The following is a 70,953-nucleotide window of genomic DNA, read 5'->3' on the forward strand; positions in this document are numbered from 1 at the left end:
CACTATGGGTGGCAGTTTCATACCGGATAATTCAAAAACAGCCGTTACAAACCACACGATCAAAAAAAAAAAATGTGTTGACAGAAATTTTTCGGTTAGGTCATTTCATTCACTGTCTTCCTCTTGTGGTCCACATGAGTCAGTGCCAAAGTGAATCAACTTTAGAGAAAGATGGCAACCTCTGACAAACTGTGCACTGCTGAGCCTCTGCAAGATTCGCTGTTCTCTACCACAATTGTTTGGTTTTTATTTTTCCTCGTAGGGTGGTAAATTATGCTGAGAAAGAGAAGAAAGAAGAAACATAAAACACACAGAGTCAAAGTGAATTAGAGGAGCATTATGCCACGAAACAATGACCAGAAGTGAGTGATTTCACAAACTGCAGGGCATGAATGATAGCGAGCTGTTTCGCAGACAGGCAGTCTCTGCAGGCCCCAGGCGGGATGGGATGCATAGCTTTACCACTTCCCAAGATACTGTGCTATATGAGGTGGCTGAGTAACTGAACAGACGCATCCTGTATAGCGATGCTGACAAAAACAGAACTGTAAGACATGTGCAAAACACACAAGAGAACACCTACTGTTGCAAACTGAAGAAGTTGCTTTTAAGTGTGTGTGTGTGTGTGTGTGTGTGTGTGTGTGTGTGTGTGTGTGTGTGTGTGTGTGTGTGTGTGTGTGTGTGTGTGTGTGTGTGTGTGTGGCTCACACAACTGAATATCAGCTGTAGAGGGTGTGTGCCATAAACCATAAACCACATAATACACACACCCTTTAAATACCATGTGCCCTGCATGCAGCTGGTCTATAGTTCTGCTTCAGTCAATGACACCACCATGGGATGCTCATGGCTGTTGATTTTGGGTCTTCTCTTACATGTTGCTCATTCTTTGGAAATTCTGGGTAAGTCTGCAGAGTTACAATCCATCTGTTGCAATCAGCTGTTTATGTGTTCATTTTACTGGACCTTAAGCTCTTGTTTAACCTGAGGCATTTATACCCAGCAGTGCTACTGGCTTTCCTTACTGATTAGTCCAACTATAATTACAAATGAGCAATAAAACTACACACTGGATGCATCACAAAGTTCTAAATAATACATTTTTCAGCAGCACATTCCTGATTGTATGTTTGTAATGTCAACCTGGCAGGCAACTCTTTATTAGGAATCATATGCGCTTCCTCGGTGTGACCACTGCATTTTTTTTACAGGCTTTTAAAACTAATATATGAGGTCTTTAACATTTGGGGAAAACCCTCTCCTGGCTGTACTTATTTAAAGATTCTTCCCTTTGATTTGGTGCAGTCCTTCATTCTGCAGAGTCACCGAGACTTCCAGCTGGAGATGAAAGTTTAAACGTGTGAAAGAGCTTCATTTTCTAAAGTCGAAAGTCTTTATTTGTTTACCACATCCCTAGTCTGCAGAGGAAGGTGTGCTTTGTGCCACTGGTGCATTGTTGCTGTCTGGTGAGAAAAAGAAGCCCCTGGGACTCAGGAAATATGATGCAGTAGAAGAATGTGTGATTTTTCTTTCACAGTTATTACTTAGTTTGTATCCTTAAGGTGTGCCTTCTCCATTCTTGGCTGACATTTATTTTGGCACTAACCTGCAAGGGCAAATGAATTACAAGCCCACCAGGCATAATTGAACTGATATAGCATATTTATTTCTCTTTCTTGCTTTCTCTTCCTCTTAAAAGGCTCTGGAGCCTCTCCACATTGTTTCCATTTGCTGTGATGTATAGTAAGACCAACAGCATTAACAGTGCTTGATGCAAACAGTTTAGACTGCAGCAGCCGGCTGCATATTAAGAGGTTTTCAATGAAGTAGTGCAGCAGTAAGCTGTCGTCATTTTACTCATCATGTACCTTAAGCTGAATAGAGGTTCTTGGCTCCAGCTGACTGGTAGAGCAAGCTGTGTCCTTAAGTGCACTTTGATGAAGTCTGGGGAGGAAGCAGAGAGAGAAGGGGACTTGGTATGCATTAAAGTCTGCACACTGTCCTCTCTGAGAGTGCTAAAACCTGCCAGCCTATATTAAATGCCCTCTCCTGTGAAATGCCCTAACTGTGGCTGATTTCTATAAGATCTGGGTGTGGATCTTATTTTGGATGGTTTTCATTTCATTAACATAATGGAGTCCTCCATCAGATACACAGGCAGGAGACAAGGCTGCATTTATTTATTACTGTCACTGTGTGCAAGTTAACCTCTTGTCTTTTGCTTTTTCTCTGTAAAAACAAATAATTTACCAGAATTTTACAAAGTGAAGACAATTAATTCGCTTAATCTTTTATTGATCTTTTATTTTAAAAAATATTATGATCCTAGGGTTTGGGGTTTCAGTTTAGGGCCTGTTAAATTCTGGGAATACTGTTTTAATTTCTTTATTATTCTAGACTGTGAGCTTTGCTTCTGGTGATATTATTATGAATGAGTCTTTAATTTCTGTGTTTATTTTATGGGTGACTTATAGTTTCCTCTGTCATCTTTCTGTGCCTGAGAGTCTTCTCCTCCCTGTTATTCTTTCTCTTTTGGCTACTTCCTTTGAGGTCTGGTTATCTTTCATGTGATGTATTAGTTTCACTTCCCGTCTCTGACTGTCTTCACCTGTGTTAATTACTTTTACCTGTGTCTCATTCTCATCCTGTTTTTCATTCTGCCGTCAGCCCTCGGTGTATAAGTAGTCCCGTCTTCATCATCGTCACATTCCCTGTGTATGCTTCCCTGTGTGTTGCCCTCTGAAACTCTTCGTGTTCTCCTGTTTCCTCACTCCTTGTATTTTTGGATTTTCCTGTTGGATTGTGTTACTTTGTGGATTAAAAAAAGGAAGCTTGCTCGTTGTCGACGCAGTCTGCCTTCTCTGTTTCAAACTGAGCCTTAAACTTTTCATTTTCATCCAGTTTTCTTTTCAGTTACTTTTACTTGTAACAAATTAAATATAGTCTGTTTGTCTGTTTTAGCCTTATTTTTATACGATTTTATGTCTTTTTTTAATTGAGAAATGACTGAGGAGTTTATCACTACTGACCTAGTTAGTCTACCTCTTTGATCACAGTTTTACTTAACTAGCGACAGACAATAGGCTGAGTCAACACAACAAGTAGCATCTATCACCCTGTGCCCAGTCCTCTCATCAAACCCATTCCCCCTCAAGGCATTTCTGCTTTCTCAATGTTTTCTGATCTCTCATTAGGTTCGAGTGAAGAGCCTTTTGAGAGCATCACAGCAGTCCTGGGAAAGGACATGTATCTGAGCTGTATCTATCTGGGTGACGATCCTGTTGACAGCAGCGAGTGGAAACAACAGATCAGTTCAAAAAAAAAAAAGCGACTGGCAGGATTTATCAATGGGAGACCATTTCAAAGAGATAACTTTTCACTCCCAGTTTCTCTCACCAACCTCACAATTCAGATTAGGGTGACCGGTGTGGAAGTAGAAGGACAATACACCTGTGAGTTTGAATCACTTGAAGATACTTACACTGGCACTGTAATCGTCACTGTAGTAGGTAAGCTATGCCAATAACATGTGATTTCTTTTCTATAATCGACTCACCTCTGTGAGAACAAATAAGCCCGATGAAGTTGCCACAAACAGTTCTAAAATTAAAAGGTGTTAACTGATGCACCACCAGATTTTAATTAAACAGATGCATTATTATCCTGAGACATGCCTATGTCACTCAACGTGTTTATTTTTCAATTTGTTCACAGTTCAACCAGAAATCAACATCACTCTGAATGCAGAGACCATAAATGGGACTCACTATCAGTCTGTGTTATGCTCTGCCATCAATGGCAGGCCTGAGCCCCAGATCAGCTGGTTGGTGAATGGGTATCCTCCTTCAGATTTCCCCTTCATCGAGGTTGTGAATAACACCCTTCCTTCAAATGACACCTTCACCGTCAGCAGCGTCCTCCGCTTTCCCACCCACTTGCAGGAGGAGGACAACGTGACCTGTGTGGTTGAACACCGGACCCTCCCACAGCCCGCGGTCACCACAGTTAGGGTGGAAACCTACAGTAAGAGCATCAGAGTTGTTGTGTTTTTATGTCCCTGTTGCTAGGTGGTGACATATTGTGTTGCATTACCACTCATACTTTTGCAATCATGCATCATGACTCAGCATCTTGCAACACAATAACTTTCTCCTGCTGAGTTTTTACGCAGCCTGTTCCTTCTCACTCTGCTCCACATGCACAGTGACAGACCATAAATCACGTTGCACAGTGCTATGCATTCATGTGGGAATGCGCTCTTCCATTGAAGCTGAGTATATGGAAGCAAAAATGAAGCAACGACCCAGTAACTAATTAATAACAGTACTGTAATATGGTGCAGTGTACAGTTTAATGGCTCAAGTCTAGCAGGTCAAAAGATGCGCACCTGCATCTGTTGACCTGATGAAAATCCGACTGCATAACATTAAAGCTAAAAATCCAGCATCCCAGTTAATCACGATATTTTGTTTCATAGATTTCATCAAATCGTTAAAGCTGCTATAACCAATATCTTGATATAAAAAGCGCAGGACGGGGGGTCAAAGTAACGAGTCCGTACTTTACCTGACTCTGCAGTTCTTCCCAGGTCCACTGAGCATTTTAGCATTTGGGTCATGATATGGGGTTTTTTTTGTTGTTGTTTTTTTTAGGGCAGCACCTTTCTGTTTTATCCACAGCACTGCAGAGCTGCAGGAACATGTTGCATTTAGAGGGTGCAGTGCGGATGACCAATACGAGCAGAGCAGCACTCTGAGTTATTACAGAGCTGATAAAATGATAAGTTAGTTTTTCATGATTGTAAGTTAAAAACTTTAAAAAATATATTTAAAAAATATATATATAAAATATAATCTTGGTCTATGAAAGCATAATAATAAAAAAAAACATTTCTGATGAAAATATAGGCTAAACACACATACAGAAACCCCGAGCTCACAGGAAAGACAGATTAATACAGCAAACATCAATATAAAACCATCCACACTGTAATTTAGTGCACCTGCAAAGACTCACTCTTTAGCACAACCCTCATTGACACTGTTATAGAGTCAGTAATGATAATGAGCAACCACAAAGCAAACAAACATTATACCTCAGCAACTTTGCACTGACTGTCATGAAAGCGTGGTTACCATGACGAGACCCCTCACACTGTCAGTATTCACAGGCAAAGGCAGGACGTCGGATCATTAACTACACCTAGATGCTTTAGCTCTACTGGTATTGGACCAAAGCAGGAAAGATTTCTCATACTATAAAAGTTTTCTTTCACTCAGGATGAAAAATTTCACCATGTCATGTACATGTCATTGCTAACTTAATAAATCTTAGCTCCTTGCTCTCTTCCCAGCAAATAAATACCCTTAGTACATGGACTGTCGTCATATGTAGTGTAGGAACAGCTGCTGAATCCGATGATCTGCCATCCATCTGTTTACAATGATGGTGGTGATCACACTGATCAGAGACATGACAAGCTCGAAGCAACCTAAACCTGCTTTTTCCACTTCAAATCCTAACATAGAAAGATAAAAGCTAAATGCATTTAATTTTTATTCAGTAAGACTTAAAATTACAGATTTTCATGTGGTCATAGAGCAGGGGAGCTGTGGGCCATTTTTGCCTGACTTTTACACCCAAATCAGATCTACGTCATAACTTCATAACTACGTCATAACTACGTCCTACTTCATAACTTATCCCATAACCAGAACTCCGTCACAACAACTTGAATTACACAGCAGGTTGTGGTGTAGAGATAAAATGAGTTTCTGATTACTACATATGAACACAGAAGTCTAAATGAAGCTGTATGTCGATCAGCATATTTTTGCATCTATATTAGTGGCCCTTGCTGGCTATTTAAAACACCATGTAGTCCATGAATTTCACTCACCGAAGATGCAAATTCAAAAATGAATCACACAAATTTAAAGTGAAAACACAAGAAAACAGTCAGTATAATATGGTGGTGGTAGTGTGATGATCTGGGGCTGTTTTGCTGCGTCAGAATCTGGAACTTGCTGTGGTAAATGACCACATTCATTCACCACAGAATGTCGGGCCATCTGCTTGTGACCTCAAGCTGAAGTGCACTTGGGTTCTGCAGTAGGACAATGATTCAAAACAAACGAGGTCCACCTCTGAAGATCTTAAGAAAAACAAAATGAAGACTTTGGAGTGGCCTAGTCAAAGTCCTGACCTGAATCCGATTGAGATGCCTTGGCATGATCTTAAAAAGGCAGTTCATGCTTGAAAACCCTCCAACGTGGCTGAATTAGAACAATTTTGCAATGATGGGAGGGTCAAATTTCCTGCACATGGCTGTAAAAGACTCATTGCCAGTTATGACAAATGCTTGATCTTAGTTGTTGCTGTTAAGTGTGGCCCAATCAGTTAGGTTTAGGTTTAGGGGGTAATTAGTTTTTCACACATGGACGTGTAGTTCTGGATTGTTTTTCCCCTTAATAATAAAAACTTCATTTAGAAACTGCATTTTGTGTTTACTTGTATTATTTTTGTTTGATGATCTGACTGAAGTGTGAAAAACATACAAAAAGTAGGCGATCGGGAATCAGGGGCCAAGCACTTTTTTACACCACTGTATATGTTTGGTAATAAAGCTTTAAATGCTCTCTTCATACAATCATACTAATATGTACAGCATTACAGCCTCTTACTGCTCTTTCAGTGGCAGACCTAGTAACAGTCCTATTAACGTAAGCCACACCACCCAGTTCATTTGTCCATAATGCATTTCCACTTCACTGAAGCACAGCAGCTTAGGTAATTTTCAAACTGCAGTGGTTAAATGCAGACATAACTTTATGTGTAAACAGATTGAACTTTTTTTAAAGCCAAAGAGCATTAACTCACTCCAAATGTGTGCACACCCCTGTCCAGCACCCAATTTATTATGAGGTGTTAACCCACTTGCTCATTAGAGGCATTTGACTGTTGCGTAACACCAAAACTTTTACGTATTTGATAATAGACTCTGATCTATGCTGATTCCTCGTATTAAAGCCTGCGGTTCTCTCAGCTTTGGTTGGGTAGCAGCTGGGCCAGACATCTGCTCTCAGCTGCAGCTCAGCCAACAGATGGGACAGGTGATAAGCCTAAGTCAGCACTCTCCAAACCCAAGCAGAAGCTCCTCATGGCGTGTGTTTAGCTAACATTCAGCTCATCCGGCCCCAGCTTCCTATTTAACCAAAACACCCTGAGCCTCTACTTGCTATCTGACTTTTTAATTTGCTGGAAAAAACATTAGAGCTTGTGAAAAATAACTCTTCTCGCCCTTCTTCCTGCTCTGCAGCAAGGCCAAATGTGACTATTAAAGCAGAGATGGTACAGCAAGAAGACGGAAATGATTTCTGGGTGGTCTCTTGCATTTCATCTGGAGGGAGACCTGACACTGACATCTCTTTGGCTTTGAACATGGCTGAAGAGCTGGCGAGAGAGAACGACACAGACTCAGACATACAGAGAGTCTCAGTCCGCCTCCCCGTAACAAAATACGGGGGTCACAACATCACTTGTGTGTTTGACCATCCTAAATTTACACAAAAGGAGTCACAAGCCCTAACACTGCCAGTTTTCTGTGAGTACAATCAGTGTTGAACAAACTGCTAATGCTCAAGAGGTAACAGAGGAACAGAGTTCGTTTTTGTTTTTTTAAATCTACAGATTTGGCTCCAGGTCAGTTGTACTCAGACTTGGAAGGGAACAGCAATGACGTGGAGCTGCAGGAAGAGGAGACTGAAGCTGTTATCAGACTCGAGGTCGAAGGGAACGTGCCACGCTACAATGTTACCTGCAAAAAGTAGGAAATATTTGGTGTCAAAGGACTACTACATCAATTTCATATATTATAGAAGCGTTCGAACTCTAAAAATGATAATTATAACAGACAGACTGCGTTATGAGCTGGCATGATGATGAAATTCATCATGTTAGGGAAGGTTAAGGTTGAGAATCTGATACAAAGTAGGTCCACTCCATTATTGTGCACAAATAATGGAAAATAATGTGCAAGACAGATAAAAATGACTTATTAAAAAAGTATGGGGAAATTGCCCATTAATGACAAAATAAAAAGTATATTCATCAGTAAGTGCTCGTACTGTGTTTGATTTCCCTATTTTACCGTATTAGGTGCAGTTGTTCAACTGTGAATCAGTGCAAATATCTAATCAGCAACTGAGTAACCTGCAAAGAAACATTTGTTGGTGCTGGATGGGCTGGTTCAGATATTTGGGAAACTAACCACATAACCAAAAGAAAAGGAGCAAAAATGAACAGTACCTGCAAAAATAATATGCTTTTACAAAAATAAAAACAAGATTCAGTCACACTTTTTTCATGTATATATACAGAGAAAGAATATACACATCCTCCACAGGATATGTAGGTAGTTTCAGTGGTGGCATATTTGGTGGCATAAAAACCACAAGTGACTGTAAGCAGGAACCATATTTAGATACATTTTCTGATTCAAATGTTTATTTATTCAAGCTTTGTTTTCCTTTTGTATTCTTATATTAAGACAAATGAAAACATTTCTGAATTCCTGCATATTTTGCATATTTGCCCTCCAGAGATGATGGCCCCTTGCCTGAGAGTGTGAAGCTGGTGGACAAGAGCCTGAGACTCCAGGGCCCTGTGGATCTTCAACACGCTGGTCTTTACAAATGCACCTTCTCTTATCAGCACCTTAGAGCAGTGCTGCGGTTCAATGTCACTGTTAAACCTATACAACAAGGTAGGTGAAACTCTGCTTTGACCTTCTCTATCATCTGACTATGAAATATTGATGTGAACTCTTCTCTCTATACGTTTCCCATCAGTTCCTCCTACAATACGAATTGATTTGCGGACTGAAGATGGACACAGAGTGATTGAGTGCTCAGCAGATGATGCTGTTCCTGCAGCCAACATGTCCTGGCTTCTACCAGAGGGTGTGTCTGAAGACTTTTGGTTCAACTCCACTTCTCATAATGGAAGCCACTCTGTCAGGGGGTTTGTACTCCTCCCTCCCTGCTTGCCTTGGGAGCTCACTGCAGAGTGTGTGATAAATCACCCAGCATTTGAAAAACCAGAGAACAGAAGCATAACACTCCCTCTTTGTGGTATGTTCAGCAAATCAACCAACCAACCCTAATTTCTTATCAGTAGCGGATATATGTGGCCATAGATTAAATTTTTTTCATCAAGTGGAAGCCCTCCACTTCCTGTTGTTTAACTTCTCTTTCCTGCACAGCTCACCCTAACATCACCGTCAACACCAGCACTGAGTGGAGACAAGGTCTGAAGTACACAAAGGTGCAATGCTCTGTGGACAGCGCCCCTCCGGCAGCAGTTATAACCTGGCACGTAAGGAACACCAACAACAGCATCGATAGCCTGGTGGAGACCAAACAGCAGGCTGATGGTCTGGTATTTGCTCGCAGCTCTGTGCACTTCCTGTCCTCTCTCTATGCCGGTCAGAATTTGACTTGCATAGTAAAGCATCCGAGCCTGGAGGCAGAAGAGGAAAGAATAATAAACATCCCCATGCACAGTACGCTAGTCATTTCTTAGAAATATTACCTTCTATGACACAGACAACCTCACGCGGTTGCTCATCCCCTTCCTGACACCCCCCTTTTCTTTTTCAGAAGCCCCCCTGCTGAGCGCATCTGTGGTGAGACAACAAGACTCTCATCTCTGGCTGGCAGTGTGCGAGTGCACAGGGGAGTGTTTCGAGACAAACCTTGCATGGGACCTTCCCGAAAAAAATGAAAGGCAAACCTCTGTGCACTCAGAATATGAAAGAAACTCAATGAATCTCAGGGCGACTTATGAATTTCCGCTGAACCGTCATGAGGGGCAAAACCTGACTTGTGTGTACCATTTTGAACCAGGGGTCACACAGAGAAGGACTGTTCATATGCCCAGATACTGTAAGAGCAACAGAAACAATACTCGATTGAACACTAACGCACAAAGTTCATCTTAAATATTTCTACTGTTTTTTTGCCAGATATCTCTTCTCTGAGAGTCCTGAACTTCACGACTCCTCTGCAAAGCCGCTACAGCGATCAACCTGTTGTATACAGACTGTCCCTCGACAAGAATCGTCACAACCAGAAAATACTGCTCGAAATTGAAGGCAACGTGCCAGAGTACGAGCTCAGCTGTAAGAGGTGCTGTATCCGGTGTTTCAAACCACCTGTTCACAATGAGGAAGCTGAACATAGTGCACTGCACAAAAATCTGTGCTCCCACAATTAAGAAGTAGCTCTCTGAAAATATCAGTTGAGTTATTTACATAAAGAGCTTAGTGCAATAGCCAACAACAGCAAGGAGACAGTTTAACTTTGCTTTATCTGGGAGCAGGCAAACAACTAAAAACAGCACCTTTAGTACCAGGTGCATTAACTTTCCTACTGTTGTCAAAAAAACAGTAGCCTGTCCAATTATAGTCTCAGCTGGCAGGAGGTATATCTGTTATCTACCACCTAATCATGATCAGGAAGTTCCTGTGAACACACAAAATTGAGTGTTCCCACAGTAGTAGAGGAAGTAGAAGAAGCAACACATTGTCATAGAGCACGATTTATTAGGGGGTATTTTACCGTTTAAATAAAGGCAAATAATTACCCTGGTTCTGTCCATTTGTACACTTTTTGATGATTTTTTGTAACCACGTGTGAACAACTTTTGTAATGCAGAGTAATGTGCAGAGATTTCTTAACCAACTTTCCACCTGTTTTCAGTCTTTCAGATGATTTTACCAGCTAAGAAATGATCTGGCATGTAATGTCTATAATGGAAACTTCTACACTTTTGGTTTTGTTTTGGGGTTTTTGGCACAATGTGAAGCGTTAAAGTGAGCTTTAGGGATAGTGGTGCAGAGCCAGCTTAGCTCTTTCCCTGCTTCCACTCTGTAAGCAAAGTTAAGCCAGTTACCTACAGCCTCCTATTTACTGTACAGACATTAGAGTGATTAGAGTTTTATTTTTAACCCTCAGAAATACAGCACATGGCTATATTTCCCCAAAAATGTCACTTAAAGAGAAACTCAGTTGTAAATCCCTGGTATTTCAGGAGTGATGGCTCATTTGTGCAAACGGAGGGATCTGCGATGATCTTCCAGTCAGAGCTTGCAGAGCTGAACAAAGGCCTGTACACCTGCTGGGCATCCTTCTGTCACCACACTGCTACAGTCAGCTTTCAGGTGGAAGTCACAACTAGGCTTGAACAGCTCGGTACGTGTCTGCCATGATGGGCTTTTGCACTCAGAGGAACATGACACAACAGAGAGCTCCTGATAATATCGGCATGCTTACGTGCGTAACCAGTTTCACTGTGAGGTTTTCTGAGATGTTTAGCTGATATCAGTTTCTTTGTGTGCTTTGTGTTGCAGCTCTCACATCCATGATTTGCATCTCTTCAGCATTAGCCCTCGTTCTTATCTCTGTCATCATCCTCTGTGTGTGCTGGTGAGTTAAGCGCTTCCACAGGTGACAAACAGCAACTCTGCAGGTGATGCGCTGACGGGCAAATGAGGGCAATGTTGCCGATGGCACAGAGTGTACAGAGAGTACTAGACAAACAGGATGTGTGGATCGTTAACCCAACTAACCAAAACCCCAGTACCAAGCTGTTATTCACAAACAGGAAGTAATGTGGCTGAAGCAGACAGGTGCCTCTGCCACCACAGCCCTGCTTGCAGACAGGTAGAGGCTGTTAGGCAGTCAGAAAAACAGATTTATTTTCCAGTTTCCTGTTCTGGCTTTTAGCGGTGTTACTTCTGGCAATTTGTGCAGCAGACTGCTGTTCGCTGGCCAATTATCATCACCGACACTTTGCAAAAGGGAAGGTGAAATGTGCAGAAGGTCCACATGTTCGGAAGTTATTAGTATAATAAAATTCAAGTTGCCATTCACCAGTGGAAAAAAAATCCACAAATTCATCTCTTAATCCTGTTGCTGTTGGAGAAAGAGTCACATCTTTTAGTACTGATGTGGGATATCTTTCACAGTCCTAGAACTGTTAATGGTTTCTGCCTCCAGAAGCTTCCACATTTCCACATTCACTGCCAAATCTAACTTCTCACAAGAATGTCTGTCAGGATCAGATCAAGCCCCGCTGTGAATAGAGCTGCACAAGAGTGGTTTACAGGTTATTTCAATACGCCTGTCACTCTGACCGGAACATTTGGTGAAGGTGCCATTGGCTGACGGAGTCTAGGCACGTTATCGCATGCTCCAGTGGGAGGGTCCTGTCAAGTTAATTTGGGAAGGTCAGGCACCCAGTGAACAACAAGAAAACATGACTCCCCACAGAGGAAAGTTATTTTGGGACTAATGTCAACCCCCCACTCCTCCTTCCCTCATCTCCAGTGCTGCATGAGGACATTTTTTTTGTCAGCAGCAGGACATCACTGGGTTTGTGTCACTGAGGTCGCAGTGTACAAAGTGAGCGTCTGCTTTTGACACCAGAGATCAATGATGAAGGCTTGGGTCACCACTCGTATTCATTGATATTCCCGTCACATATAATGCATTCACCTCTGCAGCTTGCTTATTTGAATTGACTCGGTGTGGCCAGTTATGTCATAGTGCCATCTAGTGGTGAAATCTCTCAAAAAAAATTTAAAACGGGTTTATTTAAATTGAACTGAATAATTGTCTTTGGTTCACCAAGTCACAAATCAATTTATATAAAAAAATACTGATAGTCATCAAGAGTCATTCATTCATATACATACATAAAACATTAGCAAAACTACAGAAATCACATCACAGCATCTTGTTATTCACTATACTAATTGGATTTGGCACAAAATGCATCCTATAATGTTGTCCTGGGGCCATTTGATCAAATCTGATTAAAGAGGGCGTTCTTAGTCAGCAATAGACTGAGCTCTCTGTAAGGCAGTAGTGTGATACAGTTTATCTAATGAGATTTTTCCAGCTGTTCTGACAATCTTGTCCAGTTTGTTCCTGTTTGCCACAGTCAGGTTGCCATACCAGACTGAGATAATTCACCATCAACCTCTGTTTTTTGTTTTATAGTCAAAGAAACAGCAGGAAAGAGCACAAGGTACATTTAAATATGATAATTTTCTCCAGCTTTGCTAAGTGTCTCAAATCCAAAACTAAATTGAACTCTTTTCCTCCGTATCTCCATCTGTCTCCGTATAATTCAGGAGGAGTATCTCTCAGCCTTGACATCCCTCATGCAGGACCCCGGCTCCCCTGAGGTGAAAAAGCCAGCAGTAACAGAAAAAGACAGCAAAGAGGGCACTCCTATGGTCAATTACTCCATAGTCATTGACGTCAAGAGTACAGTGTGAAGACAACAATGCTTTGTGGGGCTTTTTAAACCACATCCAGTTGTGCACAAACTAGGTGTGGCATCTTAGTGGAACTGTAGCACTCTTTTTTTCCAAGTGTTTTGTTTTTCTGTAGCATTGAAGTAAAAAACTGTGTATGTATATATCCTGAATAATGTGAGATTTTGAGCAGATTAGCATTGATGACTTTACTGTTTAAACTAAAGACTGTATAAAGGATGTACGTAGTCACCCCTTGATACTAGACTCCACATTCTGAAGCCTCTGTGCTTTTTGAGCCATGACCTCACATATTTGTACTAGAGGGTGGAGTGCTAACAAACTATTCATATTCATAAATTGTAATATATCTGGTAATTAGCAGTAAGTCACAGACTAATAAAATACTCATTAGGCCATAATACTAGACTCCTGCAGGAGACACAAACCCCTATGGGAAAATTAAAGCACCTGCCCTAGAGAACAAGGGGGCAGCTAATAGTATCTTTTTATCAGGCCATAATACTAGACAGCACAAAAAGTCCAGTTCTGTGACAGAACAGGTTACAACTATGTCTGCAGACCCACACAACGTAATAAGATGGATGACTTATTTAAAATGATTAAATACCAAATTAAATACAAAATGCATCCACCCTTGAGTTGTTATGAAAGGGAAAAGCATCCATAGAAATCAAAACTGTTTTTCTTTTTCACCATCCTGTAAATATTTCAACATGAGTCACTCACTTTTGAAGCACTTAGGAACTGCAGTTTGGGGCACCTGCCGGCTTTTTTATTCAAATGCATAAAATTTGCACTTTTAGAAAAAAACTAAATCTTACTTGAATTTTTCATTATTACAGTTTCTTTTCAGATGTATATTTTTTTTGATCTGTCAATAAAGTGATTCCAAAGTAAATATCTTTCATCTTTAACTTCTTAGTTTTAACAAACTCATTACAAGCACAGCAAACAGTCCCACATACTGATGACTGTCACACTGCTCCAACATGAAAAAAGTCCTTCTAGTGTCTTTGCAATGCTTAATTAGTCAGGACCATCTGCTACGACAAAAGGAGTGAAGCTATAAATACATTTCTGTACTATGTGTGATTCAGATGTAAATAGACTGAACTGCAGCTTCTCTGCAGCACTGTTGTGGAAAATAATTATGGAGTCAGTTGTTTGTTCATATAGAGTAATTGTAATAGGGTTAGGGAACGACATGTTGGGTCTGAAGCATCACAGACATCACACAGTTATTTTTAAAAGTTTATATTTTTAAAGACTTTTAAAGGTTTTCCCACAGCAATTGTAGCACTTACAGAGTTGTCTTAGAAAATTCTGTCACCAAGCAGCCTCGAGTTTCATTTTTGATTTTGTACCCAACGCAGTGACTTACTCCAGGACTGTAAAAACATTTCTTATTTACAGTATTTGAGTAAACAATACAATCAATGATCTGTGCATTGTGTGATGAGAAAATGTGCGTCCATGTTGATACTGATGATAAAGACTAACAGACCTCTGTTACATGAAAAAAAAATCACGTATCTATAACAAAATGCAAAAGGAATAATCAAAAATATACCAAAAAATATGATACATTTAAGTGTATATTAACTGTGACCCCGTGAAGCATTGTCCAGTTATGTACTGATGCACAGAGAAGTTTATGAATTCCTATTACATCTTCATCTCTTCTTGTAAAGACAAGGCTTCAACTGTAGTCCAACTTTCTTCAGATTTTCTGGAGCCTTTCCCGTCTTCGCAAATTCAAAGGAGTAGAAATGACTATTTTCTGTGTCCTGAAAGGAAGAAAAAGACAAAATAACAGTAATTCTAGCAGACAAACATGAATGTTTAAGCTATTACTCATCACGTGGTCCAAGTGTTCTTCAGACTCAGTTGTTTAGACGACATTGATCTACTTGTGACAAATTTATTAAGCATTTTTCAGCAACAGGCTCTTAAAAAGGACAACGACAAAAGAAAGAAAATACACCTGAACACAGTAAATATTATATATTTACATGTTTAATTCAGACTTTCATCTTATAACTGTGACATGCTTTAATTTTTTAAAGAAGGAAGAAGTACTTGTTTTCCTGTAAACATGGTCCCAAGCATCACCCCTTTTTCTCACCTTCGACACCATCTTGAATCCAAGACTTGACAGTGCAGTGATGAAGTTTCGCACGTTGTCGAATCTGCTTGCCACTTCTGCTATTTTAAGGACTCCTCTGCAACAAAGGTGCCAAAAAATAATGAGAAACACAGTGTGTGCACGACATTAAACACATGCATATGCAGAATCCTTGTCACACCTCTTTTTTAGCACTCGATTGGCCTCTGCTAAAAAGTCCGCCAGATTGGTCCCCATGAGGGACAGGCAAAACACAGCGAGGTCCACAGAGGCGTCATTAAGAGGCACCTGCAGACACGGGGCGTTTCATTTTAGTTCCATTTTACGACAATCGCAGTGCAATTGTGTCTGTATTTTGCAGAAAGACACTCACGTGGGCCATGTCACAGACCGTAACCAGCTCACAGGTGGCTGCCAGGTCAAAGCTATGAACTTTGTTCTTCACGCTGCGCGCTATTTTACAGTCACCACAACCAAAGTCGGCAACCACGAGAGAGGAAGGTCTGCAAAAAGAAAACAGTACAGTAGATGTGTTTCTTTTAGTTAGAACTGTTGTCTTCTGACAAACCGCTGATGTTAACGAGGCAAACTTCTCACAGCAGCAAAACCAGGCATCGATTAAACACCCACAGTGCAAAATTATCAGCTGCGTGAGTCCTCGCTGTCGAGAGTGTGCAGCAGAGTAATGTCTTCTGTTTACCGTTTACAGCAGATAAATGATGTCAGCATCCGGAGTTCTACATGAAGAATTCCTTCTTACTCTTGAGATGAGCAGAGACGGTCTGGAAATGTTTTGGGAAAAGTCTGAAAGTAACAGTGTACACAGCACACCGTGCTTTCTGCTCAAAATATGATGAATCGTTCAGATGTTGAGCTGAGGTGATTAAGAATCTCCTGTCTTAAGCAGTTTTACACATGCACTGCAAACATTGAACTTTTTCCAGACATTACCAAACACAAGTGCGTGTGAGAACACAAACGTTTGAAGCAAATGAAGCAGATGTGATCTCTGTTGCAGGTGAATTTATGGTGAGCCAGTGGGTGTCCCAACCCCACTGCATGCTCTATGCAGACAGGAACCCAACTGAGGATTTCCATTAGTGTGAATATGATGCCTAATAATGACAGAAACCCCTCCCTATTCTCTTTTTTATATATGCACAATGTCACATTGTTTAATGGCACACAGCTCTGTGAAAATCGCAGCCTTGCTGTCCAGTCCTTGTGCTTAAGATGGTTTGCAATTCAGAAGAAAGATGTTTTAAAGGGAAAGGAGATAAAATAGTTTGTTTAGACAGGTGACGAACAGAGGGGCTTAAATCAAAAGTATTATTTTGAAGGGTGAATCAGGCAAAGCAACTCTAGTAAAGTCCAAGAAAAAGTATGGAGGTGGAAATGAGCATCAAAGACCCACTTTAAAGATCATCCTGTGATGAAAAGATCTTAAAGCACAATTCCATCAGTGCACAGTTTGACAAACCAACCTATTCGGTCAGACAACACACTGCAGTGCAGACATTTAAGATTTCATTTTAAACCTTTTGTGCTCAGAGGTCCTGTTCAGCTTTCTGGAGCTTTTCCCTGCCTCCAAGGGACTTTTTCATCACATGAACTTGTCTTAAAGAGGTGGGCTTTGTTATCATCAGGTTAATTGTTTCTGTTTGAAACGCTGCCCAAGGATTGTTATAGCAAAGCCATTATCAGGCGGTCTCACACTTTCTTGACCAGAGAGCACTTTAAGTGGTCTGTGCTCCAACCCCCAATTCAATTAATGCTAAAGCAGTTTAAATAAATGGATATTCCCAGCTGTGCTCTTTGGAACTATTTGTATTCTAAAACATTTCAGTGTTTATACTTCATGGATATATTACCTGATTGTTTCACAGTCATATCACAGCTTCTACTGGCCCAAAGGTTAAAAGGGTGGGAGTAAAGAACACAATGTGCTTGTTTGTGTTGCTGGTGTAAATGTGTATGCCAGCTATAGGCATACACATTTGAAAAATTTGGCACAATTTTATAAATTTGTAATCATGAAGATTCCTTGGTTGTGGGCAAAATTCTATTTCATGCATTAACATCACAGAAAATTGAAGGCTTCTCACTTTTTCTGAATATAAGAGATGATGGCGTCCACTGGATTGGCGGGCCACCTCTGAACCTGAGCCGTGTAACCTTTGTGGTAGATCCAGAAAGCCTGTGGGTCCTGCTTGAACATACGCTTCGCCTCGCCGCTGGACGTGCTGTACAAAACTTCGTTAATGTAGCGGAAACGAGCGGCCTCCAACCGCTGCTCCATCCGGGACCTGAGGGAGGCAGAGCGGTCTTGTTTCACCTCTTCCTCTGACTCTGCTGGCTTATCTTCCTGCTCTGCAGGAGTCTCGTGGTGCTCTGTCTCCTCGCTGTGCAGCATCCTCTGCAGCTTCTGTCTTTTCAGACTCTGAGCTTTGCTCTGCTCAGGTTTCAGTCTTTTCATGGGGAACTGCTGCCGATTAACTTTAATCTCCACTGCAGGTTCACGTGTTTTCTGTTCTGATCCATCAGCAGAAGATTCAGGCACACATTTCTGAACTGGGACACACTTTGTTTCCTTCTCATTACTCGCCTCCTCAGGGTGTTTCTCATTTTTCTTTTTTTGATTGTTTTTGCCAGTGTTGCTGTTGCTATGTGAATCAGGTTTAACTACTTCCTTTAGTTCATGTTTACCCACAGACTTTACTTTATTTACTTCCTCCTCAGGCTGTTTCTGGCGGTATTTATTTTTACATTTCCTCTTGTTCTTCATTTTGTTTTTCCACTGTTTTCTGCCAATCTTTTCTGTGTTCTGTGGATTGTTTACATTCATCAGCAATTCAGTCATTTCTTTATTCTTCTCCTCCCCTGAAGATGTGCCATTTGCCTTTGAAGATCCTTTTGGAAGAAAACAAAAAAACAGTTTAGTCAATATTTTACACTCAGGAAAGATTGAGGCTGGTACTACGTACTATGCAAAAGTCTTCAGTGACCCCTAATTTCTTTAAGTTTTTCTTCCAAGGAGCCAGACTTTTGCAATGATGTAGTGATCTTGAGCAATAGTTCTCCAGGCTTTCTGAAAGACTTAAGTCTTAAGTTTTTCTTTGGACATTGGCTGCTTCTTCACTCATTTCTATCCTTCCACCTGACCTTTTTCAGGGCAAAGAAAGACATCTAACACAACTAATTTTGAATTGTTACTTGCAGCCTGTTGCAAGAGCATAATTTATCCCCATTTATTGAATTGAATCTACAAAGAAATGCCAAAGATAACACAGATTGACAGATATAAAATAGTATTTTTGCACCACAATGGAGAAGCATTGAGAAGGTCAGAAGGTGTTGCACTGTGTCTATTTGGCTCTAGAGAAAGCATATAGTATGGACAGATGGACAGAAGTATATGAAGATGTCCAGGACATGAATGAGGACACAGAGACTGTGGTGGGGTGTGCGGTAAGAGGCACAGATAGGTTTAATGTGGTGACTGGATTACATCTGACTCCCTTTTTGTTTCCAGTGGTGAAAGATGAGTTTAGGCAGGATTCTCATGGACAATGGTGTTTTCAGATAACACTGTGATCTGTAGTGAGAGTGTGTGGAAGAGAGCCCGGAGAGGTGGAGGACAGAATACATGTGTGTGAATGAGAGGGGGACATGTGTAACAGTGAAGATGCAAGAAATAGAGGTCATGAAGGTGGACAAGTTAAAAGACCAGGGCAAGATCATCAAAAACAACAGATAATTAGCAGAGAGTGCAGGCTGGGTAGAGACGAGTGACAGAAGGACAGCCTGAAACGTGAAAGGGAAATTTTTTAAGATGGTAGTGAGACCTGCTGTGATGTAGAGTTTTAAGACAAAAACATAAGAGGCATACCTGGATGTGGCAGAGTTGAAGATGCTAAGATTTTCACTGGGAGTGACAAAGTTAGACAGGATTAGATATGAGCATGCTGAGCAGTTTAGAGATAGAGTTAGAGAGGCAAGGCAAGGCTGAGATGGTTTGGACATGTGCAGAGGAGGGATGCTGGACATATTGGACAAATGATGCTGAAGATGGAACTCCCAGGCAGGAGAAAAAGAGGAAGAACTCAGAGGACATGCAGAGGGTTGGTTGACAGTGGAAGATGCTAGGGACAGGGTGAGATGGAAACAAATGGCCTGCAGTGGCGACCTCTAAATAGATGAACTAATTTCTCATTTTCTTAAAAAAATACAAAGAAATGAGATGTGATTCAAGACTTTGCACAATACTGTACATCCAAACACTCCAATTACAGATGCTGGATTAAAAACTCTAATGTGGCAAACCACTGTGTCAGATTTCTAAGCTTATAACCAGCTAATTACTCACCAGCTTTATTGTTTTTCTTCCTCTTTTTTGGTGCAGGTTTCTCCTCCTTTAAGATCTGGTCTGTGTTCTCTTGCTGCTCCTCTGTTTTTTCTGCAAGTTTTCTCTTTTTTCTTCTCTTCTTCTTTGTCCTAATGTTTGATGGAGCTTCTTCGGAGTCTTCATCACTGTCCTGTTTATGGTTGTCGCTCTTCCACTCTGGTACTGACCCCAGAGTCTTCAGTGTCCGCATCAGGCTGCTTTTACCCACAACCCTGGGCTGATCAGAGGATCACAGCAGGTTGAATAATATATTTTTAAAACGAGTAGCGACTACCATAAGTAGAAACATAGTAATGCTTTGCGAGAATAAAAAGTTTTCCGTAAGCGCAAAAGAAACACGTACCTTCACATTGATGCCACTGCTTGTCTTCTTGGTGTTACTGAGGGCAGGTTTACTCAAGATCTGACCCTCTTCTTCATCATTCCAGTCTTCATCCTCGTTAAACATGTTTCTGTGTGTCCTTTTAGAAAAACGCACACCTTTGTAAACCGCTACTGGAGATGAAAAACTCTTTCGAGCGCACTTCTTTGCTATCAGAGAGCTAACCTATAGTCCTATATGATGTCTGAACTACTCACGAGTTTGTTTCTCAGGCAGCAAAACGAGTTGATTTACGTGTCAGAGGAACTCTTCCCGCTGTTTGCATGAAACCTTTTTATCTAATGAACGTGTAACTACACGTAATACCTAAAAGAAATAAAGTTATTCTCAAGCAAAAGCCACGTTGGTTCAGTGTCATGCGCGTCAGGGAAGCAAAACAGAGTTACGGGCGCACATAACTGACGTAAGCACACCGGAGATATCTGGGAAATGGCGTTTTCCGTGATGACGTGGATAAACATTCAGCTTCTCTTAATTTTAAGGATTTTAAGTTGTATTAATAAAAACAACTTAAAAATAGTTAAAATAAAAATGCAACTCTTCAGTGGCTCCAACGATTTTCAAGAAAATATAGTTTTACAAAGATTTCTCTCACCAAACATGTCTCTGAATAATCAAAATTAACAGTGTTTTTGTTAGGATCTTATAGATATTTGTAAGATCCAATCTAAACAACAATAAACAGACGGACTGACTTAAGTAAACCTACATATCAAATACACAATATATTTGTTGCATAATTGTTATATTCTGTAATTAGGGACACGCAAAAGGACACACTGGGTTTAATAAATAAAATTAAAAAAAACATTTTTCCTTTTTACTTGAAATTTGAAACTTACTTTACTTGAAATTATTTGTTTACTTAAAACTAGTAAATTAGACGGAGGGAATGATTTCCAGACCACTGAGGCCATATGTATGTTCTTAATCACCTGTAATAAAAAAAACTTTCTTAAACATCATATTACATACCATGCAATATGACAAGAAATGTTGTGTTTAAGGATGGATTTTCCCCTTTACAGACCCCAAAATGTGTCTGTAACATGTCTTTGTGCTTATGATTAGAGACAGAAGAATGGAGAATTTAAACTTAATCTGCAGACACTACAAACAACAGACAGTTTTATTTACATGTTTACCGCTTAAGTGGACCCACTAGGAAAGCTCCTTCCTTGTTCATTTGTTTGCTTTTAAATGAAATAAGTAGAAAGCCCTATGTCACTTCAGAAGGAAGATATGACAATTTAAACTGACCCTCTGTAAAACTCAGATCCTTTACAAGGTTCAAAACGGTGCGTGTGTGTGTGTGTCCTTCATGAAGGCCTACCTGGAGGAGATTAGGAACCTGGAGACCTGGTGCCAGGAGAACAACCTCCTCCTAAATGTCAGCAAGACTAAGGAGCTGATCGTGGACTTCACTAAAAAGCAGGTGAGGAATTATGAGCCCGTGATCATCAATGGCATGCCAGCGGAGAGAGTGGACAGTTTCCGGTACCTGGATGTCCACATCACTCAGGACCTGTCATGGTCCTGCCACATTAGAACCCTGGTTAAGAAAACCCGACAGTGTCTCTTCTTCCTCAGAAGGCTTAGAGATTTCCATCTGCCACTGAGGGTGCTCAAGAACTTTTATTCCTGCACCATCGAGAGCGTCCTGAAGGGAAACTGCACCTGGTTTGGTAACAGCACCAAGCAGGACAGACAAGATCTGCAAAGAGTGGTGCGCTCGGCCGAACGCATCATTCGATCAGAGCTTCCTGACCTGCTGTTCATCTAAACCAAGCGGTGCAAGACTAAAGCTAGGAAGATTATGATGGACCTTTCCCATCCCAACAATGGACTCTTCCCACTGTTGAGGTCTGGGAAGCGCTTCCGCTCCCTTAAGTGTGTGACAAATAAAATTTGAATTTGATTTTAATTCAATATATGCTCTAGTTGGAGGTCTGACATCAGCTGTCTGAGTCTGTAGTGTGTAACATTAGGTCTCAGAGCAACATGTTATAGACTACATGTAGTGACATGGTGGCATTTATTGTAATCCTGAGCTGAGCTTCGTATTTTAGATTTTTGTACACATAAAATGTAATTATTTCAAGAAAAAAAATCATGACCTCAGGGGGTGAATTTGAAATCGTTGCAATTCTCCTTGCAACCTATAGGCGGCTCTCTCTCTCTTCTTCCTCCACGTACGTACGGGTGTGGACGCACAGCTCTCTGAATGCTGAAGGTAACACAGCAAGGCTTGTAACTTTTCCTCTGTACAGCTACAATACACCGCAACAAGCTAATATATCCGGTAAGTTTAAAGGCATGGAGGTAAATAATTTTTTTTAATTTGACCTGTTTAAACTATTAAATGATGGTTCGAGTGAAATCCTCAGTCGGTCACCGTTAAATGAGAGAAACACGGACAGCCCCCGCGGCAGGATAGATAGTTAGCTTGTTAGCACAGACCCAAATGGATTTTATTTCACGACGTAGAAGATGCAAGTTTATAGTGAGGAGCTAACCAAGATATATATCTTCCATATGGTGGAGTAAAAGCAGTCGGTGGTGCTGCCACGAGTAGAAGAACTAGGCGGCTGACTTAAGTGAGCTTTCCCCTCACTGTGTTAGCCGGATAGCAAAGCAGCTAGTCAGGCAGTGACAACATTGTTGGGAGTGTAAATGGTATAAACTGCGTGGATCAATGGCGCGTGAAACTTAGGTTGTGACCATACTGAAAAAAAAAATAAAAAAAATATTGTATTATCATATTATACCGTCCCACTTATTGGCTAATACCAGTCTCACAATCAATTAGAGCTGCAAAACCAATACGAAGATAATAAAAAATCAACCACTTTCTTTCTACAAAGAAGAGCAGCAAATCCAGACTGTAAACTTGATAGGGCCATGAAGTGATTGATTTATTATCAATATATTAGTATAATCAGTATAATATATTAGTCTGTTGCCGGTGTATTAAAGGAATACAGACTTCAGTTTGACTCTGGATGATTATATTTATCTATTCTGGTGTCCATGGTGTCCAGGGCTATTTTTTCATACAGCTACATTTTGTGAGTCACTGTGTTGTAAACGGGATACCCACCCTGTATTACTCAGTTGGAGATTACTCAACACTAGGTTGTCTTGTCTGTAGGCTTTCTCCTTTTTAGGTTTGTACAGCAGTTTGTTTGTTTGTTTTTGTTTTTTTGTTTTTGTTTTTTAAGAAATTATTTTAACTGAGTGACCATTTTTCTTTAAATCAATTTCTTTAGGGTCGTGTTGGTGCTGCTCTGATTGTGGTTCATACTGTCCCAAATGAGGGACTGATGCTGGCCAGGACGTGCCTGAACCCATCGGGTTGCAACTCTTGTCTGTCCCAGTTTAGTTCTGCATCTGCTCCCACGGGTGCATCCTAGAAGAAAAACAATACACCAGCCAAAATGGATGATATATTCACTCAGTGCCGGGAAGGCAATGCAGTGGCAGTTCGTTTATGGCTGGACAACACAGAGAATGATCTCAATCAAGGGTGAGCTGCAGTTTTTTTCATAGCCAGAATTTATCAGTCACTTCTGTCCATATTATTTCAAATGAAAGTTGGATACTGGAATCCTAATTAAGAATTTCATTTATATCCCCAAGCAGCTGTGCCTGCTTGCTTGTGACTTGCTAAAACATGAATTTGTGATTCCAAATAGCGTGGCTCAAAATTTCAAATGTGATCTTGTGTTTTATTTAAAATGTTTTATTCTTAAAGTTCTTCTCTGGTGCAGTCTGAAAGCCCGCCTTTTCAATCCCCTGTGAGATTGTGGACTGCCGTTGAACCCATTTCCTTGTGTGCGCATGTTTATGTTTAGAATGCCAGCACAGTAAATCAAAAGCATGATGTTGGACAGGAAGCATGCTGTGATGGTATAGTTAGTCACAGCAGTCAAAATCAGGCTCTGCATGCTCTGGATACAACTTGGTTTTGGATGGATTTGGATGCAGAAAATATTGTACTTTACTTCTGACATGACACATTTAGTACACAGCATTTTCTGTCTAATAGTTCCAGATTAAGAGTCCTGGGCTGCTGTTTTTATCCTAAGCTGGCTACATTGGGAAAAACTTGGCAGTCCAGTCTGGATGGCCACCCACGAATCTTGTCTTTTTAGAGAGCTCTGTTTAAGATTTAGACTACCGGTGTTTGTGTTCAAAGCAAACAAAGAAATAATAAATGAGTCAATTTAATTATGTTCCTTGTGTAAATGGTAGCTGTTCTCTTTCCTTCTCCATTTCTCTCTGTTTTAGTGGACTTGTGGTAGGGTTTTTTTTACTGACAGTTATTCATTTGCAAATGACATAGTTGTCAAGCTTTCATTATGTTGCTAGTACTATGAAAACGAAAGAGCTTTTTTTGGATTAGTGGTCGTCCTCTTTTTTTTTGACATGGTTGTAACCAAGAAAACATTTGTTAACTGACAGAAAAGATAACTGGTAACGTCAGAGGCACAGGGATGTTTCAAGAAATATTTTAATGTTGTTAAAATTGCTATTTGGTCAGCATCTTTTTTTTTTTCTTATTTGGGACGTGTTTGCTCTAAATATAAAAGAGGAACTTGAGAATATACATCATAACTTGAAAATATAGCTGTATTCTAAAAATAGATGCAAACAAGATATGTCTGTCTATACATACACTTTATTCAGAAAGTTATATTTTTTTCCTTTTCTTTGGCTTCCTGTTTGCTTTGTTTTTTCCACTTCTTGTGAGTCTATCTGATTGCATTGAGCCAGTGTGGATTCATGCATGCGACTCGCCCATTAGTTGATTACACGTCTAGTTCCCTTTTCCGGCTGATGTGTGTCCTCCAGTGTATAAGACACTACAGAGCCTCAAGCCTTCCTTTTCTGTGTTTTAGTAAACTTACTGTGCTCTTGCCTGACAGAACCCTCCCTGAGATATTTTCTATGCTCTACAATGACGATGTGTTTACACTGATGTAACTCCCACATGAACAGTAGTAGTGGAATGCAGAATCTCCTTACAAGGAGCAACACATGGGCCTCAAGGGAAGCTTTTACCACCTACCAGAACTGAGGGCTAAGGGGAGGAGTTTATTATTGTGGGCAGGGCTGAAAAGACAGACAGAAAATCTTTGTGTATGTGGGGCTGTATAGTGAATTTTTCAAAAGAGGAATGCATAGTTAAGCCATAGCAGCCCACATCACCTTCCCCCTTCTCTACTGATATGTTTCCTGTATGTCTCCCTGTGGTATTAGATAGCTCCACTCATTTCCCCTTACTGCTGCCGCCAAGTTTAGAAGACTCTAATTGCAAAGTTTAAAACATATTCTCCTAAATATTTGTAATGTGGTCATTATGTTCTGATGTTGTCTCTCAGTATTTTTTACAGTACCATTTTACTGGTTGGTGGATCATTATTATTAACACAAAATGCAGGTGTTTATTATTAAAGACCTACATGGCCTTGTGTGAAAAAGTAAATTCCCTGTAAACCTAATAACTGGTTGGGCCAGCCTGAGCATCAACAACTGCGATAACTTTGCGATAACTGGTAATGAGTCTTTCACAGTACTGTGGAGGAAATCTGACCTCCTCGTCTTTTCAGAACCGCCTTTTTTAAGCTTAGCTCTCCAAAAAAAGGGGGTTAATCACAGCTAATTCAAGATTTAACAAGAGGGGCAATTACTTTTTCACACAGAACCAGGTAGGTTTAAATAACTTTGCTCCCTTAATCAATGAAATCATCATTTGAAAACTGCATTTTGTATTTAATTGGGTTATCTGTGTCTAATATTAAAATTTGTTTGATAATCTGAAACATGTAAGTGTGACAAATATGAAAAACACTAGGAAAACAGGAAGGAGGCAAAGACTTTTTCACATGTGTGTTTTCTCCCTATTCCCTATTCTCCCTAAATCCATAGTGTCTTCAACTTCTGGGAAAGCTTGAAGTCAGACCGTTGACAGATTAAGTGATAGTACTATAATAATATTTAGTTTTGCTCTTTGGTTTGACTCCTAGTAAGGTATCTGTACCATGTCCAAGCATTTTTTACCTCTAACATAGAGCTCCATTGACCAGTATGACTGCTGTGGTTGATTGATGGTGGGTAATTGGAAACACAGTGGTCTAAATTCTTGTTCAAATGGGTAGTAATGGATTCAGAACAAGCAGTGCTAAGCATTGACAGAGATCATAAGGTTTGATTCAGGTCTTATGTTATTGGGTTATTATTATAATAATAATTACTATTATTATTATTTCCATCTAAAAAAAGAGGGGCTGCCATCTGCTGCAACTGGTTGTTAGGTTAACAGGAAGACGAAAAGAAAAAAGGAGCATAGAAATCCAAGAACAAAACAGACTGTGGGAGTGAGTGGAAAGAAGTTAATGACAGTAAACAGCTGTATGTCAGTTCAACAGGAGGGAAAATAGGATTGTGGAGAAGAAACGCTCTGTGCATCATGGAACGTCCTCCAGCAGCCCAAGCATATAGCAGTATAATTAAGGGAGTGTTCAGAGGCACCTGATCTAGCCTTAACTGTAAGCTTCATCAAAACAGATTTTTTTTTTAGTTTAATTTTAAAAGTAGAGATGATGTCTGGCTCCTGAACCCAAACTGGAGGCTGGTTCTGCAGAAGAGCAGCCTCATAGCTGAAGGCTCAAAACCTGCAGTCTGAGAGCAAAGTGCTCTGTTGGGTCAATGTGAGACTGAGGTCTTTAAGATGTGATGGAGCTTGCTTATTCAGGACTGTGGACGAGAAGGAGGATTTAAAGATCAATTCTGCAGTGAAGAGAAGCTTTAACTCAAGTAATGTGATCTTTACTTTCACTGTGTCTCCTGTGCTCTGCTCCATGTGTCTGAACTGAAGTAAAACAAACACAAATTAATTGAGTAAAGAAACAATAAATTATACTTTCTTTTAAATCCCCCTCTCTAACTTTTAATGGTAGAGAATACATTGTATGATATGTTAAACAATCAATTTGAAAATGCTCTGCACATTTGAATAAAAATATGTAGCTGTAGTCCCGGATTAGCTGTTTTTAGTGTAGCTAGTATCAGGTTGTTATTCTTGTATGCAGCTACTGCAAAAGGGATTTAACATGATCAGGTTAATTGTAACACTAAGAGATAAAATTTCCCATCTATCAGAATATAAAGTATTAGGTAGAAATGCACTGTGATTTGGCTGTGGTAGTTCTACTGTAGTTTATGTACCTTTTATTTTAGAATGATCCTTCTTGTCATTGGATATTTGAATGAATAAAATGAATACTAGAAAAATGAGTTTTTCAAGAGTAAAAACACTAATTTACTATTCCCGTAGCTGCTTTTTAGATATTTCAGTGGATTTGTTTTTCTTTAGCCGAGGCTTGTTATATGAGCCAGTGGAGATGTCAGTGCAGACATACAAGGTGCAGACAGGGACGCTTCCTCTGGCTCTTCAGTCTGCCCGGATGAGTTCTGCTGGCAGGTGAAAGTGCCTGAAATAAATTACTGCAGTCAGTGAGGAGGGAGTGAGCAAGAGGAAACCCTGGCACTCAAGTCCTCATGGGTTTGTGGGATGAAGGTAGCTTAAAGGGAAAATCCATCCTGTAACAAAAATACACACAGAGACTAGTGTTGAGGCTTACTTGATGTAACCACAGTACATTTTCAGCATTTATATGTGGACCTGAGCTATTATTGTGTACTTTTTTTTAGAATAAAATTGCTTTATATAAATATTTGAATAAAAATGAGTTAACTGAACTTAGATTTTTCAAGATATATCTTGAAAAATAAAGGGAAATAACTTCATCTAAAATCTTTATTTTGTTAAAATGTTTTGCACAAGTCATATTTGAACAAGTTGTGCATCAACTCAGGAAACTCTAAAAGAAAATCACACTGTCAAAAGCTATAGGGAATTATTATTATTTTTCTTATTTAAAGCCACAACTCAAAGTTGTTCAGTGACATAAAACTGAAAAAAGCAGCACATTGTATCATTGGAGAAGCTTTTGATTTGTAAGAGAATTCAAATGTAAAACTCTCAGGACAGATGAGGAGTAATATGTTTTAAAGCTAATCCATCCATGGCAGCTGTTGTTAAACAGAACATTTAAGCCCATACAGAGCACAATTTTGCTTATTTTGTAATTTCTTGATTTTACAGAAGATGTACATGAACCTTGATGCTCCACTTCCTCCCCCAAACAGACTTGCTTGGCACTGAAAGCTAATCAGATTAGAAAAGTGTGTGGGTAGTTTTTCTCTCCTAAACTGAAGCTAATTAGTTTTCAGGATTTGGCCTTTTGGTCTGAGAGGAAATTGCTCTCTGAGTTGATCCACAGCAGGTCACACAGTTAGATGTGTGTTGTGGGACTGAGGGTCTCTGTGGGACTCTTGATGCTGTTTTGTGTGAATACAAGCCAGTGAATTGAGTGCTGGGGCAGACGGTTCAAATTCCTGCAGAATCATAATACTCCCTCAGTTCTCAGATCTTATTATTATGCTGTCTGTCTACTTATAATTTTGGAAGAAGTGAAAAAGATATTAAAAAGAGCACTGTGCTCATGGAAAGTAAAATCCATCATAGTAGTCCAGATGATCTGGTAGAAGTGAGTGGAGTGATGAGACAGAGTCATACTCGCGGCTCACTGAGCCTTTTAAGGACTTCAGCGCTGCTGTTTTTTTGTCCAGTCTTTTTCGTGATCGACTCTGTCACTGCGCTCTTCCTGTGTCTTAATCTCTGTGTTACTGTGTTTCACAGTGAAGACACTCCATCAGTGTGTCTGTCATATAATCGAGGCCACTGTGCGACATGTGGCATTGCTGCTGTCACCGAGACAGGAATGATGAGTGCCAGAGGCTTATTAGCTTTTGTCACTGAGTCGCATGAGCTTCCTTTTTTACAGAAGCAGAAAATGACTGTAAAAATGAATAAACTTATCATGCATACATAACTCAGCTTCACATCACTGGCATAACAGATTATTAGGAACAAATATAATAAGTATTTTTGCAGTAAATTCAGGCTTTGTGAAGGATTAATCATTCAATTTTTTTCATAGAACTCACTCATAGCATTGCTTTGGAGCTGTGTTATCTACATTAAAGCAACAGTTGTGTAAATGTATTTTATTAGATTTTTTAGCTCAGTTTTCTCATTGCACTGGTAATTAAGCATGAACGGAGGCACTGGTAATCTCACTTAACATGTATATCTTTACATTGAGGATCTGGGTTTTTCTTTTTTTTATGAAGTTTTCTTGTCAAACCAAAAACCCATTTCCCAAAACAGCTGTAGTTTTTACCATTTATACCACAGAGGTGTTTGTGTGGAAAATTGCTGATGTTTTGTCCCTCAGGTTATGCTAAGCAGGTTTTTGTATAAAAAAACATGCTCAGCTTGTATTGCTTCTGCCCCTGTAGAGATGACCATGGCTTCAGCCCTCTCCACTGGGCTTGCAGAGAGGGTCGCTCCAATGTGGTGGACATGCTCATCATGCGAGGAGCGCGCATTAATGTCATGAACCGGGGAGACGACACACCCCTGCACCTGGCTGCCAGCCATGGACATCGCGACATTGTGGGAAAGGTAGAGTTCTTGTAAACACTGGAGCACAGTAACTCTGTCTAGAGTCTCTTGGATGAATTCCACTGTGGCTATAACATAAAATGTATCATAAACGTGTCATGGATTGTGTATAAAAGACAGACATCACCCATTAGTTTATGGACTCACCCTTGGCTTTCTGGCTACTGCCGCTTTCTTTATGTATGGAGTGATAGTAGTGCTTGGTGAGCAAGCTGCATTCATAGATTGAATGGACGTAACAATAGGTGGTATAAAAGATGGATGCAACTGTTGTGCCCTCATCACCCACTGGTTTCTGGCTTCCTGTTTTGAAGCCATGAGCTGACTGTTTCTGTTGTTGCTGTCTTGGTTGCAAAAAAACCCCAGAGGCTGGGCAGACCTGACTCTACTGAAACTACATGCTAATTGGTTAATGAATCATGATTGACAAGTCATTTGCCGTTGAGCGTGCAGTTTTATACCACAGATAATCCTCTATGTTGAAACATAATATGACTGAGATTTCCAAATTAGACTCATTTTTTTTTTTAAATTCAGTATGGCCCAAACTGAGTGACTGAGACCATAAACTTAGCAGGAAAATGTTTGCAGAGGTGAAGACAGAAAGCCATTTTCCCACAGACTTCTATAGGATCATAAGCCATCTGGCAGCTTTCACATAGATTACAGGTTTAAGGCATTGGCTTTCTTTTTCTGACTCAAAAGCAATATCTGTGTTTAATACTGTCTATAGGTCTGTTTAAGAGTGGTAATTAACAGATTATTAAATACTAGAACTGTAGCCAGCATAAACTTCAGGCTCATTATGTATCAGCAATACAAACATGGTCAAGAGGACCAGACTAGAGTTTGCAGTAGGGCTGCTCGATTATGGCAAAAATGATAATCACGATTATTTTCACTGAAATTGAGATCACGATTATTTGACGATATTTATTTCGTCCGCCAGAGCTTATATTATTTTTTTACATGCTGTAGTGCCATTTGTGGGAGCATTTCAAGTTTCTATACATCAATACAACTGTTATTGCCCATATTTTAAAAATGTGTATGCATTAAGTCCATAGTAACTACATTAATTGCAAAAAAGTGCAATAAACTACAAAAAAATTGAAAATCGTTTTTGTTTTTACATATATTTCTACTTGGAGAAATTGAAGAGGTTTATCCCTCAAAACTTTAAATACAAAAAAGTTGCAAAAAATAGTTTACAACAACAGGAAATTTATTTTGAGTGTCTTCATAGTTTTATTTTTGGAGATACAGCAATTTGTATATACTGCAGGAAAAACAAAAAAACAATCCTATGATGCAAATTTGCAAAGAATGTGCATGTGCATCAAAATAAACTATTTCCAGCAGTGCAATTCGAGTTCTAAGGCCTACAAGTAAAAAACTACATTTTCCGCAAAAATGACGTCACTTGCGATAGTTCACGTTGACGTCTTTTTCAATGTGGGAAGTGTTAAGAACAGCTGATCGGATTGGCAAAGCGTGTTTCTGGAATATTATGTTTTTGTTCCTGCAAGCGCTTTTTATGCAATTTTTGCAAAGCTATATGTGGAACGAAACCGTGACCGAGGACAAGCTGATGGCATAAGATGTAAGTACAACTCCTCTGGTTTCATATGGAAAAAAATTGATTGTGCTAGCTTAGCGTTCAGGTTCTACAGGGATTTAAAAATAGTTACACAGAACGAGCATGCTGCTCTGACCGGCTTTAAAGGTTTAACAATAACAATGTATTGAATAATGACTTTAAAAAATAATATAAAATAGTGTGCAAATACTGATAACAGTGCAAATGTTTGCAATATAAGAAATAAATGAAAAATGTGAACTTTGCAGTGTTGCTCTGTGGTGCAGCTACGACACCATAGCAAAGTTTACACACTGTGTCTACTTGATCCACGTCTGACTCCGCGAAGCCATAATGTTTCCACACCACTTAAGTTTTTTTTTTTTTACCTCTCTTTTCAACCAACGGCAGTCCACTCCTCTCCAAATAACTTCTGCTTAGCTTTCCGAGCTTCCCTCGGGTCCTCTTAATTGTTGTGACGCGTGTTCGAAATGCAGAGCAGTGCGCTTGATTTGCCACATGGAGCAGCGCGAGAGTAAAGCATGAGGGAGGGGCTAATAATCGGCTCAGTCATTTTTAATGATCGTTGGAAGCCCAGATCGTAATCGTGATTAAAATTCGATTAATTGAGCAGCCCTAGTTTGCAGAAGTGAAGCCTAGCAGATAACTTCTGGATACAGTTGTCTGTGTCTGCACATCTGTGTAGCAAAGCAGTCACGCACCTAACTTTAAGCCTTATTCTCTATATGAGCTGATTATATATAAAAGAACAAAACAAAAATATCATCCCTGCAGTTGTTAGTTTGAAATGAGCAGTGGGGATCAAAATGGTTTTCTATACAAATTGGTTGTGTTATCGGTTGGAGACGGAGCAGTGAGAGCGAGCAAATGCAAGATCTTAATATACAAGTTTCAAAATGATGCTCTCCCTGCAAGTTTGGTTCATTAGCACAGGATATTGTGAAAGCTAAAATGATATCATCTGAACAGCTGAAACATGTCTTGTCTGTTCTTGTACTTGCACCTTTTGTAACAGACAAAACTGAAGCATGAATATAAAATGTGCTTACTGCTACATATAAATGCACAGACAAAATTGGAGCTGCAAAGCAAACGGCAGGGACTTCAATGCAGCATATTAAACCTGCAGTGTTTTTCTTTATAGGAAACACAGCTGGGTTTTCAAAGTGCAGCAAACACATTGTGGCAGTAAGTGTATTTGCTGTAAGTTGTTGATGTTTGTCCATAAAAGAAAGAAAGGTATTTTGTATTATCCTGTACACAGTCCTGTTGATATAATGGCGGGCTTCTGCTCCACGATGTCGATTTTAAAATGGCTGTAAAGCAGCTACTGAGTTTAATATTAGACACGTCTCAATACCTCTGGTATGTGTCTACAGGCAAAACAACCATGCATGATTTTTCTTGGCAGCATTGGGATCATCTCTGTGTACAGCCTAAACAAGATCTGACCAGCCTTTCTCTGCATGTAATCCGTTGTTTTTCCTTCTTTTAGCTGATCCAGTGCAAAGCAGACACCAATGCCGTCAATGAACACGGGAACACACCACTGCATTATGCTTGCTTCTGGGGACAAGACCAAGTAGCTGAGGTTAGTGTGCCTCCTGGTGGCGATGAAGCTAAAAACCTGTGTGTTTTAAAGTATTTTTAAAGTGTTGATAACGTTTGTTTTTTCTCAGGACCTTGTGACTAATGGAGCTCTAGTGAGCATCTGTAACAAGTATGGGGAAACTCCATTGGACAAAGGGAAACCTCACCTCCGTGAACTCCTCAGAGGTATGCCTGTGGTTTGACTGTTTGGTTTTTAAAAAAAAAAATGTCAGCGTCAGTCATACATCTTTCAGATTTGTTGCTCTGTACTGACTTTCTCATTTTACTATCAATACAGAAAAGGCTGAGAAAATGGGACAGAACTTGACTAAAATTCCCTTCAAGGACAGTTTCTGGAAAGGCACCACCAGAACCCGTCCCCGTGAGTCCCAGCAACCCAAAAACCAATTTATTAGCTGACCACTTTCCACCCACAGTTTTGCACAGAGTGCTGCATGAAATGGAAAAATGTTCTGTGCTAGTCTCCAGATTAATCTTAATGTGGCTTTTGAAATTTCCACAGATTTTTCAGATTTCATATAAATAATGAGCTTTTTGTCTGAGCTTTAACTCGCGTCCTGAGTTGTCTCTGTCTTGTGTTTTTAGGCAATGGAACATTGAATAAACAGGCAGGCATTGACTACAGACAGCTTTCTCTAGCCCATAAAGTAAACGAGAACCAGTCTGGAGAGGTAATTTCTTCTTGTTTTTCATTGTGCTCAATGTTAATGCAGAGCTGCTAATGATGAATTAAAGATTCACTTTTTTTGTTTGTCTTCTATAGCTCTGGCAAGGGCGCTGGCAGGGAAATGAAATTGCCATTAAACTGCTAAAAGTTCGTGACTGGACCACTAGGAAAGGCAGAGACTTCAATGAGGAGTATCCCAAACTCAGGTTCTTATATAATCCTGACTTTTCTCTGCAGACTTTTTCGTTTTTTGCCTTCACAGTCACTCATTTGTCTGTTTGCACTGTCTTGAGCCAAATTCTGTGTATAATTTTATTTCGTGGGGAGGTGCATCTCATACTTTTTATGTCAAATCCTTTGTGGATTTGCCTGTTTTTGTCTGTCTGTCTCCCCTGTCCTTCCCTCTTGGGCTGAATCCCAGGATATTTTCCCATCCGAATGTCCTACCCATGTTGGGAGCATGTCAGTCTCCTCCCGCCCCTCACCCCATCATCATCGCACACTGGATGCCTTATGGCTCCCTCTACAACGTGCTGCATGAAGGCACCAGTGAGTACCTCTACTCTGGTCACAGGCCATACTTGTGACCAGTTTGGGTGATTTGTAGGGATTTGTGATTTATTGGAGTTAAGTATTTGTTTTGGTCATTAAGTTGTCATCACTTTTTCTACAGTAGTGATTTCACTGTCATCCAGTAATGTAGTGAAAGACATGGCTTAAACCTGTTATTACTTGTTCTTCATCATGCTGTCAGATTTTGTGGTGGATCAGACACAGGCGGTCAAGTTTGCCCTTGACATTGCTAATGGAATGGCGTTCCTACACACACTTGAACCCATGATCCCTCGCCATTACCTCAACAGCAAGAGTGTAATGGTAAGAAGAAGAAAACTATGAATAAGAGATGTGTGGTACAGTTTTTTGAGGCGTCTAAGTCAACTCTGTTTTCCGTTTTCACAGATAGATGAGGACATGACGGCAAGGATCAGCATGGCAGACGTCAAGTTTTCCTTCCAGTGTCCTGGCAGGATGTACTCGCCAGCATGGGTAGCCCCTGAGGGTAGGCATCAGTCATACAGCACAGATCCAAAGTGACAGCTGAAGCCACACAAGCTTGCACTTGAATGATGGATGCAGGAAACTCTAGACTGTCTCTGAGCCAAATGTAATTTGCAGCTGATTTCCCCAGGAGATAGATTGAAATCAAAGTTAGCTCGAAACGTAAACTGATTACAAAATGTGAAAATAACCAGGGAACATTTGCAACAGAGAAGCAAACAGAAACAGCGTGTGGGGGATGGGATGAAGGGGATTTATCACCACCAGTTACATAGAAACAACATGTATGTATGCTGTGATATGCAAGGGAGTGTTTCTTGTGTTTAAAACAAATTCACATAGTTGGCATGGTAACAGATTTTAATAATATGCCTTATATTCAAGAATTGTTTGTAATATGTAATAATAGAAATGCACTACTGCTTCGAATTTTCCTTATATTAGCAAGTTTGCTTATTGTATCATTTTGTAGAAGAATTGCAACAATATGTTTCTACTGCTTTTGCAACATGATGATATTTACATTTCAGTAATTTCTAAAGGATTATGGAATTTGGTTTAATGGCTGGTTGGCAATTGGTTTTAAACAGGCTGTTTAATCTTCAAAGAAACATGGCCACTTACAGAGGCATTAGTTTAGTTAGACTTTACTTTAGCCTGGAATCCAAGCTGATGTACATGTACTAACCTTACAGTGAGACTAAACAGATGGCACAACACACTGTTGTTGAAGTAAATGTATTTAATCTGACATTAGGTTTGTGCTGCGCTTTGTATCTGTAACCTGCTACCTTCCTTTGTGAAATCGGCTGCTCAAATGTCTTCAGTTTCTCTTCATCTACAAGATTTGGTTTCCATAGCAACATATACTATACGATGCTAGATCACAGGCAAAAAGCCCACAGAGCTCCATGTTGTTCAAGCTTTTTTTTTAAGATAAATACTGAACTGTCGTGCAAAATGCATTCCTTGGGATTCCCCACTTTATACTGTATATATTTCTGCTTGTCTGCTGCTGTTTGCAGGCAGACACTAGTTTGCAAGAATGGAAACAGAAATTGCCTCAATTTTGTTTTATAATGCAGGGTTTTTTTTGGATGTTATTTGCTGCAGATTAGTAGACCATTGACTACTATATTTTGTACCTGAGTTCTGCAGACTCATTGACAATACACCGCAAGTGACACAAGGTGGTGATTTTGATCAGCTATTCATGATGTTATCAAATTAGGCACATCCTAAGGAAGGAACAGCCTCACTCGTTGCAATAACTTTTCATTTCTCCACAGTAGTCTGAGGATGTGGCATGTCGTTACGTTACTCTATAACCTTCTTTATTTTTCTTGGCATTGCTCAGCCCTTCAGAAGAAGCCAGAAGAGATCAACCGCCGGTCAGCAGACATGTGGAGCTTTGCTATCCTGTTGTGGGAGTTGGTAACCAGGGAAGTGCCATTTGCTGACCTGTCCAACATGGAGATAGGCATGAAGGTTAGCAGCACTGTTGCTTATTAGATTAACAAATGGATATCAGCAGCTTGCAGACAGACCTCACAGTTATTACCTGTTAGTTTAATGGATTTAAGGTGTCTGTATGTTCTGGTTTATAGGTTTCTTTGGAGGGGTTGAGGCCCACTATCCCCCCTGGCATCTCTCCCCACATTTGCAAGCTCATGAAGATATGCATGAACGAAGATCCAGCAAAGAGGCCTAAATTTGACATGATTGTGCCAATTCTGGAAAAAATGCAGGACAAGTGAAAAACGTCTTCTGACCTTCTTTACCTAACTGATGAACAACAGGATATCTTAACCCAGATTTGACTCTGAGATGTTGGTGTGGTGCTTACCAATATTGCCTTAAAGTCTCATTCTCACACTCTGCCGCTGTTTTCAACACCACTGTACCTTCTGCTTGTGAGATGAATTCAGCAGAAATCACTCCTTTTTTATATTCTGTTTTTTTTTCCTCTTCTGTTAAAGTGATATCAAAGTTTTGTTACTGATCTGCTGACACTGTCTGCAGAAGCATAGTATTTACTGTTCACTGTATAAACTGCAATCATATTGAACTGAGTAAAATCTCAAGTGACAAAATAACCCGTGGAGGTCAGCATGACATTCTGTTGAATTCCTTCAGTGGTGGGCCTGCCATGCTGATCCTCGCTGTATTAAAAAGTCTCCCTCTAAGGTGACTGCTCCTTTTGCAATGATGGTCCATAACAAATGGATAACATATTAACCAAAAGCTTGTGGGAATATGTTGTATTAATATCATCAAATGTTTGAAGCTGAACATTTAAACGTATTAGATAATAAAACAATATGAATGAGCAGTGCCCTTGAGCGCATGTACAAAAAGCAGCGTTGTGCCTTTTAGCTGGGCTGCATAGTGGTAATGATGAGCTTGGCCTTTTCGTGGACCGACTATATCTTGTGCAACCTCACAATGATTTAAAACTGGCCATAAAAGCTTGGAGTTTTTGGGAAAAATTCACCCAGAATGGAATGGAATTCTTGGTAATTGTGTTAATGTAATCGGCATTACTTATTTGCTTAATCTTTCAGTAATTATTTTTCCCCCTGATACATTATTTGAATCCTGTTTGCTCTACTGTTGAACAAAAACGTCAGTCAGCCTGTGTCATCATGTATGAAAGAAATGATGAAATATGAAAAATGTTCACAAAGAAATGATGTCAGCTCAATGCTGGCATCATTTCTTTGTGAACCAACATGAAAGCTGCACCCTATTATGTAATTTATTAAAGCATAAGATGGATGCAGTCAAAATTAGGTGTTGTCAGGGACACTTCACCCAGTTCTTTGGTTTTCATCAAGGGTTTGACTTAACATGTGTTTGTGTTCTCTCATTTATTATTTGATCCACTGGATTACTTCTTGCTTTATATCCCACTCAAGGTTTTTTTGTCTTTTCTGTGCCTCCACCAGCTTGCTTGTTTGTGCTGAAGCCAAAATCAAGAATGACATATGCAAATGTATGTATTTATATATGAGTATATTAAAAAATAAAACATATGGACAACTTGAATGTGTGCGTTTTCTGGAGGGAACTGGACATGACAGGATTGTTGTGGGAAATGCATAAAGATTGCAGATCTCTTCAAGAGAGGCGACATAAGTGTCATTGTATTGACATTTAAACGTAACATTTATCTTATGAGGAACAGGGCTTTCTGAGCTTTCTGTAGTATTGAGTCTCATTATCTCAGTCAGTGTTGACATACAAATTTGATCAGAAATGTAAAACATGATTGAGTAGTATGAGACAATAATAGAGTTATGGGTTTATCACTATTTTAGAAAGCATACTTTCCCAATATCGGACATACTCTCCAGGTTAACTGCTTGCTAATGCATATATCTGCTATCATCCAGTGCATTTAGGCATATGAACATGTTGCTTAGATAAACCTGAGCATCAGAATGCAGGAGAAAAATGATTTAAGTCGCTTTGAATTTGGTGTAGTTGTGCATGGTCTGGAAAAAAAAGAGCAGCAGTTCTCTGGGCAAGAATGCCTTGTTGATGAGGTCAGACGACAATGGCTTGGAGCTGATAGGGAGGCAGTAGTAACTGAAATAACCATTCACTGCAAAATGTGCAGAAGAGGGTTTGTGATTGTGCAGAAGAGGGTTTGTGATTGCACAGCAAACCTTGAAGTAGATGGGCTAAAGCAGCAGAAGATCGTATCTGGTGCCACTATTGTCAGCTAAGAACAAGCAACGGGGGGTTTGGGCTAACCAAAATTAGACAATAACAGTTCTGATGAGTCTTGATTTCTGTTGCAATATTCAAGCCAATTACTACCTGCCTGAGTCTTGTTACTGACCATGTTCATCCCTTTATCACCGCAGTGCATCTAGCAGGATAGAATGTCATGTCACAAACGCTCAAACTGGTTTCTTGAATGCAACAATGAGTTCTCAAAATGTCCTCCACAGTCACCAGATGTCAGTGGAAAAGAGCACCTTTTGAATGTGGTGGAAGGAGATTTGCATCATGGATGTGCAACTGACAAACCTGCAACAAGTGTGTGATGTCAGTGTGATGTCAGTATGGACCAAAATCACTGAGAAATGTTTTCAGTACTTTCTTCATTTAAGGGCAGTTTTTCTTCCAAACGTGTCCAGTGACATGTAGCAGTACATTATTAGTTTCAATGATATAAGTGGAGTTGAGGCACCGAAATACAATTGACTTTTTTTTTTTTTTAAATATATGTTTCAAGCTTTTACTACTGCTACTACTCAGCAAAGTATTTTATAGTGTTGCATTAGCACTTTTTTGGCCAAAGACGTTAGTATAGATAAAAGCTGGGCTTATTAAAAAGTGGTCTGCTAATATGAATATGAACATTTAACGCATTTGGGATCAACCCATATAATGCAGAGACAACAAAAATGTAAAAGGCCCCAAGAATCAACACACACAGATGCAACCCCCCCCCCCCCCCCAAAAAAAACCTCTTCTTTTTTTTGTATTTTTCCACCTTTTTGGAACCCTTCCGTCTCCTTGTGGTGCGATTTTGCAGCTCTTTATTGATTCTTTTATTGCGTCTAACATTGGTCATTTTTATTAATTTCAGGTGTTTTGTGATCACTTTTGCATCTCTCTGTGGTTTTTAAATTCAATTTGAGCCTGTTTTTGGCCAACTTTTGCTTCTTTTTGATGTCATCTTCATCTCCCTGTGATTATTTTGCATGCCTTCTTTTGTTATTTTACTCGTTATGGTTTCTTTCTTGGTTAGACCGGGAGCTGCTTACCCTGCGACCTGTATGCCCCCTCCCGCTCAGCGTCTAATCAATATTTGTGTGTGAAGTGTGAAGGACCGGTTTTCCTTCATTGGGTCTGCCTCCTGCTCTGTGCCTGAGTGGCAGCAGTGGGCTCTGGCCGTGACGTTAATCCGTGACGCAGGTTCGCCCTCCATCACTAGCCGAGCCCACAGACAGAAAACACCACCTAGAAACCGAGCGAGAGCCCTCACGATCTTTGGAAATATGTAGTTACGCTACACATTTTAGCGCATTTCGACGACAAAGGAGTTTGGTGAGCTGGTGAGTCAAAATTTTTAATAAAAACAGTGCTGCTGCAGTCACTTTGCTTCTGCAGTTTGGAAATGTTAGCTAGCCAACCGAGAAGCTAACATTAGCCTAGCAAAGATGTCGGTGATGGCGGACGGTGCCCGTTATTTCCAATTGCGGCGATGTTATCTAACAAGTAAAACCACGGTATTTACCTAGGTTTTATTAAACAATCATGTGAGTGAACCTAAATAATGACCCAGGTTTATACAGGCTCTTTACAGCGCCCGTTTATCTAAAAATGAAAAAGGTCGTGTTGGCAAATGGAAGGTGAAGCTGCTGAAGTGCGTTTTGTATTCGCCTGAAACCAAACAGTGAAAGTTGCCAGTAAAATGACCAACCCGGAATACACGAACAAGAAACGGACTTCATCCTTCATATTTTTAAACATTATTACTTCGCTGATTCAACATTTAACGGCCACTGTGAAATATTTGAATGTATTTGTATCAAGTGGTCGTTCTATATTTGAGAAACCTTGATGAGAATCTTTGCTAAAATCACTGCTAACTAGTATGCTAAAGGCAATGCTAATGTATTTTTTCCTCTCTCTGTCAGAGCAGCTACATGGACAGTTACCATGGGTGGTCATGATGATGAAGATATGACATATGTTGTGAATAAACAGAAGCAAGACGAAGAGCTAAAGAACAAACTGAATGACGGCAGCCACTGGTGCGACCAGGAGTCCACCGGCAACAATGCCAAGTGGGTCAAGGAAGGCCAAAACCAGCTGCGGAAAGTAGCGGAGAACCAGCAGGACCAAGACCACAACTGCAATATCAATCAGAATGGGAACAGGGAAGACTTCCCTCACCAGAACACCACTCAGGAAGATCAACAGGGTAACGAGGAGCAGACCAAGTCTCCCAAAATCCAAATGACCCCTGGTCTCAGTCAGGAGGAGTCAAAGAACATCCTTAATGAGCCGCTTCTCATTGACACCCTGGAATCCACAGAAGAGAAAGATAAAGAGAGAGAAGAGGATGACAAAGAGAAGGAAAGTAAATTGGAAGACGATGAAGAAACATCAGGTGACACCAGAGGAGAGAAACTGGCAGAAGAAGAGAGTAATGTGGAGTCTCAGAGAGTGGGGAGGAACGCTTGCCTGCTTTTTTCCAACATGAACGGGACACCAAGTGATGAAGAGTCCAGCTGGCCTGCTCTGTCTCAGGACAACACAGCTGACAGCTCTCCAAATGGCAACAGAGGTAAAAACTAAACAAAACATACAAGGTGTTTAGACAACTTTATGTTGTAGCTTGTGCAGATATTAAAAAATCTGAAGAATACACTCTGTTTATTAGCATCATACTGCAGCTAACAAGAAAAGCCAAAACGGTCAAAATAGAAGCAACACAGGATGATTTGGCTGCTAAACATATCAGTAAAAAAGAGACTCCTGGAAATAGTGAATTATCATCTCTTTATTTAAATTACAGATGCTATACTTTATTACTTAAATAACTCATTATTTTTAGTTATTATTAGTTTAAACCTTTCCTTTTTTTCCCCCCTTTTAAATACTGCAATATTAGGGGGGTGTTTTTTCTCAGGGGCAAAATTTAGAAAGCAGAACAGCTATTACATCTTCACCAATGCTTCCAAAGGCTGGTTGTGTTGACCAAATCAAAAAAAGTAAAATGTTTTTTTACTTTGTTAATTAGATAATTAATATGCATTTCCATGCATTTAGTTGAGATGAAGTTACCTATAGTAACCTTGGTCTCCTACTTCCCGCCCTTCAGAGTCTTTCTGGGATTCCAGCGCTTTTGAGACGGACACAGACCTGCCCTCGGGATGGATGAGGGTGCGAGATACATCGGGCACGTACTACTGGCACATTCCCACAGGCACCACTCAGTGGGAGCCTCCTTCACCCCTGGGTAAAGTTGGGGACTCCATGATGTCCTCCACGATGTCCCTGGAGACTACGCCCTGCGAGGAACCTGAGGTGAGGTCTAACCAGCATCCTAATTTGACAGAGGCACTGACAAGTAAAACTGTTGTTAACGGTAAGTCTTGTCACATTTTTCCAGGAATCTTGGGCCCAACTGTCCAGCACTGATGAAGGTGCTGGTGAAGGGGAACTGTGGAAGGTAAATCATGGCTAGAGTTTTATTCAACTCACCTCTTTGAAATGTCTTTTGAGTATATTTAGTAGGGTTGTGCGTAACGAGTCCTAGAAGATTAAATGTTGCTGTCATTGCTTAGTTAGAAAAATTTTTCAGTTTATCAATCTATAAGGTGGAAGGTAAGACAGATGTTCTACAGTACTTTGATCTAGAACAAGGATAGTTGTATGTAATACTCAAATAAATCAATGCTTAACTGCATTCGCTAGGTGGGATGCTTACATCCCTGAAGAATGAAAGCTGTTGGTTAGCACATTTAATGTTATTCAGAATCTGCTAACAAACCTAGGTAGTTCCTAGATTCAAGATAGTTTATTGTAATTTTGGATGGTATTTGCAGAAATACACAGGCTGAAATGTTGTTTCTCACCAGCCTCTACAGTGCAATAATCAATAAAAAAAATAACAACACAGTATCTAACAATCAAGCAGCAGGTTGCCAAGACACTTGGTAAACTCAGGTGTAAACAATCACATTAGGTAGCAGCAGGCCTCTCACAGAGAGGGTGTGCAGTGTTATGCCACACATTTCAGACATTTAAAATAAGATCTGACTATTAAAGAATATGATTCATGGATTAAAAACACCCTAAATACAAACAGACAGTTTTTTTTGATGGAGACTATTTACCCTAATTCATTAGAATGAATTAGAACTTGATTTTTTTTCCTGAACTTTAAGACTAGCTCACTAGTTAAAGTTTTTGCATTCTCCCATTTAAGACTAGTAAGTTAGTCACCAGGAACAACCCTAAGCCTTATAGTATTTTGGACAATATGACAGAATTTACATACCTTTCATGCATATGTGCTCTGTGATCAAATGGCTCCATCTGCACATAAATGTTTGTCTTTAGGAGGAGGGAGAAGTTGCATCTGATCAAAGTCTGAAGGAGTTTGAAGGAGCAACTTTACGCTATGCATCTATCAACCTGAAGTATGTGGTGTTAAAACTTTCTAATTAGTCAGTGTTAATTTTGGAGATGTTTAACTTTATTTTCTGTCATTGTAGTTATAATTGCTCCCAATCTGAGGATGAAGAGAAGCTTGCTCCACTCTGCACAGACTTAGAAACTAAGGTAAATCATCTGCTTAATTTTAGATTTTTTCAATATGTTCAGAGTAGTTGGGTCTCAGTTTTCATTTTAGAAATGCTGTCACAGAAAACTGGCATTGGAATGGGTCTCAGAGATGTAGGACATATGAAATGTGTAGGGGCGTTGATTATTTATCTATTTATTTACCTATCTACCAAAGATTAATAGTTTTCTGCACATGAAAGAGTTTTTTGTGTCCTAGTTTATACTAATATGCAGCACTTTTGTACTGTCAGTGTTTCGCAGTGCGCTCTCTGGGCTGGGTTGAGATGTCTGAGGACGACATGGCACCTGGCAAGAGTAGTGTCGCTGTCAACAACTGCATCAGGCAGCTCTCTTATCACAAACACAACCTTCATGACACCGCTGGGATCTGGGGAGAGGTAAGATGATTGTAATGACACACGCACACAGATATGTTCATGACATTTTATGTAATGTTCTTTTTAATAAGAATTTCTTTGAATGTGCAGGGCAGAAACATGTTTCATTTAGTGGTTGGTTCCAACCACAATTCGTCTTTGATGATTTGATTGAAAATGATTGATAATGCTCCATTTCCATTTCTAAAATAGTGTTTTGAATTCAAGAGAAATACTTAAAGTACCGTGGGTAACAACATTTTGTAGAAATGTGTGCTTAGTCTGACTTCTCAAACTGAAACGTGTGTTGTGACAGGGTAAAGACATGCTAATGGTCCTGGAGAATGACACCATGAAGTTGATCGACCCACTGGGCCAGACTTTGCTTCATGCTCAGCCGATTGGCAGCATCCGGGTCTGGGGTGTCGGCAGAGACAACGGCAGGTCAGTATCCACAGCACAAGGGCAAATTGAAAATGGCAGAACTATAAAATGTATTTAACTGCCTTCTTCAGTCAGTTTTGAAAACAAATGTAATGTCATTGGCTCTGCTGTTTTTTATGATACTTAAAAAATATAATTTTTAACTTTAAGCTCATATAATTTTTTTTTTTTTTTAATTGGACATGCATTTTTTTCTTCTTTCTATTAAAATGTAGCTCGCATTTGTAATTTGTTTGAGGTGCTCAGTGACAGCATGTTTCTAATGAGGCTATTTAAATCTCAAATTAAATATATCTCCAGGCTTTTTCCTAGGTTAAAATCTACCTTTGGAGGGCATGTAAACCTGATTGGATTTTTTTTAAAAAAAATTTTTAAAATTTTTTTTGCATTTCCCAATTTTTGAGTTACTTTGAATAGTGACAAGCACAATGTATTTTAAGCTTAAGTAAATTTAACTCCACTTTATAAATGGAGGGGGGCAGATCATATCTTGCATATCACAATCTTGATAACTATCCTGATGGATGCCAAAATGTTTAAATGGAGCGGAAATCCTACTCGGTTTAAGGTTAACTGAAGTTTGCTGTGATGAATTTTTGCATTGAGTGAAATTTAGTTTAGTTGAGTTCCTGAATATTCTTCATAACTTCTGACTGAATAAGCTGCTTTATTTTCCATATTTGAATGGTTTTTTTTTTTTTTGCTGTTTTTGTATTGGGTCCTTACTCAGTGACTTAAAATGATGTGCTGCAGTTCTGAGATCTGGCATGGTGGCTGTGTTAGTCTTTATTTTGCAGCATGCTGCTGCCCTCTGCTGGATTTTTAATAACATTGCCTCCTGTTGCTGATTTCTTAATAATTGTGTATTTCTTTCTTTTCTTTCATGCTGCATTTTCAATCATGAGCAGGGAAAGGTATCCATTAATGATTACTATTCTAAAAACTGTATATAATTCTTGTTGTGTGCCATTTTGTTGTTATTTTCGTGTGTGTCTGTCTAGAGCAGGGCGATGTGACCCAAAATATTTATCACGCTATACATTTGAAAATTTGCAATAACGATATAGGGGCGATCGTGGCTCAAGAGTTGGGAGTTCGCCTTGTAATCGGAAGGTTGCCCGTTCGAGCCCCGGCTTGGACAGTCTCGGTCGTTGTGTCCTTGGGCAAGACACTTCACCCGTTGCCTACTGGTGGTGGTCAGCGGGCCCGGTGGCGCCAGTGTCCGGCAGCCTCGCCTCTGTCAGTGCGCCCCAGGGTGGCTGTGGCTACAATGTAGCTTGCCATCACCAGTGTGTGAATGGGTGGATGACTGGATGTGTAAAGCGCTTTGGGGTCCTTAGGGACTAGTAAAACACTATACAAATACAGGCCATTTACCATATAACTGGTGATATAATTGACACTAGACAAAATACAATCAATGTATTTTCACTTAAACAGCAGCTGTTTTTTATGTGCATTAAAGTTATATAAAAATGTAACAGTGCTAATGCAAATTCCTTCCAGCAAGGAATTTGCATTTGGCTGAAATATCCTCAGCATAACCATGTATAATATCCACAAAACCTAAAAAGAGGTTATAAACACACAATACGGTAATATTATGTTGAAGCACAGTACGTATCACTCCGTGAGGCTCCTACCTACAATAGCCGTAATGCTTTGACAATCCATCAAGCGGTGCGGGTTCATAGCTTAGCAAAGTCGTACTAAAACATTTGACAGATTTGTGCCGTGTGCCGCATAAAATCGTTTCGAGCTCAGTAAACACAACCAGAATTCATACATAAGGCACACGGGATTATAAGGGGCACTGTAGATTTTCAGAAAAATCAAAGGATTGATTTTAAGTGTGCCGTATTTTCCAAAAAACACGGTAGCATGCTCTACCAAAAATAGTGCTTTGTGCTTTACAAACCAATTCTGGTTTATCTGTTTCATTCAGCGTTCCCTCTTTCGCCCTTCTCATTCTCTGCCGCCGGTATGCTTTTTCTGCCATGTGTGTATGAAAACAAAGGCACTGCGCATGCACGTTTTACCCATATTCTATCACGATATTTCATTTTCTTATCCTTGCCCAACATTATACCGGTATTACCGTGGCCGGCATGATATGGCCCAGCCCTATGTCTGTCTGTGTTTTATGTTCTCGTAAGCTTGTATTTTTAAAACCGTATTTTTAAAAACTGCAGATTTAATAAGCCACTCTGTATGTGTATATAATCTTTCTCCTGCAGGGATTTTGCTTATGTTGCACGAGACAACCTGACCCAAGTTCTGAAGTGTCACGTTTTCCGCTGCGACTCGCCCGCCAAGAACATTGCCACCAGCTTACATGAGATGTGTTCAAAGGTTAGCCCTTATTAGATTTGTCATTATGAATTCAAAGAGTCTCCGCTGATTTTGAGGTGTGTTTTTTTTTTTTTTTTTTTTTTTTTTTTTAAATTTAATTAAAATTCACAGTTTTTCCCTTATTTAACTTCAGATAATGATGGAGAGAAAGGCCTCCAAGCCAGGGGTGAGCAGGCTCAACTCTGACCCAGGCAAACCTGTGGTCATCCCTGTTGAAGGTAAAGCAAAGTTAGACACTTTGAATGTCCTAATTTCTGAAAGCATAGGAACAAGTTGCATAATGTTTCCTCACTTCTTAACAGAGTTTCCAGCTCCAAAAAATGAACTCTTCCAGCGCTTCCGTGTTTATTACCTGGGCAATCAGCCTGTGGCTAAACCCGTTGGTAAGAAAACGCCTTAAAGTGTGTAACTGCTGTGCTAAATACTTCTATTGTACTTTGTCATGCTGACCGTGTTTGTGATGTGCTGATCATATATTCTGTGTGTGTTCTTTTCAGGTATGGACATAGTCAATGAAACACTAGAGACAGCAATGAATGGCAGAGATAAAAATGACTGGACTCCTGTCTTTGTGAATGTTGCACCAGCCACCCTCACAATACTTTCACGACAGGTATTGGAAAACAGTCTGAACATGACAGAACAGTATGGGGAATTAAAGTCAGTGACTGATTGTCATCTTCACTGGTCCTTTTCTGAGTTGTCATCAGTATGTTTAAAATGTGCGATGAAGTCATCATCAGTGATAACCCTAAACCTAACTCTATTCTGTGGGAATAAGTCATTTTATTTACGTTTTACTTTAATTAAAAGTAATTTAATTAATTTGGGGGCATTAAGCTACACACACAAGAGATATTTGTAAGAACAGTCCTTTTTGCTTTTGTCCGCTTTTCTTTTCTTTTTTTCTTTTTAAAGTTTTGTGAGAAATAGCAGTGATTCTCATAGTCTGGACTCTGATATTTATCACTTGCAGTAACCATCCTAGAGGATAAACTTAAATGTTTTTCTTTTGGAATTGCTTTGAAAATCAAATGATTTTTCTATGACTAGGATTTTGCGATTTACTCTAAAATTACCATGAAATATTTAGATTGTAAGGAGAAACTGAACAGATGAAGCAAAGCCACATACCAAGTGTTACCAAGTGGTACTTTGTTTTCTGACCTATTTGTTTTCCTGAACTCATCTTGTATATTGCTGGTAGTTGAAAAGAACTTATAAGGTACTTGGTTTTCCTCGTGTGATGATCTAGAGTTGTGTCTGAGGGTTAGGGTGGACTGCAGAAGATTTCCACATTTTAACAAATTTTTTTGACTGGACAACCTTTGTATTTTTTATTTTTTTAAAACTCTAGGATGAGGAGGTGCTGTCAGAGTGCAGGGTGCGTTTCCTGTCTTTCATGGGTGTGGGGAAGGACGTCCACACCTTTGCGTTCATCATGGCGGAAGGTCCCCACGATTTCACCTGTCACATGTTTTGGTGTGAACCCAATGCGGCCAGTCTGAGTGAGGCCGTGCAGGCTGCCTGCATGGTGAGTCACATGAAACACTCACCATGAGTCAGCATGAGACTAAACTAAATAAGAGTTCCTGTTTGTCCTTAAGTGGGAAGATAATTTGCCACAGTTGTGGAATCCAGTGTTGAGTCTTGTCTTTGTCACCTTAGACATCCATGTTTGTGGTTTTGTTCTCTTTCAAGCTTCGCTACCAGAAATGTTTGGATGCACGTCCGCCCAGCCTCGCCTCCTGCCTGCCCACGCCTCCTGCCGACTCTGTGGCTCGCCGCGTCAAGAAAGGCATGCAGAGTCTGCTCGGCAGCTTCAAGAGCTACAGGTCAGGATCTCAGTCCCCGTGAGCTCGAGTGCAGATGATACACTGTCCTTTAAACACAGGACCCATCACAACAGCCCCCGTTTCACTCTCACTTGTCCTTCTCTTCATCCTTCTGCCTTACGACTTGTCTCGTCACTTAGTCTACAGTGTGCAGAGTAGTTTGTGGGGAAAATGTGTGTCTGAAAAGATTGCATTTATTTATATATTTTTTTCGGCTTTTACTTTATACAAGAATTTTAAACTCTCATCTCCAAACAGATGAGCCCCTGGCATCAAATGTTGTCTTTGCCGGGACTCCTCCTGTGAGTCTTTAATATTTTTGTGTTTTAACAGAAACAATGCCATGAATGTTGAATATGGATGTATTATATTTTAAATGCAATGCTAGATTTTGCTTGAAAAAGAGGTTGATAAATTCCCTCACACATATGCTCTCGTCCCCTCGTACCCCTCAGTGCAATTATCATCTCCGGCACGCCTCCTTTTCTACTGTTTTAAAGACCGTACTGTAAACCACTTGTGGTCGGTTGGTGTCAGATCCCCAAACTGATTTTCTAAAACATCACAGCATCTCTCTCTCTCTCTCTCTCTCTCTCACCTTAGGTTGTAACAAAAGAGTTTTAGATGTCTCGGTGATGTGCCACGTAGTCATGTACCCCGCTCCCCGACTCAAACAATGTATTTTCAGTCTTCCAAAGAACTCTACGGTCATCTGTCACATAGTGAGCAAACACTGATTTGAGTGGAGTGTGTTTCTCATTCATTCTGCATGAACATTTGCAAGTTCAGTGCTAGTGTGCAATAATCAGATGTTCCAGTGCGGTTGCCATGCGATTATTTGTTCACTTTATTTGAGAGAGTCTGAAAAGATTTTGAGTGAGGCTAATGGAACAACAGAGCCATGTTTAAAATCATTATATTATGATAGATATAATAGTAATAAAAACAATCTACAAACTCTGGGTTTTCTCAAAGACATTTACCACCAACAACTTCTGAATAGTACTGTAGAAACTCACCACAGGCTGCATGTTTTGATAGCTTAGAGTTTTTGCTGCTTGCAGCATTGTAGTGCTTAAGAGCCATCAGTGTATCCTGTAAATTCTTTCTGTGTTTCTGTATGGTAAAAGAGGAGGCTGGAGCTGATGTGTTGTTTCGTGTTACATAGGCATGTCACTCTAGGTAGTGTCAGTGTTTATCATAAGCTAGCAGTAGAAAGTTAGACTTCCTGTCAGGTTCTTCAACACTGAAAAGTTGAGAGCAAATTGATGTCTGTATTTAGTTTGTCACAGGGAAACCTAGAGATGATCTCTAAGTGGTTTACATTTTTATTCTTTTCCTATGCCAGACTTTAATGTGTGTGGGTACCTGGCCGCTCCAGTTAATGTATTTTTTTATCGTTTTCACACACTACAGTGTACACATTTAAGACGATTTTCACATTAGCTCGTTTAGATTTAGTTTTTATAAAGAACACACTACTAAGCCGAGTTGTATTTTATCTTTGTGTCTGTCAGTGAACAATACTGTATGTAGCACAATAGTAAGTCATCTAATGTTAAAGATGCAGTTTGTGAGATGTTTTGGACACTAGGGGGCGTCTGTTTGACCATGTTGTATAAAAAATAGTTTCACATCAAATGCATCGCCACGAGTAAATGACAACACATAATAATGTAAAAGGAATCCAGAGTTAAAATTGTGTCTGAAACATCTTTAATTCATTAATATATAAAAGATAAATATATTTTATGGAACATTAAACCCCCTTAAATGCATTGGTGCAAAATAATGCACATCTTTTCTCTAAGATAAAGCCATTTTTAAAAAATGATTTAAGCTAACGACTGACGTTATTAGTTTTCTGACTTAGTCTCTTAAATAACACTTTGATATAGTTAAAAGCTAAAATCAGAGGACCAGCACTATGGAAAGTGTTTAATCTATATTTAAAAGATAAAACCAAATGTTGGTGCTTCAGACAAGTGTGACAGTGTCGTTTTAAACAAGTTTTTTAACATCTGTTCATTTGTCTCCATCCAGTTGTGGAAGCAAAGCTCCACGCTGGCCTCTCCATTCGTTCAAACTCACAACACTAAAACTCTTACCAACTGCTTCTTTTATGTGCGTAAAAAATATAACACTACTGAAACTTAGACTACATTGACTCATATTACTGCCTTGTCACTCATGTGTCACTTGGAATTATTGTGCTTTTTCTCCTTCAACGATTGCTGTGTCCAGTCAATGGCAACACTAAAGCCAGATGAGTTAAAGAACATTAGCAGATTAATTTATTTCTGTTCATGTAAATTAGGTGTATAAAATGTATGTATATAAAAGTCACTGCACAATAAATGTGAACATATCATAACTGATTATCTTGTGGTCTTTTAATGTCATTTTTCTGGTTGTGTGAATCCAAGTGTCTCTGGGGAAATTGGTTTCCAAAGGGCAGGATTAGATCCTATAGCCTGAAAATGTCTCCTTGTGGTTGTAGAAGCGTTGGATGGTTTTCTTTCTCTATCAATGCCTTTATCTGCTATTGTTAGCTGGTCCATTAAAATGGAAAGAACCAAGTGCAAGCTGGGTGGCCCTTTTTTGAATATATTGCAAAGCTGCTGACACTAGTGTTACCATATGTATTGACAAAGCAGTCACACAGTGTATTAGCAGATAAGATACAAAACACTAGACACCACCTCCCTCCACCAGTCACCTGTTCAGTTGATATCAGCACTGCTGCCCCCACCTGGTGAGTTCAAAAGGATGGGTTGGGCTGGGTATTGTTTCTCTAAAAGATATCTTTGGAGATCAAAGGTGCGCATAAAGTGGAACCTCAGCAGCAACCGCAGCCTGGTAATAATAGGCTCTGCTATCTCCACACAAATATCTGGACTGCTCCGCCAGCGGGATCCTGCAGCAGTTTGGACGGATCAAGGCCCAGGCTGTAATCATTTCCTTTTGAAGAGCTAGACGGGGACTCTGTGCTATGTGACTGATTGACTGCTGTTTGTGGAGATTAAGCATATCAAAGTTTACAGGCATCCTCTGTCCTATTGCATCAGGTGTTAAACGTGTCTGTAAAAACACAAACGATGGCTGCTTTTATGGTCAGTGTGCATGCGGACTAGAACCATCTTTCTAAACTCGTCTGGCTTTATAAAGGTAATAGTTTTATACTGAATTTGTTAAATAAAATTTAACCACAGGTAGCCTGGACAGTAGAACCATCTGCCTAGTACTTGGGAACACTTTGTAATGGTGCGACCTCTGGGGGTAATGTTGTCTAGCACCAGAATGTTGGTAACAGATCTTTTGGTTTGGGTTTTGATGAAGTCTTAAATTTTGATTGGCTCCAGTTTACAAAGGTCAACTTGAAACAAAATGTGCAAATGTATGGTCGCATCCCAAGGGGGGAAACAAAGACAGTTACCAGACAGCAGCAGTGGAATTACAGTTTATATTACATTGTGCTAGAAATAGAAATACTCAAGTCTACATAGACTTTTGCTTCAGACCATAAAAAATAAATAAATTTAAGCTTCTGTTTAAGCTGGTCAGGAAATGGTGCTCAAGTAATGTATTTAATTGAATTAGTTAAGTTTAATTAGTCAATTAAGGTTCTTTGTGTGATCAATGCTAAATCTTTGAACAGTGTAGTTTTGCATATGTGTATTATTATTATTTTTGTAAAATGCACTGAGTTTACTAGTTGACAAACTTACTCTTAGCCTCTCATTTAGTTTCTTGCGACGTGGTCACCCTCGGTGGACACTGGATCTGACTGGGTTTGGTAAACTTGAAGGCCAGACTTTGGGGTTCATACTTTGAGTTTCTGAGCATTTTTTTGGGGCATCTTGTCCTGCTGGGAGAGACTACTGCCATAGGATAGTGCTGTTCCCAAACAAATCCATGTCTTTTATTTTAGTGACAGACTTCTCCTTTAATTTTTTTGATTTCTTGTGTTATAAACAAAGTCCTTCCTATGATGTCTCACTATGGAACTGAGACACAGTTCAAGTCTGTTTTGAATCTCGCCATTTTAATTAAGTCGTCCCTTTGTTATTAAATGACAGGACACGGTTATGCCTTACATACTGTATGCCATAATTAGCTCATAATTTAATCTTACGTTGTTTTTCTAATAGACCCAAAATAACTTATTCGGCATCATATGTCAAATTTACTTGCACTAAACTAATAATTTTTCCTGTTTTATCTAAAAAAAAAAAAAGAAGGACAAAAACAAAAATACAGACACACACACACACGCAGGCATACAATCTGAATATTATGCCACTGCTATATGGGACTGTACATTGTGGTGCTGTTGTTTTGTATCATTTCAAATGGAGTGTTTATTTCAATAGAGGCCTACAGCTAAATAAAATGTAAAGATTATCACCCTCATAATGGCTGGATTTGTTGCTGGACTGCTGTGGTACGATGCCTTTGCAGCCGAGTGCATGTAATCCTTTCTTTGAGGATTTATTTCTTATACAAAACACATGCTGGTTGTGTAGCCTTGTAAAGCTTGGATTGTGAATGTGTAGCGGAGGCATGTTTACAGCCACCCATGCCCTCAATCCCTTTGTCTCCTCAGTATTCTGCTGCCATATGTGTCTGTGTATCTCCAATGCCAGATTTATGCATTCCCTATTTGCAGAGTGTCAATCACAATTTACATAGGTCGGCCCATGGAGAAACTAATCACAATTATAATTATTCCTATAGCCTAATTATGCTTGTGGCATTTGTTTAATGGAGATTTATTTTGAGTAATGAATGTGTAGTCTTGTGGAACATTGCTTTTCCTCTTGGTGTGGAGGAGAGGACTTGCGTCTCCTCTGCCGGGCTCCTCAATCTAATCACCAATCTCAGGCTAGATAAAAGGAGCTGGTGCAAGCTTCGTCTTCAACCTGGTATCAAGTTCTGAGAGAGATGATAGAAATCCCTGCAGGGCACAGCCTTTCCAACTCATTCATATTGCTAGAGTACACCTCTTTGTACAAAGATTCTCATATCCTTTGCAGCCCTTTTTTAAAAAAAAACCGTGATTACCCATTGCAATCTCTGATGCTTTTTTTTTTTTTTTTTTTTTTTTGCCCTCTGCAGGGCTCTGTAGAGATCTGTGCTTCTTAGTAATCTGGGGTGACAATGCTGAGTACCGAGCCTTGGTCAAGGCTACAGCAAATCAAACATGGCCACAGGAGATGAGTAAAAGCATAGAGTTGGATCAACTACAAAGAACAAAGCCAAGGAGACGACAATCCTTTGATGCCACCACTGTAGGGACTGTTATAACAAACAGTTCCTGCTTGTACCTATAAAATCCATATAATATAAGATTAAAAAAACACAGAATGGGAGGTTGGGGAGAATAAATGACAGACAAAAAAGGTGCAACACACAAACAGTAGTGCAGCACGTTAATACTCTGAGCCATTCATTTGGGGATTAAGCATCAAATCTCAAAATGTTCAGTAATTCATTCTCTACCAAATAACACAGTGATTGCTTTGCCAGTGGGAGCAGCCAGGCGCCCATTGGTGTCTGGATAATCGTTTTTCCAGTGGTCCTCCAGCGATTCCAGCAGCTCAGCGGTCGCTCAGTAACAGTTCACTACACAGCAATCTAACAGGAACCACTGCCTTTACTGGCTGTGCAGCACATGTTGCATGACAATGTTAACCTGGACTAAGCCAACGAGTAGGGCTCAAAATGTACCTAGTTTCTGAGATTGACAAATGTCACCATCAAAGCCTACATGAGTAAAAGTAGACGTTTTTGCTCCTGTACACGAGACAGAGTCAGAATAAACAGTTTAAGCAATAAGGTCAAAATTATGGACGATCATAAACAAAAAGTCTGAGAGCTAACAAATGACTGATATTGATGTATTAATCTGAGTCTGGTTAAGTGGTTGTCACTTAACAGACAACTAGGTATTTAAATAAAAAAATTACTTCATTATATATTTCAGTAAGATTCTGCTGCAGTTTATAAATTGTACACAGACACTAAAATATCTAACGTAATGCTGGTTGCTAGTTAAAAACCCAGCAGGAAACATGTCTGTGTAAAAGCCCCGACTATCAGATTAATGTGATTTTTAAATGGGAAATGTAACTCTTGATTTGAGACTTAAGATGAACTTTTTGATGCTGGAAATACTGGAATGTGAGTTTATTACACTCTTGAGATCTAAACAGTTGAAGTTATATAGTTTAGCAACCCCATTTCTTTTTGACATACAGATCTTTATTTAGTTTTATATCTGTCATGCGATTTTTCATAAGCAAATATTTGGCTGATCTTTCCATCGGTTTCTTCATTTGCATAGGACTACATACATGAAATTGCCTTTAAATCTTTCACCAAGATCTCACTGACAAATCATTTCATTCCAAGACAAATATACTTTTCTGGCACGTCATATCTATTAAAATATGTCAAACTTCATAAAAGAGTAATTGCCATGAAGAATGGTGAGTGTCACACTGGAAATGAACGGTCTTTATATTTGGTGCACTAACATGTCGGTGGACTCTGTAATGATCTGTAACAGCAACCAATTCATATTCATATTGTCTATGATTGGGGTTCCTCAGGCTGTGACGTCCATTGATCGAAGATAGTGGAAAATGACATGTCTCATTATACACAAGGATGAAACATCCCTGATGTGTTAGAGGACACAATGGTTTGAATGCTTCCTCATTTCCCGATTATTTGCTTCCTTAATAAGAATTAAATGAGAAAATCAATATTGATCTTATATCAGATTTCTCATAAATACTGTTTGAAGCTACAGTGAGAAGCTGATTGGTTGAGCTTAGGATAAGGACCCGAAATGAGCGGGAGGAACTAGTGTGGTCCTTTTTTTAATTTTTGAAAAATGCCTATGATCACACAGCCATTGTGGAAGTGTGTTAAACCTGCATTTTCTCTACTGACCAGCAGGGGGCAACTTCTCTGGAATAAAAGAGGTCCAGAGTCCAGATGTCTATGAAAAAATTACTCTGCTGTTCACTTGATTTATGCCCTCAATAACTAATTTCCTTATGTGTTTGTGGTCTCAATAGCTAGTCCCGAGTCTTAGTTAACAGCATGATATTAATTTGCTAAATGATGGCTTCATTTAGAGTTAAATAGATGATAAAGCATGACATACTAGCCTTTGCTCTTGACATCTGGTTTCCAAGAACTGAGAGGGCTAAAAGAGGCCAAAACGACTCACAAACCAAAGCTTCCACCCCATAAATCTCACCAAATAATACGTGCTTTGATACATAAAACACTAAATTACAAAAGCAAACATTATGTTGAAATGTCATCTCTTTAGTTTTTGAACCGATCTCATGCGTACTATAAAGATCCAATTGGATGGCCTCCCTTATCGCTTTACCGAATACAAAACTTGCAGCTGGCACATTTCCGTTCTTCCATTCACTGCAGGGGTTGCACTCTGCAGAAAGTTTGCAGTGCAAATGGCTTTTCAAGTTTTGTATTAAAGAGAAGATAAGAAAAATTTTTCAGCCTTCACACAAGTATTACATTTGTGAGGAGGTGCACAGAAGCTGAACACATAACTGCCACAGTCAAGTTTTAACACACAAGTATAAATGAAACATTAAAGGTGCAGGCAGGTGAGTTTTGCTCCCCTTTGATACAGCCAAGCTTGCTGCTGCTGCTGCTGACTCCACTCAGCTTTGTGTTCACTGTACAAAAGAAGAGAGTTAAAGCATCGTATTCATCCGGTCTTCCTGTCTTAATAAAGCAAACGTGGATATTTCTCAAAAGACTTCCTTTAGCACCATAAAAACCCACACAGACCACACAAACACAGATATCAAACAGCTCGGTGCCTTATGGGTGTAATCATGAACAGTGAGATAAATTTAGTTGCCGACAATTTTCTCTGAGAAGGCAACAACTTTCCAGCGTGGTCTCCCGCGACTCTCTCCACTGATGCCACAAATCTGATGCCTAAAACCCTCCAAAGACATCAAATTGCATTGTTAGTTTGCAAATTTGTTCAAGCAATCAACTCAGTCTCACTTGGGGTACCAATCTGACAACAGGAATGATTGGAATCCTGGGCGGCTTCACTGCTCGTCACTTGGGACCGAGATGAGAGAGGAATTACAACAAGGCCTGAAATTGCGTGTTATTGTTGCCTCCCCGTGTTCCTGTCCTCTCCTCTGCCTCCACCCTTTTTCTCATGCCCACGTCTGTCCCTTTCATTGCATCTTTCTCTAACTGTGTGTGACTATTAGAGACAAAGCCAAAGGGCAATTGTTTTGGATGGGAAGCTAGAAATAGCCCAGATGCGTGTTTTATTACAAAGCAGAGTGGGTATCGTCTAAGTGCAAAACCCTCTGATTTGGGAGATGAAATATGCAAAGTTTGAGGGAAAATGCAACATTAGGCCAGACATGATGGCAGTGGTAGACAGGGATAAATACTTCATCATAGCTAATACTTTACAAGGAATTTTAGGTAAGCGAGGCGGTTTTGTCAGGTTCCCTGCAGAAGTGGACAAAATACATTAAAATGACCTGAAGAATTGTGGCAAAAAGGCAGAGGGCAGATGCAGGCGGCTCCCAGCTTGCTTTATATTTATCAGTTTCTCTTCACACGTTGCTTTCAAGAAGAGGGTTGTGGGGGTGAAATGACCTGATGGGAGCTGAGGGGAGGAGAAGTAGGCTGTTGATTCTCATTTCACCGTTCCCATCTCCCAGCAGGATTGTCTGAGACATAGATAAATACTGCCAGCACTGCGATTTATAAGCTGTGCAGCAGACACAATTTCACCCATTACCTGACTGACTCAAAAGTCCAGCACGCTTCAGTCCCCTGCATACAAAGTACCATGATTTCAGCTGCTTTAACCATTCTTTCTCCTCCCTTTGCTTCCCGCCCCAACTTCTTTTAGTGAGCACCACTGGGGGGCATAGTAACTCTCTACTTTTAAATACTTGTCTATAAAACAGAGATGTGCTTTGTGTGATAATTATTCCCCCAGCCAAGTCTTCTGTTTACTGTGGCTGTGCGTTTACTCTTAAATCAGAGAATTTCACCACACTGGTTTTAATTACAGCGTTAGCGTGACAGCTATTATCCATTCAATGCCAAATGGTCTGAAAGTCAGACTACACAAATGACATGTTGCTAATGTTACATTAGTTTCCAGTCTGCAGATGGTCGTGCTCACATTTCAATGTTTTTTTTGTTTTGTTTTTTTTTTGTAATCTGGAAGCAACCTGACCACGCTTTATAAATATGCAATGTAATGAAAAAGGAAAAGGTCATGCAGGCCCAAATTTAGCAGATTGAAAATGAATGTTTTCTTTCCACGTGTGGCAAGATGAGGATATAAAAGGGATAAAGCAGGAGATGTGCTTTAGTTTTTATGTACAGCATTATTTGTGCAGAAAGATTTTTTCTTCTTCTAAGAGCAACTCTATTTTCTCCTCCTAGTAGAGTTGAAAGGTCGGGTCCACTCAGACCATAAAAATCATCTTTTCTTGCTCGCTCCTAGTGGTATCTCGTCTCACAGACAGTTTGAGTTTTATTTGGCCGGGTTGTAAGATGGCAACCTCTTAGTTATCTGTTGCCACCCCAATAAAGTAAGGGTGACACTTCTGCAATTGCTAAAGTCTCTCACCTAGACGAGGTAGTATTACGGTCTCTAGCCTCCATGTATTAACCTCCTCTCTTAATCTATGCATCTAAAAGTACTGATTGGATGTTCCTTCTTTAAATATATTTACTGATTTTCTGATTGCTTGACTTTTTAAAGGTAGATGCGCATGTAATTCTTACACATACTGTAGCAAGCTATATAAATCTTAGTTGATTCTTTGAAAGGGCCAACAATAATTTAATAACACTCAATTTTTATTTCATCATAGAACAAAATACTCTCAATTAAAAGCATCCATCTTTTTCTAAAGGCTATAGTGTCCAGCTACTTACATTTTTTAGTATATAGAGGAGATCAACTAATACATCTAGTATAGAGAAGGTCTGTACTCACTACAGCCTGTACATACTTATAGTTATAGAATATTCACAACATACTTCATACCGTGTACATTATAACATACCATAATAGACCCATTTCTGTAATATACTTACATATCTATATTATTGTTAATATATATTGTAATATATCTATATCACTAAAGCACTTCTGGATAGATGCAAACTGGATTTCGTTGCCCTGTACCTGTGTATGTGCAATGGCAATAAAGTTGAATTCTATTCTATTCTATTCTATTCTATCTATCCATCTTCATCCGCTTTGTCCGGGGCCGGGTCGCGGGGGCAGCAGCCTAAGCAAAGAGGCCCAGACCTCCCTCTCCCCAGCCACCTCCTCCAGCTTATCCGGGGGAATACCAAGGCGTTCCCAGGCCAGCCGAGAGATATAATCTCTCCAGCGTGTCCTGGGTCTGCCCCGGGGCCTCCTCCCGGTGGGACATGCCTGGAACACCTCACCCAGGAGGTGCCCAGGGGGCATCCTTGTCAGATGCCCGAACCACCTCAGCTGGCTCCTTTCGATGTGGAGCAGCAGCTGCTCTACTCTGAGCCCCTCCCGGATGGCCGAACTTCTCACCCTATCTCTAAGGGAGAGGCCAGCCACCCTTCGGAGGAAGCTCATTTCTGCCGCTTGTATCCGCGATCTCCTTCCTTTGGTCACTACCCACAGCTCGTGGCCATAGGTGAGGGTAGGGACGTAGATCGACCGGTAAATTGAGAGCTTCGCTTTTACACTCAGCTCCCTCTTCACCACGACGGACCGGTGCAGCGTCCGCATTACTGCAGCTGCAGCCCCAATCCGTCTGTCAATCTCCGGCTCCCTTCTCCCATCACTCGCGAACAAGACCCCGAGATACTTGAACTCCTCCACTTGGGGCAGGAACTCATCCCCGACCCGGAGTGGGCACTCCACCCTTTTCCGGCTGAGAACCATGGCCTCAGATTTGGAGGTGCTGATCCTCATTCCCGCTGCTTCACACTCGGCTGCGAACCGTTCCAGTGCGAGCTGGAGGCCCTCACCCGATGAAGCCAACAGAACCACATCATCTGCAAAAATCAGAGATGAGATTCTGAGGCCACCAAAGCGAAAGCCCTCCGCCACTTGGCTGCGCCTAGAAATCCTGTCCATAAAAATTATGAACAGAACCGGAGACAAAGGGCAGCCCTGGCGGAGCCCATCACCCACTGGGAACGAGTCCGACTTATTGCCGGCAATGCGAACCAAGCTCTTGCAACGGTTGTATAGGGATCGAATGGCCCGTAGCAATGGGCCAGACACCCCATATTCCCGCAACACCTCCCACAGGACACCCCGAGGGACACGGTCGAATGCCTTCTCCAAGTCCACAAAACACATGTAGACTGGTTGGGCAAACTCCCATGCACCCTCAAGTATCCTGGAGAGGATAAAGAGCTAGTCCAGTGTTCCGCGACCAGGACGAAAACCGCATTGTTCCTCCTGTATCCGAGGTTCGACTAACGGACGAACTCTCCTTTCCAGCACCCTGGCATAGACTTTCCCAGGGAGGCTGAGGAGTGTGATCCCCCTGTAGTTGGAACACACCCTCCGGTCCCCTTTCTTAAAGATGGGGACCACCACCCCGGTCTGCCAGTCCACAGGTACTGCCCCTGATCTCCACGCAACATTGCAGAGGCGTGTCAACCAGGACAGCCCTACAACGTCCAGAGCCTTCAGGAACTCGGGGCGGACCTCATCAACACCAGGGGCTCTGCCACCAAGGAGTTGTTTAACTGCCTCAGTGACCTCGCCCCCGGAAACTGGCGGGCCATTCCCCTCATCCCCAGACTCTGCTTCCTCCTCGGAAGACGTGTCAGTGGGATTAAGGAGGTCCTCGAAGTATTCCTTCCACCGCCTGACAATTTTCTCAGTCGACGTCAGCAGCGCTCCGCCAGCACTATACACAGTGCAGGTAGAGCACCGCTTTCCCCTCCTGAGACGTCTGACGGTTTGCCAGAATCTCTTCGAGACAGTCCGAAAGTCTTTTTCCATGGCCTCTCCGAACTCCTCCCACACCCGAGTTTTTGCTTCAGCCACTGCCCGAGCCGCATTCCGCTTGGCCTGTCGATACCTGTCGGCTGCCTCCGGAGTCCCACAGGCTAACCAAGCCCGATAGGACTCCTTCTTCAGCCTGGTGGCTCCCTTCACCTCTGGTGTCCACCATTTGACTCTATTCTATTCTATTCTATTCTATTCTATTCTATTCTATTCTATTCTAGTCATTGAGAGCTCTGTTAGCTGGTGAGCTTCTAGTGCTGAATAATATTTAATTGCAGCTTTAATACAACACAGTCTTAGTGGCTTCAGCAGCTAAGGATGTGAACTCTCAGGAGTGAGGAGTGAAAATGAAGCTTGAACAATGTATTGCGGCGTCACGTCATCTTTTCTGTGGGCTATTTTGTTTGCAGTTGTGTTAAAAACCACAGGCCATCCTCACCATTCTCATTCAAAGTCAAATTACTCCTTCAAGGCCTGCCGGTAATATGGGTTAATTGTTCTGGATGGCTGGATCACTTCCAAGCAGTTCATCCAATTTCCATTTAAATTGAGCTATCGGAGCGTGACACGGCCAACGTTTGGCTCTGCACTGTCGCAGGCAGGCGACAACATCGCAAAGCTGGCTGCAGAGAAACCTGCTCGCAGGTCAGACTGGAGACTCTCAAGCGACTCGCAACAAATGAAATGCATGCAAACACCTTGCTGGTTCTCTCAATAAGGCATTAAGAGATAGCAGAGGAATAACGCTCATACTGTCAGACCGGTCAAGATACCCCGCTGCATAGCCAGTCTCCTTTTGGCCTGGGCTCCTGTTGTCACTTGAACAATAGACGACAACATGGCGCTCCTGATTTCTTTCTTTGTCTGCTGGCTGGTGATTCCCCGAGACCTGTGCTCCTCTAAAATCAAACTTTTGTTGCCAAGATGTCGCTGCCCTGCAGGGTACATGCCACAAAACTTCTCAAGCAATTGGGCAGGTTCACCGTCAACAGAACGCCCCACTGTTTTTAATTTCATCTTTTGATTTAAGCCTTCAGTTTCCTCCTCTCTTAAAACATCGCAGGCTCTAATGAGCCTTGATTATTTCCTCCTTCTGCTATTGTGTTGCACATCTTTGTTTTTTGTTTTTTTTAATATAGTATAAAATCACAGCAGTGCATTTGATTTCTAAGATGTGAATTCATCGTCTTTCATTATATGAGGCATACCGATGATTTAATACATTAAAACAAACTTTGTTCAATATAAGAGGCTGAATTCATCAAACCACAGGACTCCTTTTTCTTTTCCCTTTTCTAACTTTCAGGTCAACCACTCTCTTTGTGATTTAAAAGCTTGCATAAGTAAAAGAAGGGTCTCTACAATTATGAATTTATTCCAGTGATGGTTTAGACTTTTGTGATCCCTACAAAATCAGATTTTTGACCTTCATTGGGTTCCCTATAGCAACCGGTGAATAGACTTTAAAAAGAAGAAGAAGGTTTTAAAGCAGCATTTACTGGGGAGCCTTCGAATTGAAATTGATTCCACCTAAGAAAAGGCTGAGAATTAGGACTAATGCAATCTTTCGTCAGCTGTTGCAACTGATAAGCAGCTTTGAAACACAGAATAAAACTCCCCAGAAGACACTGCTGCACAAAAACACACAACCCCATTTAAAGAGATTAACTCGCCTTCAGTTTTACTTCACATTCAAGTCACAGAGGATCTGATGGTTTAATGTCAAAGCTATATAGTTATTCTGTTGTATCAAAAAAATAATAATAATAATGTGAACCTTTTCTAATTTGCACCTTTATTCCTAAAATCTAATCTTTTGTCATATTTATTTCATTCATTCAGCTCATTCTTGGGCCAAAGTGAACATTTGTGCCAAGTTATGTCCTGAACACACAATACCTCTAGTCATGCCTGTCATCAGCTGGAAGCATAAAAAACAGCAAGAAATCAGCAGCAGCAGAAGTATTCATACATACATAATTTCCTCAGGGATTATTAAAGTATTCTGATTTGGATGATTCCGACTGCTGGGAAATCCCTGTGTTACAGCAGTCATAAACATGAACAAGTAATTAAATAAATCAATGAGGAATCTAAAATTAATGCAGCAATTATGATATGAAGTGGAAAAGACTCTCTATGTCTGTGCTTATGGAAGCAAAACTAAACAATTTGTTAAAGAACTTTTCAGCTGCTTATCCAAAAAGTGGTGCAGGATGATCAAGATCCATTAATTATCCATGGCCATTCACCACACCTACAGTCATTGGCTATGAATGGTATATCGTATTTGAGCTTGTGCAACGTAAACCAAAACTGTATACATGTGTTGATATAAAGTGCTGTTTCCCCTCCTGATTTCTTTTATTCTTCTGTGTATCTCAAATTATGTTAGCAAACGCAAAATATGATGTTTGATTTTTGGCATTGCTGTCTGGTTATGTTTTCGTGTTAACTGGACACTCCTATTCTAAATGACCCTATGCATTTTTTTAAACACTCAGTGGATTATATTTAATTTTTCCAGGAAATCTTTCCATTTTTTAGTGTGGTTAAAGAAGAAAAAACAAACAAAAAACGGGAATTCCAGGTTGTGAATTCCTATACTTCAGTCTAATGGTAATCCATGAGAGACAGATTGTGGCTGTATCGAACGCAGCCTTCTGCTTCACTTTTCTTCCAGGTGTCACATGCGTGCTGTGAATCGTTTTGGATGACTTGCATCTGTCACACCCCCACAGCCTGGCCAACCCAGGTTGTCATAAAGTCCACGCCATTCTGTGTCATCGATTCGTTTCCCATCTAGAAATGAACCCCATGTCACACGTATTGTTTCTAGATTGAACAGGAGTTGGCCAACATCTGCTGTAAATCATGCGCTCCCATTAACCAGAGGGATCTAGTCTGCCTCCTCCTTTCTCCCCCTCTCTTTGTTCTGGGTAAAGCCACTGTCTCGGCTTCATTTTTAGGATTTTTTTCCCTAACCCTAGGTCCTCCATCACTGTCTTCCCCGTGAGAGGGATGACTCTAGTTTGTAAACACAAAGATGTCAGGTACAACATTAAAACGTTTAACCAAGTGGAGGGGCACCCTGACCTCACTCGCTTGCAAGCTTAGCGAGGTCAGGATGAGAAAATGGAGGTCACATAAAACACAAACACATACTGTTTTAAGACACTAAATGATGCCATGGAGGAGGGAGCGTCAGACCCAACTAGGCTTATATTTAACCTCTTTATGTTTTCTCTTTAATTGGTTTAAAGGGTCACTTCACCCATTCCAAATAAAATCGTATCTTTTCACTTACAGCTAGAAATAATGTTTCACTTCTGATTTATTCACAATGAAATATATTTGTTGACATATTTTTATTATTATTAGTGGTGTTTATCTGGGTCGCTATTAGGAAGGAAAATAAAATGGACTCATATGAATGCAGAAATCACATAATAAAAAACACCCACTGAGTTAAATGTTCCAGATAAATAAATGAATCAGTGAAGTGACAATGCTGCTAAACTCTTTTAGTAGCTGTTAAACAGCATAAGCAGTCTGACACTGGTAAACAGGAATAAAATCTGCCTTCCAGCACTGCAAGGCATCATTCAGTGTATTTTTTTTAAAACCACAAAAGAAAAGTGTTAAAAATGTCTGAGAAAATACAAGATTATGTAAGGACTCAACACTATAGCTTCATAAATATCTCACAATGCAATGCAGTACATCAAGTTAGATGTAATGTATATAAATCTTTAATTTATATCTTTGAGTGGATGTCCTTAATTTAATTGACATTTTTTAAAAAAATTGGACATTAATTAGTTTATCTGAAATTAGATCGGGTTTCCATGGCAATCTACAACTTTTCCGATGCCTTTCCTTTTTCTTAGGTTTTCAGTGAGTGAGTCCTGGCTTTTGCCTTTATGAATGTACAATTTTTTTATAGATCATCCGCCTGGATAATTGAGTGAGGGTAACTGACAGGTGTCCGTACATAAGGAGCTGGAGTCTGATAGACCTCATCCACAGTGTTGGGAAGGTCACTTTTAAAATGTATTCCACTACAGATTACAGAATACATGCCCCAAAATGTATTCTGTAACGTATTCCGTTACGTTACTCAATGAGAGCAACGTATTCTGAATACTTTGGATTACTTAATATATGATCATGCTTTTTTACAACTACATGAATGTACTATTGCTGTGTGATTTATTACTATTACTGAAGGCTACTCGCCATACCAATAGCAACTAGATTTTTAAATCTTAATATAAAGTGAGTAACAGTAGGGTGGACATTATAAGGCTGCACTTTTTGCAGTCATCTCATATAGAAAACTATTCCACATATATAAAACAGGTCTGCGGCTCCGAACCATAGTAAAGGGACCTCTGGCTAATACGGGCTCGTAGCCGAAAACTAGTTTTACTTTGTTGTCTGGGTGAACTTTGCTAGCGAGAGACAGAGAGAGGCATTTAAAGGCTGCTCCAGCGGAATTTATTGTTTCGGAGGAAAACACGAACACAGCGTACAGTCGAGTCTTAATAGCTTACTTACAACTGGGCTCGTCAGGCACTCTTCTTGGCTGCAGTGGTTATTATTATATTTACATGCTTCCAGCTCCTGTTTCTGCTCGATGACAAGTCGTACTTTTCCACTCTCCTTTTTCTCCCTCCCTCGCGCACAGACACATAACGGGTATGGCAGTGCATTCTCCCTGCAGCACGGACTACGCTGCCTGTGAGGCTACATTTTTTAGAGCAATACCTGTAACACTCTTCTATTGCCTTCATATTAAATCATTTAAAAAAATATTTCTTCACGTCATTATGAGACACGAGATTGAGACGCGGGCATTTGAGCCTCTTAATGCGTGTTTTGTTTGGGTTTCCACCGGCGTGGAATTACCAAAAATAGAGAGGGCATAGCCTAACATATGAAACTAGAAAAGACCGCCGTGTAATCGCTTTATTTTAGCAAAGTAACTGTATTCTGAATACCACCCTTTTAAACGGTAACTGTAACGGAAAACAGTTACTCATATTTTGTGTTTTAAATACGTAACGGCGGTACATGTATTCCGTTACTCCCCAACACTGATCATCCACTGCTTAATGGGGTGCATGACTAATATTATAGCCTGCTGTGTGGTATAGGAGTTTGTGCTGAAACAAATCATATTGCTTCATTAAAATGTGATTTGGCATTAATTAGCCAATATACGGGTCTGCATGTTGTATCCATAGCACTCTACCTTTTTATCCATATAAGGTAACTTCTGGCTTAAAATGCTAACATTCATCCAGCCATTGATTTTTTTGCACTTATCCAATTCAGGGTCCTAGCTGTCATAGGGAAAGAGGCAGTGTATACCCTGGACAGGTGGCCAGTGTATTGCAGGGCCAACACAGAGAGACAGACAACATTTCACACTCACATTTACACCTATGGCCAATTTAGAATAACCAGTTAACTTAGCAAACCAGAGCACCCAGAGAGGAGCTGCGTACGCATGGGGAGAACATGCAAACTCCTCACAGAAAGGCCCTACCAGCTGTCCGATGGATTCAAAATCAGGATCTCGATGCTGATGCTTGTGCTGACGCGTCAAAATGCAGAGTAAAAAAAAACTGGGTGAGGTTACAGTGACTTTGTCCAACAACGATGAGAGCAACATCCTCCTCTCTGAAGCCTTAATGCTCTCTGGTCGCTATGGTAACACATAAATATTTCTTTCAAAATAAGACACACAACTACAACACGGGAAAAGACCCAGGGAAACCGAGTTAACGATAAAAAACCTGAAAACTATAGATTTCACATCCCAGCCTCAACTCTCACGGCCTGGTACCAAACAACTCACGGACCAGTACCGGTCCGTGGCCCGGGGCTTGGGGGCCGCTGGTTTAGTGGGTGGGAGTCGGGGGACTTTTACATACTGAAGATTAAACTAAAGACTGTTGCAAATGCTACAAGTTGTGTTATCTTTTTAAAGAAATTCTGGAAATGTTTCTGTTTTCTGAACCTTTGATAAACCCAAATATATTTTGTATTTGATTACAAAAACAAGAAGCCAACCCCCCCCAAAACAAATAATAAAATGTTAAACAGAAAAAAAAGAGTCTAAATCCAAAGCAGGTAATTTTTCTGTCTTTCTGTCTTTGGCTTTTCTCCTGTGCAGGAAAAAATAAAACCTCTTTGTCAGTGTTAGAAATGCTTTTGTAGTTTTCTGAAAAATACTTACAAATCTGACAAAACTACTGTCCATAAATGTTTTGTATCTATTACACGTGTTTTGTTGGCATGTTTGGATCAGCCTGTGTAAAGGCTAATTTTAAAGAGGATTCCGGTCTTCCACATTATCAGCTCCCCTTGAGCCGACCTTGACATGAACACACTGAGCCTGAGGCGCTGGGCTGGGCTCCCCTCAGGCTCCCCTCCCCCATGGACTCTCTGCAGGTTGACTGCCTGTCTGAAAAAAACGAAAAAAACATGTCCAGATACTTCCATTGTTCTGTGCTCTGATCTTCACACAGGTTGCTAAAACAAAGCCTACTTATTAATATTTATAGCCTCTCTGATGGGATGGGATCAATGGTGAGAGGTGAAAGAGAAGAGAGTGTGTCTGAATAATCATCATCCATCTACTTCCAGCTCTCTCTCACTCTTCTGCCTCTCTGAAGTGGAAGTGATGTTTAAGGGAGGAGTACGGCATGTGAGCAAGAGATGGAAATTTGATGCAATAGGGGAGAAGAATGGCTGCATGCATGTTCACACATACATGTCTATGTTTTGCTTTTTTTTGCCACTTTGACAGGAATCCTACTGAGTAATTTTAACAACATATTTTCTTTTATTAACAGGAAAATAAAGTGAAACAGCGCTCACCTTTTGGCAATTTTCCTTCATAAATGTTACTGTGTCCTTATGCACAGACATCTGGTTTGAAAACCCAGGCCTGTATTGCCTGGCTCTGTTGACTTTTATTTGCCCTAATTTCTTCTCTTTCCCAGCTGAAGATGTGTGGGAGTGTTCAGAGTGGATTTGCAACAGACTCCTGGTGTCTTCATTGGCAGGCCCAGCATGGTGGATCTTCCAGATAAAAGTCTGACAGCCTGGGACAGCCTGCTCTGCGTCTTCAGTAGGCGGGCATGCTGCCCAGTGCTCAGTAAGCGAATTAGGTGGGCAGTATGCCCAACACTGCCCCTCTTGACTGACAGCGGCCCTGCCGAGCAGTCTTTATCTGCACAAGGAGAAAGTTATTAATCAGACATGTCTGCTTCTTCCAGCTTTTCCTGCAGAGGAGAAGGAGGAGGAGGAGGTGGAGGACGAGGGAGACCTGGCTTGGTGATGAATGCCCTCACTATTACGCATTTCAAAAGTCGAGTTTATCCATGAGGAATGGAGAAGCTTGTACACAGGCTGGGGGGAAATTGCCTTTTTCTCTGACCTGCAGCCAAGGGTGAGGAAGTGAATGGAAAGCGATATGAGAGTGTCTGCCCTCTGAGGTGATGAATATGGTGCAAATTAGAGGAAGAGGCCTTTTGATCTTGAGCACTTTGGCTTTTTCTATTCTTACCGCTCCAAATTGTTTTCTGTCTTTTGCTCCACAGCCCATTCCCTGCCTCTGTCTCTTTTTTCGGAATCTTTCTCTGCTTTTCTTCCATTTTTTTTTTTATCTTCTCCATCTCAGCTCCCTCCACGGTGCAGGGGTTATGAGGGTGTGTGGGTTGACAGGTTGAGCTCTGGGAGGTCAGGAGAGCAAGGGCAGCATTTGCAGATTGTGGGACAGAAAGCTGAGACAGCACGGCCTTCAGTGAGAACACAGCGTGCAGCAAGAATCGCGAGGCCGTGCAGAGTCACAGAGAACCGTGACCTTGAGCCGTGAGCAGAGAAGAAATTGACTCAAATCCATCGAGTCTGACACAGAAACGCAGGCCTTCCTGCCCTCCAAATGTGTGCACACATAGGCATATGGTATTTTGCTCAAAATGGATTAGACAGAACCCCTCATGAATTATTATGAAAGGCCTTTTTATTGCAGTGCACCACTGAGAGATAAACAAATTAGTGTTTTTATCATGTCTGCCTTTTATTGATATTCATGAGTGCCACATTTTGCTCGCAACAAAAGGTTTGGCTTGAATATTGATTATTAATTTCTGCAAAGCCATCCAGTGAACTCCTGCTTTTATTCATGATTAATTCGAGCACATTGGAATCCATAATATTTAGTTTTATCCTGCAGCAGAATGAACTGCAGGTGAATGGTACGTGTGTATCTCATATAAATGCTCTGAATAACATAGCAAATGATAAAATTACAGGAAATATCCAACACAAAGCCTGTGGGACATGAATCTTCGCATTGTACATCAGAGGAAACTAGTTTAAATATATGTGATTCTAAATATTGAACTGACACCAATGCCAACCTGGGAAAAAACTTGGCTCTGTTGTAACCCCCCCTGTTTTAACTGACATAGAACTGGGTGTTTATAGAGGAAACTCTTGAACTGTGTTTACAGAGTGGGTGCGCATATTAAATGGCCCTGCACTCTTCTTCTCGTTCTTCTTCTTTTTTTTAAAGAAGAAATAGCTCCTTTAAAGCTCATCCAAAAAAATGAATATTTTCTATCCCCCACAAAGCTCTTGGCATGTTAAACTTTACACTGGGTGATGATCAACACCCACATAACTCTATTTAAAATTCTAGTCAAATGCCAAGGTTCACACCTGTCGATAACAGGTTGAAATGTGAAGCTAGTGAATTCTGTTATTTTATGGATGACAAATAACTATGTCATTTGGTGCAGTCTGTCCTGGAACACGTATGCACCCCATGGTGAACATGTAAAAACTGTGGAAGACGTTGCCATAATGTGTTATCACACTCCAGCTGAATCTTGTTTGAATTATTGCAAATCTGTCACCAGAAGAGCCTTTTATAACACAGCCAAACCTAATGGGAAATGATGTTTCACCTTCTGAACTTCCACTTCACTTTACTGTTCCAATTTTAAATTCATGTTAGAAAATAATGACAAAAATGCAGCAAAGTAATTCACTTGAACATAAATAATACAATAATAATACAAGTGAAAAGACATATAACAAAAACGTGCCATAAAAACAACACCTAATAGGAGGTTTTCATGTCTACAGTCAGTTTCTGTCCTTTGGGAGCTTAATAGTGACCAACTCCCAGGGGATGCTGTCATGGAAGAGTGGTTTGGTGTTGATTGGAATTTTTTTCTCTTCACCCCCCCTAGTGTCTATTGTACCTGTTTACAACCCTCACACCTGGTTGCTTCCCCTGAGTTTCATTTTCCCATCTGGGGATTTGCATCAGAAATTGGTGTTATTTGCAGTGAAGTGAATTTAAGATATTTTCACAACAAACATTGCCTCAGTTGCCTCACAGGTCTTTATATTGTTCTGTAAAGAACCTACAATAATACAGAGAAGCCCCAAAAATCAGTAACATCAGAATAAAATACATTTATTTCAATGTTTAATTAAAGGTAATGGTATATGTCAGCTAACACTGTTAACTATAAAAAAAGATTTTATGTTTTTTTTATCTTCAATGAAATATTCACTGAAGGGTGGTCACCTGCTACTCTCCTCACATGTTTTAAATCTCAATTAGAAATCAGGGAAACCGACTAACCCTTATAAAGCACCATATTGTGCAACTACCTGGGATCGATCTATCTATCTATCTATCTATCCATCTATCCATCCATCCATCCATCCATCCATCCGCCTGCCTGCCTGCCTGCCTGGAACCAATTGATTGTATTATTCTTTCAGCTGAGGTTTCACCTATATGGTTGAAGTCTGCCTTTTAGAATTGTGTTAATTACACCATGAGTTAAAATTTTTAGCAAACATTTAGGTTAGAAGGTTAAGCATAAAATAATATTACTGCCTCTAGACAAAATATTTATTCTTCTACAAGAAGTTCTCTAAAGTGCAAAAGGAACAATTGGGAAAAACCACCTTCAAAATTAATCACCACCTTTTACAGTTAAAGCATTTTCCTGATTTGATTATTATTGATCACTGTTTGCTGTTGTAGTAATGGAAATGGAAGGCTGGTGTGTGGGTGCACTGATTTGCAGTCTCGTATATTTTGCCACCAATAATACTTTAGCTGACATCAACAGCACTGTTTCTATCTAAATATGTGTCTACAGTGCGAGTTGGCTCATGCTGTGTCACATAGAGCAAATTCCCTACAGTAGCATATGTTTTAACTCAGAAGAGCCAAGCCGTGCAGGCAGTCGCTGCTCACTTGTGGATAGGCCGCAGTGAGATTATACATCAGTCTTCTTGAGGCTGAACCAGTGGTAATGATGGATATATTGTCTTAAAGAGCAGCTTCCAGTCATCGCAGATTGAGTGCGTGTTTTTTTCCTTCCTCTGTTATTCTCTAACTACACTCGTAGCAGTGAGAAATGACGTTCAGTCAGGCTCTCTGCAGGGTGACCACTTTCCTGGGAAATGCTGCTCATTTGCTGAATTGCTTATGAATATATGTGCAGAGACAATTGGAGGTTGATGATGATTTATGGTCAGCTGGGAAGCTGCAGCTGTGAAACTACACATGCAAGAAAGTATATGAAGATGCAACAGATTCCCACATTGACTTTGCACTTATGTGCATAATGACTCTAAACTCTCTTCCTGTGATTTTTATCTCTGTAATGCTATCTTTATAGTTATCAAAGTGGTGGCATGCAGTATAATTAATTTCAAACTGCT

General features: G+C 40.2%; 4 protein-coding genes across 6 annotated transcripts; 3 read left to right on the forward strand and 1 right to left on the reverse strand.

The window, feature by feature from the left end:
• Nucleotides 1–825: 825 nt before the first annotated feature.
• Nucleotides 826–14,246, forward strand: si:ch211-149e23.4 (uncharacterized). The gene is made up of 14 exons (XM_004558237.4): nt 826–902; nt 3,195–3,509; nt 3,715–4,023; nt 7,319–7,603; nt 7,690–7,825; nt 8,601–8,764; nt 8,850–9,131; nt 9,263–9,562; nt 9,660–9,944; nt 10,025–10,187; nt 11,092–11,252; nt 11,411–11,486; nt 13,065–13,092; nt 13,199–14,246. The coding sequence occupies exons 1-14, from the start codon at nt 836–838 to the stop codon at nt 13,343–13,345; spliced, it is 2,718 nt and encodes a 905-aa protein (XP_004558294.3). The 5' UTR covers nt 826–835; the 3' UTR covers nt 13,346–14,246.
• A 339-nt stretch (nt 14,247–14,585) lies between these two features.
• rrp8 (ribosomal RNA processing 8) lies at nt 14,586–20,653 on the reverse strand. Its single transcript, XM_004558239.3, has 8 exons — nt 20,458–20,653; nt 20,222–20,339; nt 19,840–20,095; nt 17,579–18,383; nt 15,847–15,976; nt 15,655–15,761; nt 15,474–15,570; nt 14,586–15,135 (listed from the first exon to the last, which is right to left on the reverse strand). Exons 2-8 carry the CDS (start codon nt 20,324–20,326, stop codon nt 15,022–15,024), a joined length of 1,614 nt encoding a protein of 537 aa, XP_004558296.2. The 5' UTR covers nt 20,327–20,339; nt 20,458–20,653; the 3' UTR covers nt 14,586–15,021.
• Nucleotides 20,654–22,433: 1,780 nt separating this feature from the next.
• Nucleotides 22,434–37,840, forward strand: LOC101485551 (scaffold protein ILK). Its single transcript, XM_024804882.2, has 13 exons — nt 22,434–22,562; nt 23,530–23,786; nt 29,690–29,855; nt 32,951–33,046; nt 33,135–33,231; nt 33,344–33,427; nt 33,652–33,737; nt 33,830–33,939; nt 34,155–34,282; nt 34,488–34,609; nt 34,694–34,793; nt 36,150–36,280; nt 36,400–37,840. The coding sequence occupies exons 2-13, from the start codon at nt 23,698–23,700 to the stop codon at nt 36,547–36,549; spliced, it is 1,359 nt and encodes a 452-aa protein (XP_024660650.1). The 5' UTR covers nt 22,434–22,562; nt 23,530–23,697; the 3' UTR covers nt 36,550–37,840.
• A 1,828-nt stretch (nt 37,841–39,668) lies between these two features.
• On the forward strand, nt 39,669–50,494 carry apbb1 (amyloid beta (A4) precursor protein-binding, family B, member 1 (Fe65)). 3 transcript variants are annotated; one of them, XM_076873326.1, is made up of 15 exons: nt 39,669–39,864; nt 40,450–41,102; nt 41,640–41,845; nt 41,931–41,990; nt 42,884–42,963; nt 43,039–43,105; nt 43,360–43,506; nt 43,802–43,929; nt 46,167–46,281; nt 46,415–46,499; nt 46,584–46,664; nt 46,779–46,894; nt 47,639–47,815; nt 47,983–48,116; nt 48,720–50,494. In XM_076873326.1, the coding sequence occupies exons 2-15, from the start codon at nt 40,472–40,474 to the stop codon at nt 48,724–48,726; spliced, it is 2,034 nt and encodes a 677-aa protein (XP_076729441.1). In that variant the 5' UTR covers nt 39,669–39,864; nt 40,450–40,471; the 3' UTR covers nt 48,727–50,494. The 3 variants fall into 3 exon arrangements, with proteins under 3 accessions (XP_076729441.1, XP_076729440.1, XP_023009246.2); XM_076873325.1 differs by having other exon boundaries at nt 40,455–41,102; nt 47,983–50,494; XM_023153478.3 differs by having other exon boundaries at nt 39,670–39,864; nt 47,983–50,494.
• Nucleotides 50,495–70,953: the final 20,459 nt, after the last annotated feature.

The sequence above is a fragment of the Maylandia zebra genome, linkage group LG14 (genome assembly GCF_041146795.1).
Source record: "Maylandia zebra isolate NMK-2024a linkage group LG14, Mzebra_GT3a, whole genome shotgun sequence".
Lineage (NCBI taxonomy): Eukaryota > Metazoa > Chordata > Actinopteri > Cichliformes > Cichlidae > Maylandia > Maylandia zebra.

Coding starts and splice junctions, on each gene's coding strand:
- si:ch211-149e23.4 (XM_004558237.4), top strand. CDS start 836: ATGGGATGCTCATGGCTGTTGATTTTGGGTCTTCTCTTACATGTTGCT. Junction 7,604..7,689: donor CCTAACACTGCCAGTTTTCT/GTGAGTACAATC, acceptor TTAAATCTACAG/ATTTGGCTCCAGGTCAGTTG. Junction 10,188..11,091: donor TACGAGCTCAGCTGTAAGAG/GTGCTGTATCCG, acceptor CTGGTATTTCAG/GAGTGATGGCTCATTTGTGC.
- rrp8 (XM_004558239.3), bottom strand. CDS start 20,326: ATGTTTAACGAGGATGAAGACTGGAATGATGAAGAAGAGGGTCAGATC. Junction 15,762..15,846: donor CGGTCTGTGACATGGCCCAC/GTGAGTGTCTTT, acceptor CCGTGTCTGCAG/GTGCCTCTTAATGACGCCTC. Junction 15,136..15,473: donor GATTCAAGATGGTGTCGAAG/GTGAGAAAAAGG, acceptor TCTTCCTTTCAG/GACACAGAAAATAGTCATTT.
- LOC101485551 (XM_024804882.2), top strand. CDS start 23,698: ATGGATGATATATTCACTCAGTGCCGGGAAGGCAATGCAGTGGCAGTT. Junction 33,232..33,343: donor CCTCCGTGAACTCCTCAGAG/GTATGCCTGTGG, acceptor CTATCAATACAG/AAAAGGCTGAGAAAATGGGA. Junction 33,940..34,154: donor GAGGAGTATCCCAAACTCAG/GTTCTTATATAA, acceptor GCTGAATCCCAG/GATATTTTCCCATCCGAATG.
- apbb1 (XM_076873325.1), top strand. CDS start 40,472: ATGGGTGGTCATGATGATGAAGATATGACATATGTTGTGAATAAACAG. Junction 41,846..41,930: donor CGCCCTGCGAGGAACCTGAG/GTGAGGTCTAAC, acceptor ACATTTTTCCAG/GAATCTTGGGCCCAACTGTC. Junction 47,816..47,982: donor CCGTGCAGGCTGCCTGCATG/GTGAGTCACATG, acceptor TTCTCTTTCAAG/CTTCGCTACCAGAAATGTTT.